Below are 60,948 nucleotides of genomic sequence, written 5' to 3' on the forward strand. Positions count from 1 at the left end.
CGATACAGATTTTAAATGGATATATATGCTCCAGTTTTTGAGTTACCGCCGTCAAATTTGGTAGGTGAATTTCTAATAGCTGCCTTTAAGAACCGATATTTAAAGGCAAACTTGGAGGACAATCCTCCGGTTGGTATAAGTTATTGGTATCAGAAAAATAGCAGTCCTGCAACACGCAGGCCCCCTTGTTAAACCGGAACTCTATTCAGCGACAAAATACAAAAAATATCATTTATGTAGCCTTTACACAATTTGAATGTTTGAAAGTAGAATAGTTCCAATAAAATTATTATAGCGCGCAGGCGGGCAATCGACCATCTCATGTAAACAGTAATCGAAATTAACTTAAAATTAGGCAAACTCTATTACATGAGCTCACATTTACATTATAACTTATCCTTAGAGTAACCCACATAAATAATATTCCGAAAACAATGTTCCGATGAATAATGTATTAATTAACATATCTATTACTAGGATATATTTCAAATTATTTTATATTAAATCCTCTGTAAAGATGAAGTTGACATTAACATGAACATCTAGCCTTCTGTTAAACATAAAATTTAAGCGCAATCGATACTCCCCGGTTGGCATTATATTTGGTAAAATGTCTGATCGTAGATAAAATCCATTAATGATGTGATTACCCTATAAGAATTGGTATTTGATGTATATGGAGTTATAACACTGATTGAATTCATCATTTCGATGAGTACAGAGTAGTATTTTTTGGAGTAATACTTGCCACGTAGGGACATGTGTGGTTGATGTTGCTAAATTCTTTAAACAATTTATACACAAGTATTGCAATTGGATTGTATGGCTTCCTAAAGAAACGGCAGGCATCGATTGACGATTTATAGAGCCAAGGTTTGTAGCCATTGGCTTTCTTAAAGACTTGTAGTTCGACAGTAACTTCGTTAGCCGAATATAGTAAAGATCCATTTAAATTAAATATCGTTTTATGCCGATTTATAGCCCTCAGTCGGCACTCGTGTATGGCAACCCGTGATTTGTTGTAGATGTGACAATCCACATTCGTCATTTTGAATTCGATCGCCTCCTGTAAACACGTAATCAAATTGGTTAATTTGATTAAAATTCAGTCAAAAATCGGTCGGTTCTTACATTTTCATTGTAACTTAGATTTAGACTAATCCAGATTAATAATATTCCGAAAACAATCGACGAGGTGATCATGGCGACAATACTCGAATGACTTCAATATTTTTATTATATTACTTATTGATGATTGGAGTTAAAATCACTTTTTAATTGTAACAACGCAAAAGCAAAATGGATCTTACTGATCTTTTTTAAATGGTAGATCTTTTCACTTGAACACTGCAAAACTTGAATGATATTTTAATTACCAAACACATTCACTTGAAAATTAAAACAGACAGTTACCCTTCTCTGATCACTATTTAAAAAAGTTTATTCAAACCATTTCGACAACTTGTAAGATCAATTGTTTGCCTATTTGGAAGATATCATTAAGCATTCATTATTTTTATAGAAAATGGAAATTATCTTAACATTAGGGCAAACCTCTTACCTGGACTTACATTTACATAATAACTTATTCTTAGAGTAACCCACATAAATAATATTCCGAAAACAATGTAAACAATTGTTCATGGTGACAAACCCCGAATGACTTTCAGTATTTGTCAGACTTAAAACGTTAATTTAGAATTTATATTATACTGCATTATTTATATTAGAAGTAATCACTTTATAATTGTAATAACGCAAAAACAAAACAAATCAGTAAATGTTATTTGATTTCAACACTTCTACAAACTTTTAATTATATAGAATTCCAATACTCTGCTATGATGTTTGAATTAAGAAAGCAATAATAATGTTTAAATATTGTGTGTGTGTATCTTTATTAATTTGAGTTATTGGGTTGTGGAAAATAATCTACGAGCAAGATTTGATATCATCCATATACCATAGACACATACAAAATAGACTTATTGTGGAATAATACATTTTCTACAATAACAAAGTTACTTTAAAAAATACTTCTTTATGTCGATATGGGAAAAGAAAATCAAATTATATTCCGATGAATAATGTATTAATTAACAAATCTATTACAAGGATATACTTCAAATTATTTTACATTAAATCCTCTGTAAAGATGAAGTTGATATTAACATAAAGTGCTGGACTTTTGTTAAATATGAAGTTTAAGTTCAATCGATACTCCCCGGTTGGCCACATATTATGTAAAAGGTTTGATCGTAGATAAAATCCATTAATGATTTGAGTACCCTATAAAAAGTGGTATTTGGTGTTAATGGAGTTATCAGACTGATCTAGTCGAGAGTGCTCGAATAGGAGATACTGAATTGAATTCATCATTTCGATGAGTACAGAGTATTTTTTGGAGTAATACTTGCCACGTAGGGACATGTGTGGTTGATGTTGCTAAAATCTTTAAACAATTTATACACAAGTATTGCAATTGGGATTGTATGGCTTCCTCAGAACGGCAGGTATCGATTGATGCTTTAAAGAGCCAAGGTTTAAAACCATTGGCTTTCTTAAAGACTTGTCCTTCGACACTAATTTCGTTGACCGTAAATAGAAAAGTTGCATTAAAATTAAATATCGTTTTATGCCGATTTATAGCCCTCAGTCGGCACTCGTTTATGACAACCAGAGATTTGTTGTAGCTGTGACAAACCGCATTCGTCATTTTGAATTCGATCGCCTCCTGTAGACACGTAACCAAATTAGTCTATTTGTTTAAAATTTTGTCACAAATCGACCAGTTCTTACATTTTCATTGTAAATTAGAATTACAGCAATCCAGATTATTAATATTCCGAAAATAATCGACGTGGTGCTCATGGCGACAATACTCGAATGAATTCAATATTTTTATTGTATTACTTATTGATGTTTAGATTTAAAATTACTTTTTAATTGTAACCACAGGAAAGCAACATGAATCCCACTAATCATTTTTCAGAATTACATCATAATTCAGATACAAATTATATAAATTAAGAGTAACAATTGCAAAATTATAAGTACAGTTTCTTTTTATACCCTAGTGTTTGCTTAAATATATATAAATCGTTTGAATTATTTGGATCTGGAATATAATCTATGAGCAATAAATATACGAGAGTGATGCTGATCAAAATTACTTTCTTTAGACGAGATTATTCAAAGCATTTGAACGACTTGTAAGATCAATTGTCTCCTTATATGGAAAATATCATCAAACATTCATTATTTTGATGGGTATATTGTATGACAAGTGGTTGAGTGACTATTAGATATCAGCTAATTACTATTTGAAAGTGCTTTTAATTGTGTTTATTGCTCAATAATCATAAAATATATATAATGGTTGGAACTGTACCAAGAAGGTTAATTTATATTTGTATTTTTTTTATGTTGACTGTTATTTGACAATATTATATATATATAAGTAAAATTGGCTTTTTATTTAGTATCCTCAACTGGAATAGTTGCTGAGTTCAATTAGCCCACAAAGAGAAGAAGGGTTGGTGCAGTTTGCAGTTAGATATTCGCAGAAATCTTGTACATATTTCATATCTTTTTTAATTTATATTTAAATTTAGAGATAAGGACTTGACGCATATACTGGTCTGTAGCCAAAAGTAAAGATATAGTCACCAAACTTGGAAGGCAGCTGGCTTGTAGCCAATTTTGGACCACGCTCAGTCCCGAAGCCAATAACTATAAAAGCCTATATCTCCCGTGATTTAAGAGCTACAGTTAACAAACTTGGAACGAAGATTACTACGTACCTTTCAAAAATTTTGTTTCAGCCACGCCCACTCTTTCAATCTCTTTCAAAGGTCGATATTTGTTGGCTATACCCACTTTGTTCGGTGACACTTGTTATCAGGTGGTATAACTTATTCGTATCAGAGTATTTAGAAATGGCCTTCAATTAATATTGTTTTGTTTTGTTATTTTACTCAAGCGGCAGCAATTCTTGGATTGTTGAATATAATCATCGAATACAATTGTAATTGCTGACTCAATAAATCTGCAATTTGTAATAAATCAAAGATGTGTAATGTATTCACATATCAAACATAATGTATATCAAAAAAATACATCAAAGTATCTCATAATAGATCTTCAGTAAATGTAAAGTAGAACTTTAGAGCAAATGCTGGGTTCGTGTTAAATCGCAATAATAGGTCCAATAGATAATCCCCGGTTGGCAACGGATTGGGCAAAATCCTTGATTGAAGATGAAGTCCATTAAAGATTACGAAAATTGGCATTTGGTGTAATTAGAGCTGAATACGTTGTTTGGAGTAATTTTTGCCACATAGGGACATGTGTTGTTGATGTTGGTAAACTCCTTAGCCAACTTCTAAATAACTATTGCAACTGGATGGTATGGCTTCCTCACGAAGCGGCAGGGATCGATTGACGTTTTATAGAGCCAAGGCTTGTAGCCATTGGCTTTTTTCAACAATTGCGTTTCGATAATAACTTCGATAACAGAATGTAGAAAAGTTCCATTAAAATTAAACGTAGTTTTATGCCGATTTATTGCCCTCAATCGGCACTCTTTTATGACAACCAGAGATTTGTTGTAGCTGTGACAATCCGCATTCTTCATTTTGAATTCGATTGCCTCCTGTAAGCAGGCACTTGTTTAAAATTCGGTAAAAAAAAATCGATCGGCTCTTACATTTACAATATAACTGATCCTTAGAGTAACCCACATAAGTAATATTCCGAAAACAATGTACGTGTTGTTCATGGTGACAAACCCCGAATGACTTTCAGTATTTGTCAGACTTAAAACGTTAATTTAGAATTTATATTATACTGCATCATTTATTTTAGAAGTAATTACTTTATAATTGTAATAACGCAAAAACAAAACAAATCAGTAAATGTTATTTGATTTCAACACTTCTACGAACTTTTAATTATATAGAATTCCAATACTCTGCTATGATGTTTGAATTAAGAAAGCAAGAATAATGTTTAAATATTGTGTGTGTATCTTTATTAATTTGAGTTATTGGGTTGTGGAAAATAATTTACGAGCAAGATTTGATATCATCCATATATCATAGGCACATACAAAATAGACTTGTTGTGGAATAATACATTTTCTACAATAACAAAGTTACTTTAAAAAATACTTCTTTATGTCGATATAGGAAAAGAAAATCAAATTATGTTCCGATGAATAATGTATTAATTAACAAATCTATTACAAGGATATACTTCAAATTATTTTATATTAAATCCTCTGTAAAGATGAAGTAGACATTAACATAAAGTGCTGGACTTTTGTTAAATATGAAGTTTAAGTTCAATCGATACTCCCCGGTTGGCATTATATTTGGTAAAATGTCTGATCGTAGATAGAATCCATAAATGATTTGAGTACCCTATAAAAAACGGTATTTAGTGTTAATGGAGTTATCAGACTGATCTAGTCGAGAGTGCTCGAATAGGAAATACCATGTACTGAATTGAATTCATGATTTCGATGAGTACAGAGTATTTTTTGGAGTAATACTTGCCACGTAGGGACATGTGTGGTTGATGGTGGTAAAATCTTTAAACAATTTATACACAATTATTGCAATTGGATTGTATGGCTTCCTCAAGAAACGGCAGGCATCGATTGATGTTTTAAAGAGCCAAGGCTTGTAACCATTTTCTTTCTTAAAGACTTGTCCTTCGACAGTAACTTCGTTGACCGTAAAAAGAAAAGTTCCATTAAAATTAAACGTCGTTTTATGTCGATTTATAGCCCTCAGTCGGCATTTGTGTATGACAACTAGAGATATGTTGTAGCTGTGACAAACCGCATTCGTCATTTTGAATTCGATCGCCTCCTGTAAACACGTAATCAAATTAGTCCATTTGTTTAAAATTTTGTCACAAATCGATCAGATCTTACATTTTCATTGTAACTTAGAATTACAGCAATCCAGATTAATAATATTCCGAAAATAACCGACGTGGTGCTCATGGCGACAATACTCGAATGAGTTTCAGTATTTATCAGACTTAAAACGGTAATTTAGAATTTATATTATACTGCATCATTTATTTTAGAAGTAATTACTTTATAATTGTAATAACGCAAAAACAAAACAAATCAGTTAATGTTATTTAATTTGAACACTTCTACGAACTTTTAATTACATAGAATTTCAATACTCTGCTATGATGTTTGAATTAAGAAAGCAATAATAATGTTTAAATATTGTGTGTGTGTATCTTTATTAATTTGAGTTATTGGGTTGTGGAAAATAATTTACGAGCAAGATTTGATATCATCCATATATCATAGGCACATACAAAATAGACTTGTTGTGGAATAATACATTTTCTACAATAACAAAGTTACTTTAAAAAATACTTCTTTATGTCGATATGGGAAAAGAAAATCAAATTATATTCCGATGAATAATGTATTAATTAACAAATCTATTACAAGGATATACTTCAAATTATTTTATATTAAATCCTCTGTAAAGATGAAGTAGACATTAACATAAAGAGCTGGCCTTTTGTTAAATATGAAGTTTAAATTCAATCGATACTCCCCGGTTGGCCACATATTTTGTAAAACGTTTGATCGTAGATAGAATCCATCAATGATTTGAGTACCCTATAAAAACGGTATTTAGTGTTAATGGAGTTATCAGACTGATCTAGTCGAGAGTGCTCGAACAGGAAATACCATGTACTGAATTAAATTCATCATTTCGATGAGTACAGAGTATTTTTTGTTGTAATACTTGCCACGTAGGGACATGTGTGGTTGATGGTGGTAAATTCTTTATACAATTTATACACAAGTATTGCAATTGGATTGTATGGCTTCCTCAAGAAACGGCAGGCGTCGATTGACAGGTTATAGAGCCAAGGCTTGTAGCCGCTTTCTCTCTTAAAGAATTGTTCTTCGACAGTTATTTTGTTGACCGGAAATAGTAAAGTTCCATTAAAATTAAACGTCGTCTTATGCCGATTTATAGCCCTCAGTCGGCACTCGTTTATGACAACCAGAGATTTGTTGTAGCTGTGACAATCCACATTCTTCATTTTGAATTCGATCGCCTCCTGTAAACACGTACTTCTTTAAAATTCGGTAAAACATCGGTATTTTCTTACATTTTCATTATAACTTATCCTTAGAGTAACCCACATAAATAATATTCCGAAAACAATCGACGTGGTGCCCATGGCGACAATACTCGAATGACTTCAATATTTGTATTATATTACTTATTGATGTTTAGATTCTAAATGACTTTTAAATTGTAATCACAGAATCGCAATATGAATCTGACTAATCTTTTTTCACAATTAAATCATAATTCAAATAGAAATTATATAAATTAAGAGTAACATTTGCAAAAGATTTATTGCAAATTTTTTGTTTAAATAAATATAAATCGTTTGAATTATTTGGATCTGGAATATAATCTATGACCAATAAATCTACGAGAGTGATGCTGATCAAAAAAAAATTATTCAATGCATTTGAACGACTTGTAAGGTTAATGGTCTCCCTATATGGAAAATATCATCAAACATTCATTATTTTGATGGGTATATTGTATGACAAGTGGTTGAGTGACTATATGATATCGTCTAATTACTATTTGAAAGTGCTTTTAATTGTGATTATTGCGCAATAATCATTAAGTATATATGGTGGTTGATGATAGCAGGAAGGTTAAATATAAGGTTAAATAAATAAAATGAACTCTTCATTTAGTATCCTCATCTGTAATAGTTGCTCTGTTAGCCCACAAAGAGTGGAAGGGTTGGTTTATTTTGAAATTTTCCGTGAAATCTTATACATATTTTATGACTTTTTAATTTAAATTGATATATTAAATTTATTTTGAATTTAATTTATTTTTTAGTTATTATATTTTACTTATATATATTATATTTCTATATTTAGAGGCATATTGGCTACACAAATTGTGTTGGCCCATTAAATAAACGGGAACAATAAAATGCAAAACTAACTGAAATCTGCTGTATTTTGGTTGTAGGGAGGGGAGGGGTTGTTGCTTTGGATAGCCACTAGAAACCAGCACAAAGCCCCATCGTTAAACCGGAACTCAATATAGCGACAAAGTACCTAAAATGCAGTTTGCAAATCGCCAATCTGATGCAAAAATACACACAAACAGATAGTTACCCTTATAGATACACGCAGAATAATATTGTGGCTTAAAATTAAAGTTGCAGTTGTGGAAATCAGGCAAATGGCTGACGTTTTTTTTATTATCATAATTTAATTACTTACTAATGCATTGAATTGAGGATGGTATATTCAAATTATATAAGCTAGATCGAATAATAATACGGGTAACTTTATTGGGGTGGTCAGAGGATATTCTTGTCAATCTGCTAGTAAGCCTTGATATTTCTTCTTCGATAATTCCACTTGAGGTATTTTCTTCGATAATTCCTCTTGATGTATTTTCAAATACTTTTTATTTTTATATTGGCTGACATTCTTGCCGCTCTGAGCTTTAAATAATATTTTTCAGCAAATCAACTTGATTTTCCCATTTTGTCAGGTGTGTTAAAATTGATTACAAGTTTGTAAAAAAAAGAATTAGAATGTCATTGATCCTGTTATTATGTGTTTATTTTGATTAAAATAAAAGATGTAAACGAAATTTGAAGCCAGAATGCACACTGAAATTGCATAATTGATTTCGCTAAGTGTGGCAATGTGTCGCATAGTTTTTGGGGATGCATCGAATATTTTTGCAAATTTTTGGCATATGAAAATTGTGCGCGGTTAAAGGGCAACACATGTGTAATGTGTGTGTGGTTGTGGGTGTGTGCCTTTGTGGGGTAGCTTAGATTATTTTGTTGGCCAAATTTAATAATAATTTTAGGTAGTTTGCACAAAGTGTGGGCCAACTATGAAATTGGTTTGGTAATTTAATCGTTTTTTTGTCAAGCCCCAAAAAGAAATTAAAGAGCTACCCAAAAATAGAAAGCAAAAGAGGAAAATAAAAAGAACAGACACACTTGAATTAATCAGGCGTCAAATTGGCAACAGCTTGAAGGAGCTAATTAAATATTTGCATGCCAATTGCAGTCACACACATACACACACACAAATAAACACATACACACACACACACACACACACACACACACACACACACAGAGTTGGAGTTACAGTTGGTTAAGTAGCTGTTCAACTCAAGATGCGCTAATAATAATAATGAAAAGTCAGCGCTGAACATAAACTGCAGCAGCAAGAAAGGGAGAGAGAGAGAGAGAGAGAGAGAGATAGAGAGAGATAAAAAGGCAGCACAAAATTCGGGGCGCAAATAATGATGAGAAAAGAGCCCGCAGGAAGACGCAAAGAGCAGAGGCAAAGTAGAAGAAGAAGCAGGCAGTAGTCATAAAATGTGCCCAGTTCCACTTTATGGTCAGCGGCAGAGGATGGGCAGCGACACAGGCATCTGCTTAAGCGCTAAAACACGATAAATCTAATAATGCTCGCCGACTCTCTGTGTATGTGCGAGAGAGGGAGAGGGAGAGCACGCTCCTGTCGTCAACTGCTGCTGCTGCTGTCTGCTGGTGTCTGCTGAGCGCCGCATTCGCAAACGCGTCGTCAGCTGGCGCAACTGAACTGACCTGCCTCACGTTGCACTGAAGAGAGCACGCTCTTAAGTCCTGCACGCTCTCTTTCGCTCTCTCTTGCACAGCCGAGGAACTTCGGCTCAGCTCAGCCGAGCGGATGCATTGTAAAATGCCGGCTAAATTGAAGCTTTCCGTTAACTTCCGCTGCCGATGCCGCTGCCGCTGCCGTTGCCGTTGCTGGCGCCGTTTCGACAGCGGCTCTCTCTCCCTCTCCCTTTCCCTCTCTCTCATGCAGTCAAGTGCATATTTTGTTGCTGCTGCATTTTGTTTTATATTTTATATATGAATATTTTTGGTCACAGTCGAAAAAAAGTCCAAACTACAGAATTCGGGGGAATTCCTTCGTTCGAAATTGTTTTAAGTAATAAAAAAATAAAGTAAAAGCAGCGCAGTCGACGTCGCAGTCCCTGACTTGTTGATGAGCAACGACGCCGACGACGACGTCAAGTGCGCATCTAACGGAATTCGTTTACAACAACAGCCCACAATGCAAATTGAGAGAGAGTTTCTCACGGCTCTCACGGTCTCTTGAGTTCGCTCGCTCTCTCTCTCTCTCTCTCTCTCTCTATCGCTGCGTGTAACTCCAATGCAGGCGTCGCGACGTCGGCGCCGCCTCGTGCTAAAGTTTACTATGCCAATGCACTCAACGAAACGCCTCGTCGACGTCGTCATCGTCATCGTCGTCGTCGTCTGGCGCCCTGTACTAACTGCAGTAGCAGCAAGAAGCAGTAGCAATAAGCAGCAGTAGCAGTCAGCAGCAGCAACAGCAGCAGCGCGCCGACGCAGCATTGTGTGTGCTCTCTGTTTCTTTCTCTCTCTCCCTCGCTCTCATTGATTGGCGTTCCACCTTCACCTTGCCGAAGCGTCGCCGCTGCTTTTGTCTGGTGCGCTTTTGGCGTTTGTTCATTTGCCGTTAAACTGCACACAGCAGTTCTCGTTGGGCAAGTCCCCGTCAAAGTAATAGTTTGGCATTCAGTTGAAACGCAACATTCGCCAGCAGCGGTTGTTCAGCTCAAACGAAGCAGCAGCAGCAGTAACAGCAGTATCAGTAGCAGCAGCAGCAGCAGCAGCAGAAGCAGCGCAAGCCACACAAATTTATAGTTGCTGGTTTGCAGTCGAGTTTGGTCGCTCAGCCGCAACGGTCGAACAGTTTGACAATAGAAGCAGAGACAGAAGCAGGAGAAGAAGAATTGTTTGCATGACTTTGCAACTTTTATTGCGAAACGTTGCGCATACGCACTCTGTGTCTAACGGTACTACGCACACACACACGCACGCACAACAAACACACTTACAGTTAGCCAGAGACATTTATTCAAGTCAAGTGTTGCCAAAGCAGAATAAAAAGCAAATACAAATCTAATCAAGTTGCATATTCAAAGTGATCAGCAAAATTTCGTGCATTGAATATCGCTATATATAAATTGAAAAAAAATATATATAAATATATATTATATAGACTACTGATATGTAAAAACAACAAAAACAACAAGCCATGTGTAATCCAAAGCTCTGTTATCAATTCCCCGTTTTCGCCATCTAAACAAAAATTAATAATACTATGAGAAAAAGAAGAAGAAGAAAACTGCAATCGTTGGAAATTCCTAAAATGTTAAAACACATTTAATGACAGGTGAGTGTCTTGAATATGATATTGTATTGAATCCGATACGATTACGATTGTGTTTATGAAATGACCCCGTTTCTCTGATCTCTGACAAATATATAATTGAATAGGTTTGGTTTTATTTCAAAGCAAATATGATGAAAGAGTTTTAGAATCTGAGATTTTGTATACAAACAAGAACTGTTTAAATAGGTAAACAGATAATATTTCATTTTGGTGTATTTCTATACGTATTATATTAAAAACTGTATATATATACCATTCAACTAGCGGCCATTTTTGCTTAATCCAATATTTTGTGTTCACATTAAATGTTTAGGCATATTTCCTCATTCCTTTTCAAAATGACAGCAACAATTTCCCATTTCGCTTACATTCCGCTTAACAACACTATTTTTTCTGACAATTATCTCAGATTCTTTATTCTTGATCTGATTCTGGTGTATTCCTTAAAAGAATAGACTAGAGAACGAAGTCTAATTTGTCTACAAATTAGGTAGAAAAAATCTTAATTCTAAGTTCAGCAATCAACATCGATCAAGTTTGTGAAAGTTTGGTATTGAAATCTGAGAGTTGCTCATTCTGGCCGCTTTTCTATGCTGTTGATTGTTTTTCTGTTTTACTTGCATAAAGAATTGAAAAATATTTCAAATGCTTCGAAAAAATCACAGACTTTTCTTTAGCCGACTTTCTTTCCTCATTCTCTAGTTACTGTTGTCGATAATGCATAATATCCTTGAAACTGAATACATATTTAATGCTGATTGTTCTTCCTCTATTTAACACGCATAAAGTATTCTTGAATATTTCAAGTGCATCGAAAATAGCCAACGCTTTTCTTTTCTGATCATTCCATACATATCTGTCTAGTAACAAAATATCTTCTGCTTGTTATCGATAATATGCCGAATCTGAATATATAATTGTGACATCAATTTAGGTTGTTTTTTGGAGTCTATATCTCGAGTCGAACTAATCGAATAAGCTTTCCAATCTGCCTACTTATTTTTCGACTTTTCATGCAGATTTCTAAAAAGATAGTTGAAAATCTGTTTTATTTCTTTCTCTCAGCGAATAATCCGTTCAATTCAGAAATAGAAACCACTGTTTTTTGTTGTTTTTGTGCCTAATCATTGTGCTTAGTTGCATTTTCAGCAACTCGATTGTTTTTGTGGCCAACGATAAATGGTGTTAAATAGTTCGACTGGAACTTTTGTTGTTGTTGTTGTTGTTGTTGTTCATTCCGACTCGCTGAGTTTTCCCCCCTTTTCATTATCAACTCAGTTTCTCATTGTTGATTGCGATGATTTGCACCATTTGTGTTAAGTCGAAACTTAATTTTCAAGTTTTGCACACTTATTCTATATATTCTATCTTATCATCGTAAATATGTGAAGAAGCTGACGCAGAACGAGAGAGAGAAAGAGAGAGAGAGAGAGAGAGAGAGAGAGAGAGATAGATGAGAAGGGAGACGAGGGAGGGAGAAAGTGGGAGAGGTGTCTCTGTTATCAGCGACTATTGCATTTCCTAATGACAATCTTATTTGGCGCGCATTTTCGCTGCCGTTTCTCGACCAACCACCCTCTCCTAACTCCCCAACACCCCCTTCCTACACCACTGAGTTCGTCTCAGCCGCTGGCGACCCTTTTCTCGCTGATAAGCAAATTAGCTTGCCAACTGGCCTAATAATTGAGTGGGCGGGGAAGATATATGGTGGTTTACCTGATACTGAGCGCTTGATACAGTAGACACTCATTAAAATAAACACGTGTGTCAGAAACGTGAAATTTAATTCGTTTTAAATTCTATCTGAGAAGCGAAAGATCATTTGTTGTTATATTTTCAAGTTAATAAAAGACTTTATATTATCAAATATTAGAAATAGAATATAGAAAAAATCTGGTCGAACTTTAATTTGTATTATATTATAAAAATTAAAAAATAAACGGAAATGTTCTTATTAGTATTTGAAATTGCGAGAAAGCTTTAAGTACCAATTTCAAATGGCTTTCAATAATTCGATAAGCCCAAGTTATCGAAAACTTAAGAAAGAATATAGAAAATGGTCAAAAAACGAATGATGGAATTTTAGATTAATGTGGATGAATAATGATTTTGTTGTATTAAAAAATTATCGTTCCACATAGTTTGCAAAAAAATGTTGATATACCACTGTTTATTGATGTGTTTGTCTGTGTGTGTGTGTATTTGTATGTGTGTGTGAGTGTGTGTGTGTGTAATACACACTGTGTTTATTTTTAGGGGGGGCGTTAACCAGTCGAGAAAACTTCTAAGCGTTTGAGCCGTCGCCGCCAACTGACTGACTGACTGACTGAGTGAATGAATGAATGATTGAATGACTGACAGACTGACTAAAGCTTTTTAGCCACAAGCGGTTCTCACATTTGTCATGGAACAGCAGTAAGCGAGGGGGTGTAGTGGGCGAGTGGTATGGGCATAGGGGGGGAGGCGACATCATAATAAAGAAAAGTGGCCGCAAAGAGTGCTTAAAAAATGGAAATAGATGAGTGTGCCAAGGCAAGGCAAAGGCAAAAGCAAAGAGCATGGGAAAATGGAAGGCGACCGGCAGCAGCCAGGTAAACTAGCCAAAAATGAAAGAAAAAAAATAGAAAAAAGAAATTAAATAGGAGCATGAGAGCACAACACGAAAAAATAGCGCAAAAAAAGAAAAAATGAAGCAAGAAGTAAAGAATTTCTACTTATAACGAGTTTTTATTACAAACGCGCGAAAGCAGCTCACAAACAAACCCAAAAATATAAGAAAAAAATAAAAAAAAATCAGCCCCCCGCCCTCCACAACCCGTTAGCCGAAAATGTATTAAAAAAGTAGTAAAAATAAGTAAAAAAAAAAAAGTGGGCTGCGAGTCTAACAAAATTCCAAAAGGAGTGCCTGGCCGAGTGGGAGGGAGACAGAGCAAGAGCAAGAGAGTGCACATAAAAAGTAACAGCATTTTTTGCCTAGCAGACAAATGCACGGGCAAGCAGACGGACAGGCAGACAGACAAGCGGACAGACAAGCGGACAGGCAGACGAACAAACGAACAGAGACACGAACGGACGGACGAAGACGAAGACTGCGAAAGCATGAAGTAACATTATTCAAAAGAAAGCCAAGTTAAGGCATGCCGAGCACACACACACATAGACAAAAGGAGAGAGAGAGAGCACACAAGAGAAAGAGCGAACGCCGCAGCATAAGTGCAGCAGCGACGCGTTGCAGGCACAATGGCGGATCGCAGTAAGCATTAAACATCAATGCTGCTGCAGCAGCGACGCCAGCAGTGGGCTGACTCCAACAACAACAACAACAGCCGACATTCTTTCATTCGTACAACGACCTCGACTTTGATTTGCAGCAAAGAATTTTTGCGCGAGAGAGCCCAAACACGATGTGCCACCGAAGAGCGAACGAGCGCCGGTGCGCCACACACACACATGCACACACGCGCACACAGTAAGCGGCCTCCAAAAGAGAAATGGCAACCCAAACGAACGGCCTCTAGACGACCTACACGCGTGAGCAGCAACACCACAGACAGAGAGCGAGAGCGAGAGCGAGAGAGAGCGAGCGAACGCACGAGATGACTGCTCGTTTGCTGTTCGGCTTTTTTTTCTGATTTAGCATCGTGTCTTGTCAATCGTAGGCAGCAGCAGCAGCAGCGACGGCAACGGCGACTGAGGCAGCAACCGAGACTGCTGCTGCTGCTGCTATACGCTTGGCAATTTCGTTTGTTCGCCAACTTCATTCATTCGTGCTGCGCGTCTCGTCTGTGCCGGTCGTCTAGCGCTTTCGCCTAGCACTTTCAAAGTTAACATTGCTCTTCTCACACACACACACACAAAGACACAAGCAGTGCTAAAGTGAGAAAAAAAATAAATAAATATGCCGACGCCTGTCTGTGCTAAAAGTCGCCAAAAAGTTAACGCGTTACTCATACAAAATATAAAAAAAACTTGACTATCGCCAGACACAAATACAAGCAAAGAAGACTGAGGCCGGCCAGACGACTCACACCCATACACATGTGCGTCTGTGTATGTGTGTGTGTGTGTGTGCATAGCGGCTTCAGCTAGCAGTTAGCAGCTACAGTTATCAAATGCGGCCGCCGCCGGCCTGTCAACTTGCCCAGACAGCGAGAGAGAGAGAGAGAGAGAGATGGAAAGAGAGCGGAATAGGAGGGAGGAGGGAGAAGAGAACTGAGCTGAGCTGAGCTTTGTGTATATAATATTTCATATGTGCAATGAATGTTTTGTGTGTGTTGATGGAGAGTGTGGAGAGAGTGGAGAGTGGAGAGTCTGTGTATCACAGCTAACCGGATGTTGATTTGTTGGCCTGCTGCACAAAAAACCGCAACAACAAACACAACAAAACTCAACACTCAGCACACACAACATCTTACAACACTGGAAACGCACACACACACACTCACACATCCTTTTCAAACACTGCTGCTGCTGCTGATGCTGCCTATGATGTGATGAAAAAGAATGCGAAATGTGGATGCCGACATTAAAAGACAGACTTCGACGCTGCTCGCTGCTAAAATACATTCAAGCCAAAAAAATACAAAAGCAGACAAAGCCACTCGCTATTAATAAATACGTATGTGTGTGCTTATGAATGTGTGTGTGTGTGTACATACAGTAAAATGGCGAAAGCAAAAAGAAAACCTGAGCAACACCTTATTCCGAGCTGTCAATGCAAACTGATATAGCTGCTATACATGATATATATGTGTATATAGTAAACATAAGCTGTAAATAGGTAAGCCACAAAATAGAAGAAATATAAGCCATGATTTTTATACAAAACATTTAACATATCTGAAATCGGTTATAATCGGCTATGATGTCAATTTGAAGCAATACATATATATCGTTGCTAAATTGGAATCTAGAATTTGAGATAAAAAATTTGTAGTTTATCTTAACTTTTGTCTCTAACTCTTTCCTATCGGATATAATAGTAGTGTTAGTTGTAATCTTATTGTTTTATTCTAATAAGTATAACACACTCTTTCCGAGTTGAAATTGATTGATTACGATTTCATTCTACACAATTCTAAACAGCAGCATTTGTTAAGTTTGTTTAGAATTAGAATTTCCTATATGTAATTGACACTTTGTATATTGTATCTATCTATGTATTGTACCAATACCGAAATAATGCAAACAATTTATAGATATTTCCATAAATCAAAGAACTATAAGTTTTTTTATTTAACATCTCTTAAGTTGTATTTTCCTTATAAGCATCACTCAGTGAAAAATGTATTCTGATTGTCTTTCAAATCTTAAGTCTTATAATGTGTTATTCACAATTTCCACCTTTCTTAATTGTGAACCAAGATCTAAGATATATCAGCAACCCCATAAGATATATATGCAAGGGTATCAAATATTCTTCAAAAGATTCTTTTACTTCATTCTCACAACTATTAAAATTGTAAAGTTTAAGTTAATTGCTGAAAGGGCGTTACAAGCATTTTAAAAGAGCCAATTTCGCTGGTGTTATAGCTTCATCTTTTATTTTAATTACTATATTTAATAACTTATTAGCTTGTATTTTATGGCAATGCACTGTGAAATAGATTTAAGAACATGTGTCCAAACTATATACTTAATCACATAATTAATGACTTGAAACTTGAAGCTGATGTTGAAGCAAACCGAGCAAAGCAATCTAACAATCAAACTGTGCTTCAAAATCAACAAAAAAGTCGCTTGTTAGTTTTGCAGTTTAACATGCAATTCCCAGAGAAGCACATATACACAAAAAAAAAAAGGAGGGGGGGTGGGCTCGTTCAACCACGCCTACCCTCGTGTTTTTGTGATATGCGGGGCGTGCCCCGAAAGCGTGCTAATAAAACATTTAATTAAAACATTAAGCGACGACGACGTCGACGTCACATAATTAAACTGTAGCACCTGAACAACCCAGCGAAGCGAAGCTAACCAGTTGAAGAGAGCACCCCCCAGCCCCCTGCCCCTACCTCCCTGCCCCTCCCCCCTCTCTCTCGCTCTCTCTCTCTGCACAGTTAGGCTGTGTCGACAATTGTAGTAAAAGTTTATCGCCCGCATTAAAAAACCATGGATTAAAATTCTACTTCAAATAAAGAGAGTAAAAAAAAACAAAAAAAAAGTAGCGAAAACCTTTGGCTACCTTTTTTCTTTTTTTTTTGTTAAACATGTAACGGTTTCTTTTTGCTATATATGTGGCAAGCAGCTCCAACCCGTTGCAATAAAGATAAGAGGCGCAGTTAGCAGGTCGCAGTAGACCTGCATTTGTGCGCCAGTGTTGGTTAACAAATGTTGTCCACTAATTGCAGTGCCCAAAAAACATTTCGCTCGACTATTTTCGGCTGCCATTACGAGGGGCAACTGGGTTGTGCTTAGGGGGTAGGGGGAGGGAGTAGAATTTGGGGGCGTGGCTGTGCAAAAAAGTCAGCGCCAGACATGCAGACAATTTCATATAAAATGCATGAGCACGAAACCAATTCAATAGCCACCTCCCCAGCACCGGCAAAAATGTTGAGAGACGATTGCCTGCCTGCCTGCCCCACTGTAGTTGTCGTTAGAGATAGACTCCCAAAAAAATAAAAAAAAATACGAGGAAGCAGCAGCAAATTACTCGATAGGCGATAGACCAGCCTGCCTGGCAAAGTTCTAGATACAAGATACACCAGGACGATGACAAGCGCAAAAGGCATTCAAAAAAATAATGAAAAAAAAAATTGTGTAAGAAATTTTTGTACGAAAAATTAAAAGAGAAGTGTGGCACAAGCAGAGGGTTGTAGAGTGGTTAAGGGATGTGGCAGGGTGGAGAGGTGGTGGGATTTACTCAATCGAATGGAAGCGGCAAAGTTTTCGAATTAATTTATTGATAGCCAAGCGATAAGGCAATGGAAATGCGAACTAAAGACGACAGATAAAAGAAGAGCTGCAGAGTGTGAGATAAGCGAAACATCAAAAAAGGGAGACGACGAGGAGGAGGAGGACATATCTGAAAACTGAACTGGAAGTTTGGTTTTAATCAAATGGGGCACGGCAGAAATTTAAAAGCCAAATGAAAGAGAACAGCGCCATAAAAATGATTTGTGTCTGCAAGTGGAGACACAGAAAAAGAGAGCGAGTCAAACAGAGAGAGAGAGAGAGAGAGAGAGAGAGAGAGAGAGAGATAGCTGAGCTGTGGCGATAAAAAGAGATCGCATGAGTCATAATGCTCATACGCAACGTTTGACAAATACGGCAAGAAAGAACAGCAGCAGCAGCTGGCATTGAAAATACTACAAACATTTCTGCGCATTCGTATTTGTCTTCACGTATTTACTTAGGCCAGTAAAAAAAAGAAACGAAGTCAGAAGCAGAAATGTACGCTTTGTATCTGATTAAATGCGTATAAAACAAGCCAGGCAAGCCGTAAAAATAAATGTTAACGCGTTCGAGAACATTACGACTGGGGAGTTGGGGCAGCAAAGTAGCTAAATCGCCGAGCAAAGTTAAAGCCAAAGGCAATGGCAAAGCCAAAAGACAAACACGCTAAAGAAAATAAGCTTGGAAAATCTTTCAAGTGTGCAAAAATATTAAATACTCTGGCAATTATGGCAGATAAATGCTAATTAAATCATATAATAGAAAGTGAGGGGGAAAAAAACAAAATCATCATTTTTATTTATGGGTTTTGATGCGATAACGTCAGCCTATGTGCGAATTTTTGACTTGTGAACAAACATTTAATGATAAGATTGCGACCTATCCCAAAGCTCAGCGGATTGATGGATTGCTTTGAAGAGTGGAAAGATTTATGGTACTTTTTAGGCAATTGTTTTTATGCATTTTAAATGATATAATGACATATTCAATTACGATGAGAAATGGGTTTTTATAATGTTTAAAAATGAACAAAATTTTATTTTGTTTTGCTAGTGCTGCAATAATAAAATTTAGATTTATTTACTTAAGCATTTTATAACTCTTGAGGACTGTTTATTGTTTGGTGAACTCTTTATAAACTAAATATGTTTTGTTTATATACAAATTATACATAAAAATTAAATAATACAATTTCTATTTAAAAAATTTAAAATACACTCGATCTGGCGCCAACGAAAAACAATTTTCAATTATTGAAGAGTAGTGTTTTCAAATTGGTATCATTTTTATATGAAACGTATATTAATATTATTTATTTAATTGGAGGTTTAATGCAAATACTTAGAATTAGAAATAAATTTAATATTCCTATTTTTAACTCACTTTATGTACTCAATCAAAGCAATACCTCTTGATTTATTCTTCTTTTTTTTTTATATGTTAATGATAAGCATTTAATCTTATTAGCTTTCAATATAAATATAAATCTATACTTAGAAATAGATAGAAGAGAAATCACTTTAGCTGATAACTGTATACATATATTTATGCCATAGCTGTTGCCTTGCTGGCCCGTGTTGCATATAAACTGATAAATGAGGAATACCTTGTTTAAAAGCAAAGCAAGAAACAAGAAACAAGTAACACAAATGAAATACAGACAGCTGCCGAGCTTTCGTACAGTGTGTACTATAAGTATATGCAATTGCTGATGTACATGTTTGTATTTATAGGTTGTATTTGTGTTTGTATTTGTATGCTCTGGTAAATATATGCACATAAGTAAAAAGCATCTTTGCCAAACCAGAGGTGTCTACCACACCCTCTCCCTCCCATCTCTCTCTCTCTCTCTCTCTCTCTCTAGCTCACATCTTTATCTCTTTTGTGTTCAATAACATTTAGCTCTGACTTTGACTTTGCGCATTTCTCTCCTATATATTTTTTTCCTATAGTTTGTTTTTATTGTTTTAACTGCTGCTGCTGCTGCTGATACGCGACTTGAACAAAAAAAAAAAAATAAATAAATAAAAAAATACAACAAATAATGCAAATTTTATTTCGCTTTTTATACGCTTTATGTTTTTTTTTTTTTTGTGATTCGAATAGTCGTTGAGTTTGTTGTTGGTGTTATTTTTTAGGGATTGTCTTTCGGTTTGGATTTGTTTTGAAAAAAACGCTGCTTCGATTTATTTATAGTGTCATTCATGCTGCTCGTTTTTCAACAGTTTCAACTGTAGTTTTGACTATTTGTGTGCTTTGCAACTGTATCTGTTGCTATTGTGTATAACTGTATCTGTAACTGTATCTGTATCTGTGTAATGGCTGCTCTATAAACATTGTATATATATACATATATTTTTGATTGTATTTATTTGTTGTCCTCTGTTTGCTTTTGGCCGCATCGCAACTGCTGCAATTTATTGTTAGTAGCCAGAAGCTGGCACTAATAAAATATTGAAATAACACAACAATTTGTATGCCATGATTTCTGGTTCAAGTTTATTACACTCGCTTCTCTCTCTCTCTCTCTCTCTCTCTCTCTCGCTCTCTCTCTATCTCTCTAGTATCTACTCCCTGCTATCTGCTCATATAAATAACATGCGTTTTGGCTCAATTTTTGGATTAGATAAATGCAATTGGTTAAATTTAATTGACAACTGAAACTGGGGAATTTTGTTAGAAGTTCAATTGTTTGAATGTTTCGGGGATTAGCATTGATATATTGTATACTCTTCAATCTCTATCACTCTCTCTCTCTCTCTCTCTCTCTTCTGCATGTCGCTTACCAAATTGAGTTATAATGCTGTCATGTATTGACCATGCTACTTGTAACTCGGCTTAAATGAGTACCGAGAGATTTAAATAACTACCAAAGAGAGTACTTAGACTAATAAAGAAAGCTTTTGTGGCTGCAAATAAGTGTTGGGGCAAGATTATTGTTTAAGCATTTTCATTATACTACATTTTATTGAAGATGTTGTCACATTTTTTGTTGCTCGCCTATCCGCTTGTTAAACTGTACACGTTCTGGGGCAAACACACAGCAAAACAGCTGTTATATTTACGATTTTGGCACCGTCTTTGGCATAGCTAAAATTTTGATGAGTGCGCCATTTGGCTAAAATACATATATACGTATATATATATATGAATGTTTATACAACTGTAGTTTACTATTTTTGTGTAGCATAGTTTGGGGCGCTTAAGCAACCACTTAACATTCAGCGCTTTCGTTTAGCCAACAAACGACAACAACAACTTGAAAATGTGGCAAACAGCACAATTCTAAAATGTGTGCGGCTATTTTTATGGGCATTACGTCAGTGTCTCTGCCTACTCTGAGAGAGGGGCAGCGGGGCAGATACACATGTGTATCCCATAGATACATGTGTATCTCTGTGCAGGCAGCAGTACCCACATGTTTTTGCTTCTTTTTTATTTTTTGCATATATGCCAATTGGCGAATACGCAATTCGCGATACATAAAAACGGCTGTAAACAAGCCACACACGCCGACCGAGCAGAGAACAAACCAAACATAAACAGAACGGAAACAGAAACAGAAATTCAGCTATATGCGGTATTATGAGAATAAAGCTAAAGTTTACACACATTATCCCCCTAGGCACAAAATAGGCTAACAGTTCAAATGCCACACGCCACACACACACACGCATAAGCAACAGCAACAGCAACAACCAGAAAAGTTGCAATTGTCAGTTGTGTTTGCCATTTTAATATGCAGATTTTATCTCAAATAAATATTACTCATGGCTTCCACCCAAAGCAGTCAAATTCTTGTTCAAATATGTCTTAACACAATCTACACAATCTTTCTTTACAATAAAGACACTTAATCTTTCTATATACCCTTGTATAATTTTGTCTTAAAGCTTGTAATACATTGAAGTAGATATCTGTGAACCCATAGAGTATATATATTCTTTGTTAGCATCACTAATCGTCTGCAATCTTCATCAAACTTGGCCCGAAGCCAACGGGATCAGCTGTCATAGCAACGATCGCTCGAAATATGATTTCTTGTATGAAAAGTTGTGGAAACGTTCCTAAATGTGAATTTTTCGGATTAAATTTCATCATTTTAATGTCGAGTTATTCTAGAAGACAAACCATGATTAGAAAATGTCTTGTTTTTTGCAAATCGAAGCATTTTTGACAAAGTTATTGCTAATTAAAGAAGTACCATTTTTTGGGACAGAATTTGAGCATGAATTTCGAGCCAGAATCGCATTTCTAACTTTTAATGTGGAATTATTTTAGATGTCAAATCAGGATTAAAAAGTTTTGGTTTCAGTTATAGCATTTGAAAGTTTGGGCACCCAGCCCAAACCTTGATTAAAATATATGTAAAATATTTCATTCAATTTAAAGTTGATTTGTTGATCAACATAAAAGTTAGAATAAAGTATGAATCAAAATGAGTTATTGTTTGCAGTTTTCCTCGAGCAAATCAAAATGAGCAACACCTGTCGCCTGTGACACGCCCCTTCCCCCCACCCACAAGCTGTTACTGCTGCTCAAATAATTTGCCTGTTGCTGTTGCACACACACACACACACACAAACACTCGCTATACTCATGCCACTTTTTGTTGTCTTTTGGATTTAATGTTGCCACATAAATTTAGCAAATCAAAAACGCGTTTTATGTTCGTCTTTGCTGTTTCTGTTGCTGCTGATGTGTTCCGTCTGTCTCGCTATCTCTGTCCCACTCCTCTCTCTCTCTCTCTCTCTGCCTATCTCTCTGTCTCTCACTCTCTCTTTCGCTGTTATTATCTGACTGTTTCTGTCCGAATGCTGCTCAAAGTTTTCGCTGCTGCTCGAAGCTAACAAAATTTATTGCACTTACAAGCATATTACAAACGCCGAACTGAGCTGCTCACGTAGCGCGTCTCGTCTCTCTGTGCTTGCCACATTGCTAATGTCCGAGTTGGAGTCGACGCCGAGTATTCCCAGCAGCCACATAAAAAGCGCGTTTGCCACGTCCTGCACAAATTGTGGCAGACGCTTCGCTTGCCACCCTTTCCCCCCAACTCATTTCCCAGTCAGTTTGAAGATTGATGTTGCGTTGAATTGCGGCTGCTGCTGCTCCTCCTGCTGCTTGCAAGGACGACTGAACTGAACTGGACTCACGATTCTTGCTGCTTGCAACTTACAATATGAATTACTCATCGCTCGTTTTTGTAGCAATTTACTGTCATTGTTGTTGTTGCCGCTGCTGTTGCACTTGTTGTTCGCCTATCGTCAATGCAATTTTTCTCAACCTCGCCAGTTTTTTTGCTGCATTTTTATTTTTGTGGCAAGCAGCTTTTTTTTTTTGGCTCCTGAGAGAGATCTATCTATGTCGGCAAGGTACTTTAGTGTTTTTTTTTATTTCACCAGCATATTTGGCTCCAATATATTTACTTAAAAATACACAAAGGACGTCTTTGCAGCAATATTGTGTGGCACATGCCGCATGGGGCAGGTTTTTGGCTAGTTGTTGCTTTAAAGTGGTGTTTGCTTTTTTTGGTTTTTTGACCATTTAAAGCGAATGCCGCAGCAATTACAAGTAATGCGGCAACTGCGTGTTTGCTGCAAACATGGCTGACATCATTAGGCTGCACACACACTTAGGAACACACACACAAACATAGCCACACACACACAGTTACACACACATATGCTGGCTCGGTTGTGCTTCCGTTTTGACCAAGCTTAATTTCCTGGCAGGCAGCACATGGCGTATGTGTAATCAACTATATTGAAGCAGGCTCACCTCTCCTCTCCTCTCTCTCTCTCTTTCCACTCTTTCTATCTCTGTCTCTCTCTCACTGTTTCTCTTTATTTTGCTTTTACTCCCTCCTCTTTTCAGGGTCTCCTTCTTCTGCTTAATCACTGTAACTGCCATTTTTCATCAAAGTAATTACGCGAGACCGTCGCCAGTTTCCCTCTCTTTGCTTGCAGCTCAACTTCAACACACACACACACACACACATGCTGCCTTCCCTTGGCAGCCACGCCTCTGAGACAGCGCCGTCTGTGTTGTCCTGCAAATTAAATCATTTGATATCCATTCAAATTTTATTCGCCATTTAATTTGACAGCTCATCAAGAACAAACAGCAAATTTGACCCATATAGACGGCTCTCAAAATAATATATGATTTTTTTTTCAAGTGTCTGTCTACCTGTCTCTCTCGATTCTTATCTTAGCTATTCCAAATTTGTTGTACAAGTTTACCTTTGGCAGAAAGTTTTATGAGTTTCAAGTGCCACAAATCCAAATATTTTCATTAATGCCCAAAAGCACGCTTCAAATCAACTCATAACAGATTGGTGGAGATGATATAATGAAGTTGTGTAAAGTGTGTGAAAGGCAAAAGGAAGCATCTCGCACTTGGTAAACTACATAAATACATAATTTAATTGCTGTAGCCTTCCATTTGATATACCACACAATATACCTAGCCAGATTATTGATCGATAGTATAATTTTTATTATGATGCGTTCTGCAGAAACACAGATTTTGTTAACCAAAACAAATTATGAACTGCAAGTCTGCATTATATTTGAAAGCTGGGTTCTGCGTATCTGCTATTCTAATCTAAACAAGACAGCTCTACATTTTCTAAGTCTGTCTGTCTAAGTCTTAAGTATGTTGGCCAAAATTGCGTTTTAAATCAATTTCTTCACATTCTCCTCAGCTTTTTTTATGCTGTTAAAAAAGTTAAATTATAGTTGGTAGATTTTGAGCTTGAGCTTTTAACTTTTTAAAAATTATTTCTTTGTATTATGTTTATTTATTTTTTCCTTACTTCTCGTGTGTTGTAAATTTGAACTTGTTTTATTATATTCATATTTTTTCCTTATTTTTTCATAACTTGGCACTTTTTGGGCACTTTTCCTTTGTTGCCTACTTTTGTGCGCAGTTTGCAGTTTTTTAGCCCTAAAAAGTTGCCTTTATTTTTTATTTTTTATAAAATTTATGAGTCTCAGCATTTTGTAAATTAATATTGCAAATATATATAAATATATATGTATATTGGAAAGGGGTGTGGCACAGGTGAGCTCTCTCTCTCTCGCTCTCTCTCTCTCTCTCTCTCTGTTTTTTATGCCATTGATTTGTTTGTCTGTTGCAACAAAACTGAGGCACATGCCTCTGCTGCCCCAAGCTCCCCTTTAGGCTTTAACGAGCCAAAAGTTCCGTTTGGTTTTGCGCAGCCGATTGCCGATTGCCAAACACACAAATTTTGGATGCCACGCCCTTAAAGTGAGCACTGCCCCATGCCCCACGCCCCACGCCCCATTTTGCAAGTGGTGCCAAGGTGGCTGCTTGTTTTTGGCCTCGCTCTGCAACGTTGTGGTTTGGCTTTGCCAATTGGCGTAGGCCGTGGCAAAAACCCGTTTAGCTGACTGACCCTGCCACTGCCCTTCCCGGCCAACCCCCGCCTACCGTTTTGGGTTTGCCACTGGGCTGCCTGCCAGCTGCCACTGCAAGGTTTCCCTCTGTGTGTGTGTTGCATGCATAACCCAAAATACAATGCTAGCTTTGCTGCTTCTTCTTCTGCTTCTCTCTTTTTATGGCCTGTAGTTTTTGGCTCGCTGGCCTCTCGTCATAATTTTTAAGTGACCCAAGAGCGCCCCAGCCGCATGTGGCCGCCGCAAGTCTGTGTGTTGCAAGCACTGCTGGACACACACACACATAGGTATATCTACTGCTAAATGAAATATGGCGCATAATTTGTTTTGCTGCTGCTGCGCAATCAGAAAAGAAAACTATTTAAACTTTTTACCTGCTTTCCGAATTTTTCTCCCTCAATATCTCATTCTCTCTGTCTCTCTCTTTGCTATCATGATTATATTTTTATATATATATTATTTAATTGAGTCTGTTTGTTCCAAGTCTGCCTAAAGAATAATGCAGCTGAAATCAGGTCTGTTGTTCATGTCCTTAAAGCCCAATCTTGTTTTGAGATTGTCGGTCTTCAATTGTGGCTAATATTTGTATGTTAAGCTTTGCTACCTTGGAATGTAAATTTCTTGTATCAAGATACACACTTTTGATTTTAGAATTCTTTTTATTTGCACTTTGCTACCTTTTAGCAATCGCTTTGACACCCTTCCGCTAGCTCTGCTTTATCTCGTCCGCATAATCAGTCCTCTTTTCTTTATAGCTTATCTTATCCCACTTCATTCACCCCTTTTGCTACCCCTTTCACTACCTTTTCCTAATCCCGTCGTTTTTCCCCATTCTCCACAACTTCTCTACCCATTCACAGGCTCTGCTTCACTTCCGCTTCACCCACTTATCCTTAAATAACTGACGCCTACTGATTTCCTGTGTGCGCCGCGGGTGTCCAAATTTTCAAAGCCTTTTCACAGCTGGCGTTTTTTTGAGTTTTCCCCCCACTCGCTCGCTATTCCCCCCTCGCCCCTTGATTAACTTCTCGAATTGCTTGTCAGCTCGGCGAAGAGTTCAAAGTTGAGGGCAATTAACATTTGTTGCCCTGAGGCGGCGACGGCGTCGTCAACTGTTTATTAATATCGTGTTGTTGTTGCTGTTGCTGTTGCTGTTGCTGGGGCAACAAGTCAATTAGCTACTCGAGCAATTCAAATACAGCTTCTGGCTTCAACTTAAAGTCAATAATTCTCAATTCATATTTTGGTGTAGCTCTCTCTCTCTCTCTCTCTGCTTAAGTTGCACACCAAATTTGTTGTGGCAAAAGAAATTTGCGACAGCTGTCGCACTTCTTTTTGTTGCACAACATACAAAGGGATACTTGCAAACAACAAATAAACAAAAAGAATGAAGAAGAAATAACAACGGCAGACATTTCAGACCAGACACATGTAGTTGGGGGCACATTGTTGTCCTGCTACTGCTGCTGCTGCTGCTGCTGTTGTTGCAAGCAAGCACAAAATGCAACGCTGTGCTTAACAACTCGACGCATAGACAATGCGACAGCTTCTGCCTTCTCCTCATCTCGTCTTCAAATGCTCTTCTTCTTCAGCTTCTTCTTTTAGTGTCTGTCCTGCTGTCCAATACAAATGCACACCCAAGTGGTGCATGCCACAAGAGCGATACTACTAGATACTAGATACTACAACCAGCCAAAAACTTTCTTTGTAGTAGGCGTCGTCGTGCGGTCTTAGTTTTTGTGTTGTCCATGCGGTTGTTGATACCCTGTAATTTTAATTGTACAGGGTATAAGAGTGACGCACTTTGGCCGTTGGTTCTCATTGTTAAGAATATAATATTTGGTTAACAAACCGAATTCCTATTTCGGTCGGGCATGGAAGGTGTAAAAATTCCGGTGAGTTTTTTTTTATATTAATTTTATTTATTATTTATTGTATTAATATACACATATTTTTAGACAGCATTTACTTAAAGATGTGTCTTATGAGTATGTTAAAACTTCATACAGAATAAGTCTTAGTCAAGCACTGTCTCTATCTCTCTCTGTCTCTCTCTCTCTCTCTCTCTCTTTCTACAGTGCCTTTACTTTGTTCGTCCTTTGTATTGTTTTGTCTGATTTTGCTTTGCAGTTAGCTGTGCATTTGCAAGTTGTAGTTTTTGTAGTAGTTGTCTAACCCGTTATCGTTTCCCTGCTCCGCAAATGCATGTAGTTTTTATAGACTCTCTGCACTTGTCGCAGTCCATTGTCTTGACACATGCAGAGTGAGACAGAGAATGAGTGAGAGATAGAGAGAGAGAAAGGGGGAGACTTCTATCTCAGTCGAGACGGAGACAACTTGCTTAGTGCTGTGACGTCTGCTGCTGCTGATGCTCCTTTTAGTTACTGTTTTCATGGTCCAACTGTGTTTGTGTGCAACCCCTCGCCCCCTCAGCTCCCTTCTCCCATTCGCCCCCTCTTGTTCCTTTGTCTGTGGCAGGTGTTTCCTTTTTGTGTAGTTTGAACAATGCGCATAAGAAAACATTACCTTTAAATCCACAAAAATAGTAGACGAAAAAGTTTTTCTCTTCGTGTGATTGTTTTTTAGTTTTCTCTTTTTTCGTTGCGTTTTAATTTTAAGCATATTATGAAACTTAAATGCGATGTAATTTGCTTGGTTACTCTAAGGCGGAGGACTTAGCCAGCTTAGTGGCTTAGCGAGTATCTCTTATGAGGGTTTCTTCTTCAGCTCCTTATTCTCCTCTTTCTACTTCTCTGATTGCGGTTGACAGCTGGACGAGAGACAAGGCTGAGGAGGCAGAGGCGCTGGTGTGTCTCTGACAGTTGAAAGTGGGCAATATGAAGTTGCGCCTTTAAAGAGCACCAATGTCATTGTCCTAGAGCTGCCAGAGCTGTTATTTTTTCTCGTTAGCTTTAAAGTGATAGAGATGATAGTGAAATGCTAATGAGATACCCTGTACTTAAGGTGCGTGCATTTATGAATTTAACATAAGCGGCCTAGCTAGCTGGAGTACATTGAAATATGCATTGAAAATTCCCATAAATGGGAAAACATTTTGGGAATCTGGTGGGCAAAATCCTATGATGATAAATATTTGATGTAGGTCTGACAAATAACAAAGGTCTCTAATCTACCTGCTGCATTAGATTTCTAGCTTTGTGTGTTTACTAAATGAATTAAAATATAAATAAATATTAAATACTAAATTAATAAATTAACATTTCATTTTCCTATTGCAGCGACCTCATGGAACTCGGAGACCACAAACGCAAGAGCCACAAAATTTTGGTATGTAGACTATAATATACTTTATAAATATATATATATAAGTACAAGTGTTGATCTAGCTTTTTAATCTGATTACCTTATTGCGACTTGGATCCATTACCATAATTAAGGGGTATCTAATGTTTGTATACTCATTATTAGAAGCTGCAGCTTCTGCTGCTGCTGCGTTGCATGCCACACGCTTGACGTATATGACGTTGCATGCATGTTGACAGCTCGCCTGCAGGGCAACTGCTGTTGCTCCTGCTCCAGCTCCTTCACAGTCATTTCTCACCAGAAGCAACGCATTAATTGCTTGCGGTTTGCTGCTGTGTGCAGCATGAGAAGTTGCCACATCCTTTGGCTCCTGTCTCTTGTCTCCTGCCTGCTGTCTCCCTGTTTAGACCTCTAATGAGGTCATTGCTTGACAATCGCATTTGCCATGCAACATTTGCTGCGTTGGCGTCGCTTCTGATTTGTTGCATGCCCCATGTTGCACAGCAGCAGCAGTAGCAGCAGCAGCGTCATTCATGTCGCGTTGTTGTCAGTTCGCCAGCATCATTCGTTGTCATTCGGCCGTTTTTCATTCTGCATTGCGCGTTGCTTTCATTTCCGTTTCCTGTGAGCAGATCCTGGTGCTCCTTCCTCCTCCTCCTCCTTCTCCTCCTGCTTCATTGCGGTTGTCATTAGGCGCAACGCCCCCGATGCACCCCGTCCACTCAGCACCTATCTAGTCGCTATATTTCATTTGATTTTAGTTCATTTTAAATGTCTTTCCGTCTTTTGTTTTATGCTGCTTCGGCATCTTTGCTGCCTGCCGCTGCGTCGCTTCCATTAATTTCCACAGGCGACGCTGACTTTCTGTGTCAGGGGAGGAGGGATTTGTGGGTGGTTGGGTTGGTTTATTCGCCGCTTCGACATAATTTATGCGACAAGGCGTGCTAGAGATAAATTTCTGTCGTTTGGCCATTTTTCGCTTGCGTTTGTATTCGCTCTAAATAAATTAGAGGCAGCGGGGAAAAAACAACACCAGGCACAGCAGCAGCAGCCGTCTCTAAATGAAGCTCCGAAAACTATTGCAGGATTTTGTCTGTCTCAGTCACCTCTCCCGCCGCCACCGCCCTGCCACTCTCCACTCCACTTCCGCCATGCCGCCTGTTGATTAATGCGCGCTGTTAATTGCAGTGGGCCAAACAATTTTTGGCCAACCACAAAATGGCAAATAGAAAATGGCACAGAAGACTGCAAAAGTAAGCTTTAAGTAATTAAAAATTTAGCACTCGCCTCGACTAAGTGAAAATGAATGAAATAAAATGTTTAATGTGTAAATGTTTAATCTAGCTAATCAAACCATAATTAAAATGTCCTCGGGAATCAAATTCAGTTCAGTTTTGAGCTTGCCACATGTAATTCTTGTGACTTGACTTGAACAATAAACCATTGCTGATAAAAATCGTTTTAGTTTTATAAAAGTTGGACTTGGAAATTTCCTTGCATGCGAAAAATTATAGGAATTGAATTCACAAACAGCTCGCTGATTAAAATTAGTAACTCAAATTTGCATCTAGAAGAAAATCTACTGGGCGTATGTGTAATGCTCAGCAATATAGGCAACTATGGCTTACAGCGCGTATGAGTAATGTGGGCCTTAAAAGCGAAGCTGAGTTTTGCGCGCAACTGCTGCATATGAAATGCGGTTGCTGTTGCGTGCGTGTGTGTGTGTTGGTGTGTGTGCCTTGTAAATTAGTGCGCTCATGCAACACACTCACAGCTGGGCGGCAGACAGCGTATGCCACTTAGCCCAAACTCCAGCTCGAGTTCTTGTTTCGCATTTCTGCAACTCTCTTTCTCTCGCTCTCTCTGTGACATGTCTCATGTAAAATAGCATTTTCGTGCGTTTGTTAATTAAAAGTGTAGCAACGAGTCAGTGAGAGGGGGATAGGGGATTGGGCGGGGGGGAGGTGTCACTGAAAGAGGGTGCAATGCCACAGTTGATGCCACACACACACACATACTCACTGCGACGATGCGTTTCCAACGAGGTAAACCATAAATAATGTATGAAATTAACAACGGCAGCTACAACTCAAGAGCGTGACACTATTGCGTGTGTGTGTGTGATGGGTGTGTGTGTGATGTGTGTGTGATGTGTGTGTGATGTGTGTGTGTGATGTGTGTGTGTGTGGAGTGTGTGTGTGTCCCATGTACGTGGTGTGTGTTGACTCATCCTTTAGTTGCTTTACGAGCGCATTGCGCTTGTAAAAATTCCTTATTTTATTTCTCTTTTTTTTATATTTTTATGATTTAGCTAGAGTAGAAAATGACCCAGACAGTGATATTTCCACACGTCCTTTATTTTTTCATTTCTGTTTTTGTACATGTAATTTGAGTTATGGCGCCATAACTTATGAATATGCTGAATTTTACAGATTTATGCAAATGTAAAACTAAAATGACAATTTATGCACATCAGAAACACACAGAAAACGCAGTAGAAAAACAGTAGAAAAACAGTAGAGCCAAGTTTTCTCATTTATAATCTCGATTGAAAAGAGTTGAAGGCTTATGTTAGACATATTTTAGAAAGCCATATGCAAGTTTTCTATGAAGCAGAGAATTTAGATTTACTTTCAAGCAGGGTGTGTCAAAAGAATTTGTATTTTATTTCCGCTTCCGTAAAGATTATAAATTGATTTAAAATTTGATTTAATATTTGGGTTAATTTCTGTTTCTGAATTTCAGTCAACTGCAGTTCTCGTTGTGGTTTGAAACTTAACTTAAATCCTTTGAGATTTGTATGATAATACTTAATATTTGACTATTATGCTGTTTTGATTAAACTTAAAATCAGTTAGCTAAATTTGGCTTAGTTTTCTTCTAGAGTGATTCACATATATTGAGAAATTATTAGGCCACGTGTAGAACGTTTTCTAAGTGCGTTTTTATTGGCTTACCTCCAAAAATAAGCCAATTTAAATGTGAAACCAATGAGAATGGGAACGCATATAAGTGGCTACGATGATGGCAACCCTAAGACCCGGTTTAAGTTCTTCGCATTGCGCCTGCAATCCATACAAATTGGGAATTAAGTTAATAGCCGCTCACGTAGCTGGCTGGCTTTAACGTCATTTGAATAGCGTCGTTTTAAGTGGCCATAAAAGTGTTGTTCGTGCGTATTTCGACATTTTTTCTCTTCTTTTTCGTGTAGATATTAAACTCAAAGAGAATAATCACTCACCCCATTTGCCCATTACCCATTACCCATTACCCAATCCCCCCGTTGACTTTGCCAGCCCCTTTGTGCCGCCTTTCTGTGCACTTCCGCTTGAATGCGGGGCAAACAAAGCGCATAAGCGACGCATTGAGTTATCAAAAGAAATTGCTGGCAAACGTTGCATGCCCTTGTGTGTGTGTGGGGGTGTGTGAGGGTGTGTGGCACATCGCCCACCCCTTCTATTATGGCGACCAAGCTCAGTGACAGGGCGTCAGAGCAGACACATTATTTATGGGGCGCAATTACTCACAGTTAGAGCGTTTGAGTTTTGTGGGGCGGTGGGGACTGCCCCAAAAAGTAAGAAGAAGAAGCAGCAGCAGAAGCAGCAGCAGTAGCAGCGCAGCAGGACGATGAAGAATTGCTGCATACGCGCACATATATATAAAATTTACTTATTTATATATATTTGCTCAGTTGTAACTCACAGATTGCAATTGGCGCAACTGCAATTTAGATATAAAAGCCGAGATACGACCAAATGTTGGCTCAAGCATGCCAGCATTGCTGACAATAATTTACGAACGCAAACATAAATGCATTTATCTAGCTGAAAGTTGGCTGAGCTGAGCAGTAACACAGCAATTAACATGCTCGGCACAAGAGAGGCAGGCGTAGAGGAGGAGTACAAGTGGGCGTGGCACTCTGGTCAGCTGTGGCAGTTGCTTATCTACGCCTCGCTGCATTTTCATAATAAACAAATTTTGGGTAGCAAACTTCGACTACATTTGCCGCAAGAAGAAACCGAAGCAGAGCAAGAAGAAGAAGAAGAAGAAGCAGCAACAGCATTGCTGTGGTTCGGCTGCCAGCCCTTTTTGGGTCTGGGCCCCTCTGCCCCTCTGCCCCCCGCCCACAACCAAAAAAACTAATGTGCGTTGCACCGGAAGACATTGCTGGCAGGCACATTAAGCATTTCATATGACCTGCCCCCTTTTTACAGTTGACCAAGCATAGCAATTATTTATCTCTTGTTTTTATTTCTCCTGCTGTGCTTTTAAAAAGAAGAGCAACTCTTTCATTCTTTTGGCACGCACTTGATAAGCAACTTAATTGTGTGTGGAGAGTGCGAAGAATTTTATTGAATTTCATTGCAATTCCTTTCATGTTTACGCTTGTTGTTAAAAATACATGGAATTTTCGAAGTTGCCACAAGGATCCTCGGCAGCTCTTAAAGAAATCCCAATATATGTTAAGGATTAGAACAACATTTATTGACTTTCAGTTGAATGGGTTTCATGGTTATGCTTGTAATTAAAGGCACATGGAATTTATGAAGTTGCCACAAGAACTACAACTACTTACAAGCTGAAATATATGAAAAAATCACAACCAACAATTTAAATCCACTAATAATTAGAACAATTTGAAGAAATTCTGTTTGATCACAAGAATTTTTGGGCAACAATTTCTTCAATACAATTAAAGCCCAAGAAAAATAGTTCAACAACGTATTGTTTTCTTGATTTTTGTGCCTAGCTAGGCAAAAACGTGCCACAGAACACGGGAAATGGGGCATGGGCTTGGGGCATGGGGCACGGGCCAGCTGCTTGTGCTATGCATTTTATAGTATTATAGCGAGACAAAAGGCCAAAAACGCAAAGGCGCAGTTTGTGTGGCCGCACGTCCTTTCTTATCGTCCTTTTTGGTTTTCTTTTTTGTTTTGTTTGTTGCTTTTTTGCTTTTGGCCACACGACACGTCGCATTGTGACTTTGGCCCCAAGTAGTTTTCATTGTTTTGCCCGGCTGGCTGCATATTTGACCAGTTTGTTGGCCATTTTGGCCACTCCTCGCGACGCGTCTGTTTTGTTGTGGCCACAAGCAACAAGGACTTCTAATTAGCACACTGTCAGCCTGGTCGGGCCATCCAGGCCTGGTCAGCATGGTCAGACGACAAATGTGCTTAAATGGCCAAGTTAGTCGACCCGTTAAAAACGAGTTGCGCTCCACAAAAAAAAAAACAAAATAAAACACAAAAACCCTAAGCAGAAACGGAAACAGCACTGGCAAATGACAGCAGTTTCGCGGCGAGCTGATGGTGGGCAAGTGAAGGGAGGTGAAGGGGCAGAGTAGAGTGCCTTAATGCGGCTAAAGGACATTACATTTGTTATTGCCATTTGCTTTCGTTGTAGTTGTTGTTGCTGTCAGTTTTATATAAGACTGCATATGCGGCTCTATAAATGTATTTGCCAGCTCTTCGACAGTGGGTTGTAAAAGTTTAGCAACTGTTGAAGGCATATTTAATGTATGCAAAGTGTGATTATATAGAGAGAGATAAGAAAATAAAGAAAGAAGACAGATTTCAATCTATAAGTGACTGCATATTAACGCTTTGGGCTTCTTTTATAAGTAGAGAGTATCTATTTGAGATCTTAAAATTTATTCTTTGATCCTTAACAGTCTTAATTTAGAAATATCTCAAATTCGAATCCAAATTCGGCTTACGTTAAATTGAACTTTTCAAAAATTCCAATTTGTATTTCATTTTTATTTGTTCCACTCAAGTGTACAAATCAGCTCAATTTCAGTATATTTATATAGACAACGAATAGATCTAAGTTGATAAATGTAGAACAGCATTCAATTAAAAATAAATTTACACGAACTTTCAAAAGTTCCTTAAAATAAGAAACAATTTTATTTAAGTTATATTTATGCTACTCTAGCTTGGAAGTCAGATCAATTTCATTATATTTGTTTGTTAGCTCATTTTATAACTCCACATATGATTTTGGACACAATACCCAACAACAAAAAACTAGAAATAAAATTTAAGCGACTCATTGTTGTCGCAGTTGTAGATGTTCATTTGTATTATTACACAAGAACAACAAAGGCAACAGCAACAACATCAACTAGAAATTGGTGCACTGTGTGTTGGCTGTCGTTTTTATTTGCATTTTGATTGCTGTTGCTCGTTCGCTCTAAGTGAGTTTTTCTTTATATATTTCAAGTGCCTCCCTTTCAATAATTTTCTTTTATTTATTTTTTTTTTGCTGGCGCACAAATGTATGCAACACATTTTGTATGCAATGGCCGCAGAAAATCTGCACGAAACGCCAACAGCAGGGTTAAGAAGGGTGTGAGTAGGAAGGTGAAAAGTGGAGTAAGGGTAGCTCGTTGCCACTTCCGTGCTATGGCTGGACGGAAATGGCGGCGTCAGGTCGCCAGACCAACAAACGACACCGACACCAAAAACTGTAATCCGAAGCGATGCCAGAAACACATGCAGCTGGCCAATTGAATAACCAGCAGCAGCAGAAAGTGTGTGTGTATGTTGGAGTGTGTGTGTGTGTGTGCATACTTGGTGTAGCTCTGCTTTCAAGTGCCGCCACTCAACTAGCACTTATTGCATGCGACAAAGGACAAACGACAGCAGCAGCAGCAGCAGCAGCAGCAGCAGCAGTAACTGCAGTAAGCAGTCAGCAGGACGCAGGACGAGTGCGAGGAGAAGCCAACAGTCGCGTCCTGTTCCGGATGCGGTCGCAACTTTTTGTCGTTTTCAATTTTAATTCCTTTTTTTTTTGGTTAGCAGATTTTTTTTTTCTGCCGTATTACTGTCAACCGGAGCGTAGTCATAGCCATAGATATGGCCACAACCATAACCCAGAGTCAGCAGCTTGCGCGACACACTTAAAGCAGTTAGCTCGATGACCATCATCGACATATATCATGCTGTTGTATAGAGAAAAATTCTGCTTACTGGCAGTCGCGACTTAAAGGGATTTCCTAGGGGTTATCTGAAAGAAGGAAAGTATATTAGTGATTTATTTGATGGCTTACAAAGCTTAACTTGTTATTATTATTACTATTGGGGGTAGCTTTATGTACTGCAACATATTAAATTTATAGTGTGTGCCTTCCTGAGCCTACACTTCTTCCATCCCCCATGCCAATCCTGTTTAAGGGTTTCTGTGTCTTCCGAGTTGATCATAAGTTGTCATATGAGACTAAATCAGATGTAGTTGTAAATCTTTCAAAAATTTATTATAATTGCTGGTTTTTTGCAACACTTAGCTCATTAACAACGATGCTTAACACTTGCAGCCATAATATTCCCAACTAGCTGATAAGTTTCAAATCTTAAGCTGGCTTCTGTCAATCAATAAATGTAGCATTTTCTTTAAAAATCGTATATTAAGTAAATAATCAACATTAACCTACTTAAAGTCAGCTGGAAAACTTGTTTAAGTTCAAAATTACAAAGATTTTTGTTTTCTTTACTCAACTTTTGCTCAACGCTTTTTGTATTTTTGTATTGTTCCAGCTCTCTGTAATTAAAAATCTTAAGCACAGCAATATTATTGTTAGTTACTTTTACTAACACCTTTATGCATACATTTCGTTTGATATCAGTTTTTGCAGTTCACAGTTGGAATAGTTGTTGTTCTTTTATTTTCTTTTAACAGTGGCCACGCCTTTGGCTGCAGCTTACTTTTGGTCATTTGCTGCACATGCTGCCCGAATGCGAAATGCTGATTGTATGTGTGTAAAGAGAGAGAGAGAGAGAGAGAGAGAGCGAGCGAGCGACTGTGGAGCATGTCACGTAATTGTTAAGGCAAATGGCAGTAGCAGCAGCAGCAGCAGCAGCATTTCAAATGGCGCACATCACGTATAAGTAATATGCGCGTTACGTATACGCAGCATATGCAGCTGTGGAATGCGAATGGCTGACTGGCTCCGGCTGCCTAAGCAGCACGAGAAGGCAAGATTACTGCAGTTTCGGACAAGGACTCGAGCTGGGTCTCACCTGGATTGCAGTTATTATGGCCATAACCATAACTGTTATCTGATTTCTTTTGCTGGCCCTGTTTTTTTTTTTTTGCTGTTGTTGCTTTTGTACAGCTGCCGCTGACTGGTGTCTGCCCCGAAAAACCGTGTTCGACCGCCTTTGGGGAAATTGTTTTTGTGCTTTCTACAGTTTTCCTTCTCTTTTCTCTTTTTTTGTTGAGTGCTGCTCATAATTTAATATTTACAAAGTAGAGCACACAGCGTCGAGGAAAACTGCAAAATAATAAAACGAAATTACCAGCGACAGCACACCAGAGAGGGCGAAAGAGACAGTAGACAGTAGTAGAGGGGAGGAGGGAGGGACAACGAATGTCCTGTAAATGAAAATCTGTGCTCACTAGGCGTTGCATTAAAAAACGCTTAGAGCAGCAACTTTTGTCGCCTGTCGCCTGCCTGGCGCTCCAATATTGCAGTCGTCGACTGCTGCTCGCTGCCTGCCTGGCTGCCTGCCTGCTGGTCAGTGTCCTGTTTGGATGTCCTGACCAGCAGCAGCAGTCAGCCCCTGGTGCCGCATTGTTCATTGACAGTTTTTTATTTCTCTTATTTTTCCTTTTTTTTTTTTGGGTAGTATGAGAAGGTCCTGTGACTCTGTCGTGCATTTCAGAAATTTGTTTGTTTTTAATTAATTGCACGCGGCGGCGCTGAAGTAAAATTTCATCCCTTATCCCTGCCCCTGCCGCTGCTGCTGCTGCCGTTTTCCTTTCAGCTTTCCACATGTGCTTCAGCTGCGTGCTGTGCTGTGATTAAGCCCGTTGAATGGATCCGAATGTGGTCCGCGATGTGTGGTCTTGAATAGCGTGCCAGGATATTTAGATAAGGTCCTTAGTGCGTGTTTGATGGGCGTGGCTTGTTAGCGACCTGTAGTAGTAGTAGTAGCAGCAGCAGCAGGCAACTAAGTAATATAACTTTAATTTCGATTAATTTGTCCTACTAAAGTATAAAAAGTATATAAAACATGTTCACAGACAGACAGACAGACAGACACACAATTACCAACACCATTAAATGACAGCAAAAGTTGAAATCAGACTCTCTCCGTCTGTCTCTCTGGCTGTGTGTGAGTGTGTGTGTGTGTGTGTGCGGCAATAACCATTTCCTGGGCGAAAATAAAAAACCCTTTTGGGGTTGACAGCACAATTTGCATAAATTTTAAATTTCAATTTGCAAGCGAAAACTGAACTGGAAATGAAATGAAAGCAAAAAAAAGTTCTCCAAGTGAATAAAAATAAGTAAGGAAGTGAAGCAAAAAAAAAAAATAAATAAATAAAGACGAAAAAAAATGACAAGCAACGAAATTAGCAGACAACAAAGGCAACAAAATGTGGAAAAGAGCAAGTAGGTAAAGCAAGGGAAACCCTTTTTCTTACTGCCGAAAGACTAACGCACTTTTTTTTCATTGCTGCGAGGTTTGAATTTTGGATGGTAGCGATTGGGTCAGCAGCTAGTTGACTGTTGGTGCTGCCTTCTGGCTTATGCTCTCTAACTAGAGCCAACTCTCACACGCTCCCTATCTCTGTCTCTCGTTATCTTTCTCTCTCTAGCTGCTCTGTTTGCTGTCCTTCTGGCACTGTGGCTCGTCTTACAAATTCTTACACATCCGCAGCGTCATGTGTGGTTGTGTATTTATGTGTGTGTTCTGCTCCTGCTGCTGCTGCTGCTGTAACGGAACAGGAAACAACTGGCATTGGCAGCCATACGACGTTAAGGATAATCGTGATGACAGCATATTTGGCTATGCCCCCCCAAAAAATCACAAAACTTAAGCCCCCCAGACTCAAAATCAAACGACAAGTTTTTCCCTTATCCATTTTGTGTCAGTTTTGTTTTCGTTAAAACGACATTAAAATGGTCAAATGAGTTTAGAACGCCTGCTTAAGCATCACTTTGATCCCTCGCATTCCTTACACACACACACACACACACACATCCACACACAAAAAGGATATTGAGAAGCCAGCAAAAGTAAAACCAAAGAAAAAAACACAAATCACAATACAAAATGTGGAAAGAAAATGTTCTCTGCACGTCTTTGGGACATTTAATAACGTTTACAGCTTTAGTTTCGGTTCCAGTTTTGTCTCTTACAAGTGGGCGTGGCAATTTCCTAGAAGGATTTTGCTTGTTTTTCAAATTTTACTCACTTGTCCACCTCCTTGTCTTTTTTTCGTTTTCTCTTTCTTCAAGTTTGCGGTTTGCATTTTGATAAATGTGATTTTTATGCTGATTTGAGGCACAGAGCAAAAAGCATACGAACCTTGACAGCAAAAGATGGAACGAGTTGAAGTTCGCTTCTTGGGTTTATTAGAAAACCAAATACTTGACATCATATTTCTTTACAACCATTTTTCTTTCTCTTACAGCCGCTGTTCGAGCTGACGACGCACTTTTGAAGAGGGGGAGACCTCATGTCGGACAATCGAAATGAGGTAAGTTTATCGGTGAAGAAGAAAAATATGAGCACCAAATATTGGCCTAAAATTGTTTATACTGAAATATTTTAGTGAAGAACCATAACTTTGTCAAAGCCGTTTCTTAAAACTCAATGCTTTTTATGCATGATTTGACTTCAAGAAAAGTTCTACATTTAAATTTGAAGAGCGACTTTAACTCGACTGTAATATAACATAAACATAACAAAAGTGATGCGATTTTCAAAAACCTTGACTGGTTCGATCTCTAGATTAATACTTCATTTAAAGTTGAAAATGGTATTACGGTTTGATTTTCATATTAAAAATAAACTCTTAAAAGTTGCATACAATTTCGAAATATTCTAAGTTAATAGCAAATTTTACTTACTTACACTTTAAGAATTAAAGAGTTTGCATGCCCTACAGATAACATAAATTTTAACCATATTTGAGTTCGTATTGGGTGTTTCTGCTGCTGTTGTGCGCCTGCTTATGATAATGTGGTCAAGTTTTTCCTTGGCCACCGCTGCGTATACGCAACGTTGCTAGGGCAAAATTACAACAGCAGCGTTTTCTTTGGGCCGCATTAATTGAACGCTGCTTATTTATGGCTGGTAATTTAAATGCGGCCAAGTGGCTTTCTCCCCCACCCCCCGCCCTCTTCTCTCGCTCACTATGCACGTAAGGGGCGTGGCTCGTAGGTATGGGAAAGCGTGCGCTATAAATTGTGAAGTTCTCGTTGGTTTTTGCTGTTATTTCTCTTTTTTATCATCAACATGAGCAAGAACATGAATAATAATGCATGCACATTATTCCAGTGCTCATTTGCGTGCCTTGTGGAGAAGCACACACTCACTCACACACACGCACACACACAGAGTCGCACAATTGAAGCGGAAGTGCGCATTGTTTCCGCTTTTAATAAGGGCCGTTGTTGTTCTGCAGCCAATTGTAAATGCATTATTGAGTTAAGCCAATCCTCGACCAACAACAGCCCATAAATTGCATTAAATTGCATTTAAATGTGTGTCGGACAGGTTAACAATACCATGCACAACAGTCACACACACTCGCACACACGGAGATAGCACGAGTCCTGCTTGTTATAATTGATTGTAAACTGGAGAGGCCCTTTAAGCCAAACCCAAAGTTCAGCCAACAAATTATTTGCCAAGAAGTCGCCTGACTCGGCTCTATTCTGCTATTCGGCTGCCATTTTCACGCTCCTCTCGCTACTTGAGTTTTTGGTTTGGTTTTAAGTTTCGCATGCAAATTCCGACAAATTCCGAAAATTCTCAAATTGCAAAGTTATGCTTATGAGCATGAAATGGCTAAGCCGTAAAAACTTTTTTGCGCTCGCTTTTGCTCTCTCTCTCTCACTCTCTCTTAAGATTTTTGTAGACCCTCCAGGGACCACCCAGCACGCTAGCAAGGCGACAAAAACTTCAACTTTAGCTTGCAATTTGCGCTTGGCCAACATCGCCTAAAGGGGCTGGTCCTCTTTTTGGCCAGAAAGTACGCGCAGCTAGAAAGTTGGATGTCTGCACTTGGCAGTCCAGTGCCATGGCAAAGATAAGTAAATATTACCCTCAAAGAAGCAAATGTAGTTGCTGTTCTCATAAAATTCAAATACTCGTTAAGTAAACAAAGTAGTGTGAATTACCCTACAAGAAATAAATGCAAATACAGATATATTATATATTTTGAATATTTATTATATATTTTGAAATTGGATAAATACCAATTGTGGCTATAATAAATGCAAATAGAGATTGGACAACCAAAATACACAAAATACAAAATACGAGAAATATGAAATTATTATTACAATTATTACCATAAATGTGTAGAACAATTTTATTATTACTAGAAAACTTGACTACTTTTTATTAGCTAGTTTAGCAGCTTCTATTCTTCTGTTAGACCCCAGTCAGGTAAACAGGGTATTAAGCATATTGCAATTAACAAGCACTCGTTACCAGCACCTCTTCGTGCTGTCAGGACCGACTTTGTTGTGAATGTTTTATGCCATGTATAAGTTATGGCATGCGAATCGTCAATTAAACAAATTCAGCATACATTAATTGTGCCGAAAAGTTTTCGTCATGCGTGTTGCTAACAGCTCCAAAAAGCGAAAAAAAAAACAGAACAAAAAACAGAATAAAACCGAAGTAATCCAGTTTGGTGCAAATTTTGCAGCCATTTGTAATGGCCAGCAGCTGCCATGTCGTATACTTAATTTTTTTGCAGCTTTTATATATATTTGTGTATACATATGCATATGTGGATTTGCACACAGTTGGACCTGACGATGATATATGACTGTTTGCCAACGTCATGTGTGTGTGTGGCAAGTGTGGCATGTGGCAGTCCCAGCGGTAGGTCCTGGCTGGTGGCTCTGCCACTGCCTCAGCTACTGTTTCTGCTGCTTCTTTAAGCTTTTGTTCATCCACTTAATTAGCATTTTGCGTTGGATTGCTCGCTTTTGTTTTGCTCGACTCGCCTGGCTGTGCTGTGCTGTGCTGTGCTGAGCTGCGTTGGTCGAGTACCAGCGCGTGTCTATCGATGCGTGCTAATTGCAAACGCTTCACACGCCGCACACCGCACACTGCACACCCTAACCTGCCTGTCTGCTGCTGCTGCTTCAATTTTCAATCCTTGACTGCATTAGGTGGTGCTATCAAGAGTGCATAGAATGAAACTTTTGCGTACTACTTTCAAGCACAATGCTCAAGCTACTTCTCCTGCTCACTCGCTCTTCCACACACACACACTCTCTCTCTCTCTCTCCCTCTTGCTCTCTCTCTCCTTGGCTGTGCATAACAAGGATATCCGTTTCGAGTGCAGTCTTTGCCTCTCAAATTCTTATGAACATCGAGCAAGGCACTCTTGCAGTTTACTTGAGTGCCTGCCAGGATACCAAGTCCGAATGCGCCTTTCTTTTTTTTTTTATGTATGTGCGTGTGTGTGTGCGTGTGTGTCTATTGGCTTCGAGTGTTTGCGGCTCAAGTGCGTTGTGGCTGGTTGGGTGTCGGGTGGCAATGTCTCAATTGTCGATTGCAGTTGCTCAGCTTATAAACGCTTATTAAGTTACTGTACAGCGCCCTCTTTTTTCAGTCTTCTTTATAATTAAGTTTTAAGAACGATTTTCAATGCTTGATTGATTGTTTGATCGATGGCTTATAGCTGATTGACTTTTGAAAATCTTTTCAATTATCAATTTCCTGATTGAAACGAATATATTTAAGAAAAGTGTAAACAGTTTAAACTCCGATTTTCTAATCAAACAATCAAGTCTAAATCCATTTAATTATCAATCATCATCAAGTACAGCAAAAGTTCAGCACTATAGTAAATATATATTTCTTCAATACCAGCACATTTAATAGAGATTACTTAAATTGTTGAGGAAACCCCTCGAGTTTTTCCCTGATACACTTAGTCTTGGCTTGTGGTCAATTAGCTTCGACTTATGCTACTGGTCATGCACAGTAGAAAAAATGCTCAGCTCTTCAGCAATTTGTGAGGATTTAGCTTAGAGTTTTGCTGTGCGCTTCATCAGCAAAGCACAATGGAACCAATGGAAAAAATGATGGTCTTATAGATGCTTGGGTCGAAAAAAAACTCAACCACAGAGACACAGTCAATAAAAAACGTAGCTAACCCACTGACAGCACCTATCAAAACGTTCAATCAATCAATCAACTGTTGCCAGCAACTAAACTTCACAAAAGGCAGTCAAGAGACGCAAAAAATACAAAAAGAAAAAATGCCAAGCAACAGCACAAAAAATATCACTCATCCGCCCCATTTGTGCAAAAAACACACACATAAAATCCACGTAAATCAGCTTAGGAGTAGCACCAAAAATAAAAAAAGAAATATGGAAGCAAAAGGAAAAATAGGATCTAAAAGCACAGCGGCTACAACTAAAACGTTATAATCAAAAAAACACACACACATAGATATATATATATATATATATATATATATGTATGTGGACACAAATAGGTTATGTGCCCGCATTGATACTAAAGGACATATGGCAGGACATGTTCATAGCGAAACATAAAAAGGAAATACAGTCGGAATTTCTATTTGTGTGTGTGGCGGGTATTTTTTTTTGCTTCTCTTCGACTCTGTGTCACTCTCCCCTCTGTTGACTGACCCAAAGACCTATGCGCCCATTTTTAGGTCGGAAATAACAAGGCAACAGCAGCAACGACGCTTGGCCAACAAATCAGCGCAAATCACACTAACAAAAGCCAACAACTACATTTTCTGGTTGTGTTTTTTTTTGATGTTGTTTTGTTTTGTTGTTCCTTTTTTTATGTTGTTACGTCTGGCTGCTAGTATTCGTTTGTCAAACTGTCGTCAGGCGCAGGACTTCACCTGGCTTTGACAAGCCGCTTGTCAGTTGGACAGTTACTCAGTTCATCACACAGCCACATGTCAACAGAATAGGCGGCGTGGCCACGCCTCGTCTCCATTTTAGAAACGATAACTGTGCAGCTTGTTTGAAGTTAGCTGAGAAAACAAAGTATTGAAAATATTATATCCATATTTTGCAGTCAACGAAATTCGAAAACATCCATTTCAGACTTTTAATAAGTTTCCTCATAGAAAGTATTTTAAATGATAATTTATACAGGAACTTATGAATTTATATAACTAAACTATTCTTTATAGTTTCTTTAAGATAAGAGATCAATTTGATACAAGGCACAATATATTAGATTTTAAGTGCTTAAAATATTTCTATTGCCACAGCGTTTTTTCTTTTTATCTTCAAAACTTTCTGAAAGCATGACGACGCATCTAATAAAGCAATTTAAAGAAGTTGAAAAATACATTTTTGGAAGCATGAAAAATGTTAAATGGAAAATGAGACAAGCTGCAATGAAGCACGAGTCATGAGAAGCGACGCCATCTTGCACATGCATACATTAAATACACACACGCACGCACACTCTCGCACACACAAAATTCGCAAATTCGCAGATACTTTTTGAGGCACTCACACACACACTCTCAAACATACACATGGCCTTTAGATTGCGCCACATATTTGCATATGATGTCTATATGCAAATATAACAGCAGAAGCCAAAGCAGAAGCTGAAGATGAGCTCAGCTGAGCTGAGCTGAGAAGCTGCCGCGTTGCGTCGCTCAACGTGCAGCATTAACATATCAATCATTTCAAGAGCTACCCCTAAAACAAGCCACCCTAAACACCCTGCCCACAGACACACCCTACTCTTTCAACTATTTGTGTATATGCCCTTGGGCGCTGTGCAAACATTTAGTTAATCTTCAGATGAGTTTTCTATCTGTTGACAATACGCTACGCATTCCCGCTCTGTGTCCCTCTCCGTCCACTTTTGTGGCACACGTTGCACGCTGTAAGTTACAACTAATTGGAATATTGTTTGGCTTCTCGCATCATAAATTCCAACAATTGCAACTAGCAGTTTATTGTGCATTCGGTTACAATAAATTAATGCCACAAACTTGCTGTAGTGCTAACGTTGTCAGCGTTATCAACTCTCTCTCGCCTTGGCCATTATTTAAACCACACACACACACAGACACGGCTCGCACAACATTGTCAACATTATGTAATTGTTGTGCTGATTGTTTAATTGCGGCCATTTTGCGTGCACTTCCGGCATTTGTGTTTGAATCTCCATCCGTCCATTCAATTGTAATTTCCCTCCTTGTCCATAAAAATACCATAAAAATGCGTAAAGTATGTTTTCATTGCATAAAATGCCAGCATCTATGGTAAACATTTACACGCATTTGAAGCAGGCAAGTAAATCGTGGATATTAAAATGTATAATTTATTTGAGTCTACCATAGCTCATTCTACAGAGTAGCCTCCAGTCGGGAATTCTACTCTTTTTTTATTTGACTGCCGCAAACAAATTAGCGCGTCAATTTCGTCAACAGCCATTTAAATTATATGCATTCTATGATTTATTTAATTTGATTTTTATTTTCTTTTTTCACACTTTTACGCATTTAATTTACATATTTACATAGATATCCTTGTATGACATTTAAAATTGACTTTTTACAGTTTTGTTGTGCAAACAATTGATGTGTGCATATTTTATAAATTTATTTACATACATTCATTGGTCATATTATATTATTTGCACAAATAATATCATTTTAATAGACAATATTATTCAAAATGTTCAACATTTTTTTCGCTCACACAATTGTACAAATATTTATAGATTTATTTAAATCATTTAAATGGACGCAAACTTATTAATGGCTTAAAGCAAACCACACAAAACATATTTACATGTTTGCTCAGATTCGCAATGAAATTATTTGTATTTGTTCTTTTTTTTCTTTCATTTGTTGTTGATTTGTGCTAGATGATGGTCCCGCATTTTGCGCATGTGGTTTTTACAACGTTTGTTTGTTATCCTTTGTCATTGTGGCTATTAAAAAGCCGGGCTGCGCAAAAGCCCTTTAATTGCCTTTCATTAGAATTTATTAACACTTTGCCACAGCAGCTGCAAATGCGAGTTGATAAATTGCAAAAAAATAATTGCCAATTTAATTTTGTCAAGGTTTTTTTTTTTTAAATTTCTATATTTATTACGCATTTATTTAATATGCTGTGCGTTGGCTAAACTATATAGTATGTAAAGTTGATATATATCATAACTGTTACTCTACTAGTCTCAGAGAAAGTTAGTCAAAGCTGCTTTGTTTTAATATTTAGTTCAACATTTGCTTAGCATGATGCAATGCAAATTCCACGTTTTAAATTCTTAGTCTTAGTCTTTCAGCACAAACCCACTGATGTCATTTTAAATATTTGTGCAATATTTTCAAGCATTGGGCGATGGCTAAATTGCGTCATTGCCTCAGTTGCTCAACTTGCTACAGTTTCTAGCCAGCACAAAAACGAGTTTTGAGCTTGTTTTTATTAAATTTTTGTTTTTGCTGTTGTGATTACGAATTTCTAATGCTGATGCGGATACTGATGCTGATGCTGATGCTGAAGCGGATGCCGTTGCCGGTGCTGTGAGCGTAGTCAACGATGATTATCAATTAAATGAAACTGGATACATGAGAATACCCCTATTGATACTGATACTGCCTTTCGGCTGCCTTTCTCCCGAGAGCGTTTTCACTGAGATTGCCAGCGCTCAGTTTTGTACAATTTAATGAATATGTAATGGATGAAAATACACAAAAAGAAAAAAAAAATGGAAAAGAAAAACCCTGCCGCATAAATTTGAGCACCCCTGCTGCTGCTGCTACTGCTGCTTCTGTCAGAACAAAGGAAATATCATTATCATTGTCTGTGCCATCTTTTTTCTACTTCTCCCTCCAACTTCTCACTTCCTTTGCTTCCGTTTTCTATATTTGCTTTCTCTCTATGCTTTTCTCTGCACTTGGCAGCTGTTTTCCTGCGGGTGCGTCAAAAAATTTCGGCGTGCCAATCTTGCAAAAACTTTTGACGCCCCCTCCCCCTCTCCCTCCCCCTCTTCCTATTTAATTGACGCGTTGCTTCAGGCCGCACTCTGTTTTTTTTTCCTTTGGTAATTGCTGCAAAATAATTTGATTATTAAAATTTAAATATTAATTGCATTTTTGTAAAGACAACAAGCTGCTAAATTTTACCCTGACTGAAGTTAATTTTCTCTTTTGGGAGTTTGTGTTTGTGTGTGTGTGTGTTGTTGTGGGTGTGTTTGAGGTGTGCTGGCTTGTTAATCAATTAGTCGAAAAGCTGACGTTGCATTTAAATGCTATGGTTTGTTGTCCAAGATTTATGCGGCTCATAAATGTCAAATGCAAAGCACGCTCACAACACATAAAACACCTGACCCTCAACGGCTTGTAACTGTCTCATTGATATCTATACCTATATATATATATATATAAACCTCAATTAATCTTGATAATGTTGGCTTACAAACAACTGCTTGACTTTTGCTTGTGGGTGCCCCCAAAGGGGGTAAGTTTTGCATCAATAAATGCCCATCAGCTGCAGCAGCAGCAGCAATTGTGTGGGAATTGAGACAAGTGGCAGGACATATTGAATTCTATGTAGGACATTTCAAATAAAATATTTCATGCAAAATTTACAACACACACACACATGCACAAAACTGTAAAGAAACCATATGTCAATTGCACTCACACACACCAACACACACAACACACTATTGTAATGGGCAGCAGACAAGCAAAACTTGAATGCTCAGATACGTTTTTGCCTCCCTTCACTCCCCTGGGCATACACAATGGCATGTCAAATGCAAAATGCAAAAACACACATTGTGCGAGCTGTAAGCGGCTGTAAGTGGATAGCGGGTAGGGGCAAAGGGGGAGGGGGACTGTGCTACACAATGTTTTTTGTGTGCCTCAACCCATCGCCGAGCAGTTTGCTGCACCTACAACGTCCGGCCTTTGTTGAAATAACCATAAAATCAAGATAAGTTATTGGATTTGCTGGACAGGAAGCAGGGTATAAGCACTTTTGACTTTCAGCAACCCAAACTTGCCAGTGCCTCATATAAATGTGCCTTGTGCCTGTCCTTGTCCACGTCCTCGTCCACGTCCACGTCGTCCTCGTTCTCGTCCTCGTCCTCATCTTTTGTCATTGTGCCAACGTTGTGCGCTGTGTCGTAGATTAATTGCTTTCTTTCTTTTTTTCGGGGTCTTTTTATTTGCAGTTTTTGGTTAAGGACTCAACGGCAAAAAAAAGGCCATTTTTGTGTAATATAAATACTATTTTTTTTGTATATACCCTGTTGCACTGTAATGCATACAAATGGGGTATGATATTTATTTAATATTTATTTTTGAGTTTGATATCTATGATCTATGATATTTACTTGAATCGGCAAGAACGTTTTGCATTGCGTCTTCTATGTTTCATTATCTGTTCTTAGTTCCTGTGAAAACTCAATGTGTATTAAAGCTAGAGTTATGAATGCAGTTATTAAGTTTCTGTAACTCTTCTGTAACTCTAAGTCTCTTCAGGACTTAAAGCTCTGAGTTATTTAGCCATCTAATCTGGACTGAATTCAGGGTATCTGCTAGTTGAGCATTTCCCTCCAATTTATATATATTTTTTTTGTAAATTTCGCAGCCTTGCGCTGTGTGAACTTTTGTGCGCTCGAGCAATTGCCCAGGCGACCTGCTAACTGTAGTTCGCCTTGCCGCGCCCCACCTCGCCCCTGCCGCTATTTCCCTTGCAACCCTCCAACTAGCTTTTCTTTATATATAAATAGTGGCGTTTGCGTTGTCGCTCTTGTGTTTGTTGTTGGCGTCGCACAATGCGCAGCTTAGCGCCTGTGCTGGGCATAGACTCCTTTGCCATGAGCTCTCTCTGTGTATGTGTGTGGCGCCACACAATCAGTTTTCGCACTTGGCTCTCGTTGGAATCGTTGTCGTCGTCGTCGTCGTCGTAGCTGGAGTTCTGGTGGTGTGCTGGGCCCTCTCACTAATGCGATTAAGCCGCTTGTTGTGGCTGTCAACGCGTTGACTGGCTGACTCTGACCCCCCTGACCCACACCCCTCGTCCCTTTGCACCACCTACACCCCTTAGACGGCAACATCTCTGCACCCTAGAAGCAGCCACAGCAAGCTGCTTTTGTAATTCACTTAAGTGTGGCATTTTGGCCTGCGGTAAACGGGGCCCGCCATTGTAAAAGACTGCTCCTCTCGCCTTGCCTCGCCTCGCCTCGACGCTCTCCCTGCCACTGCCTTGATCTCCTTAGCATACGCCCCTGGGCCGCTTGGACAGCTTTACCTTTTGTAGTTGTATGGAGTCAAAGGGGGCTCTAGTTTAATCATAAATTTCATTTCGCCTCAAGTGCTGCAAGTTTAACACAATTCACAATGCTAACTGGCAAAGAGCCCAAACAACACTGAAGCTAAAGCTACTATTTCTATTAATACTACTACTGCTACTACCAGTGCTACTTCTACGGCTACTATCTATCCATCTGAAGTAGTCGTCAGCTCTGCTGTGATCCTTAACCCTGGTTAAATACAATTTATGATGACATTATGGCGTGCTACTCTAATCAGATACCAGAAAGCACAGGCGAGACATACAGTTACATTTAACGGTAAAACTTCTATTAAGTAGCTGTAGCATTAGTCGTTGAAAGGCTGGTAAAAGCTGGCAAGGCTGCCAAGTGTCACAGTGCGACACGCCTTTCGCTTAGATATCCTACAAAAGGGTAGACCATTTCGAGTAACTGCTTTTTGGCATTTCGGAAATCGCTCTAAAAATAATTTCTTAAGCATAGTAATCGACAATCCCAAAAATATGGTGTTGTATTTTGTTGTACAGAAGTATATTTCTTAATAATAGAAAATATGTCCAAAAAGTTTAAATGCAAACCGGAAATTTGACAAATATTTGTAAACTTTTTAAAGCCACAACCTTCAACTGTAGAAATATACTTTCTGAATAATAAAGCGGAAAAAGATGTAAAGAATTTGTAAACTGCATGTTGATTTTTGTGTGAGTGCAGCTAAAAGTCAAAAGCGTCATGTTTATATTTAACAGGATAACTGCCAGTCACACAGCTCAACACTTGGGCCTATTTTGTGTCGCAGTGTGGCACACGCATAATCTACGAGCAGGTGGCGGGCGTGGGGGGCAGGAAATCTTTATGAGCTCACACGCTCATCAGGAAGCAACGGCGCCGGCAATCAGGCAACCCTCCAGGCGGGATTAGAGAGATGGAGTGGGGTATGGGAGTGGGTTGCTGGTATTTCAGGCGTTGCCAATTGGAGTTTATTAATTTGAGGACGTGTGCGTGTTGAGTGCCTCAGCTGTGCCGAGATATTTACAATTGTTGTAAATATTTCCTTTATTATTGTAATTATATTTGTGGGGCCACAAGCAAAGCGGACGTGGAATGTACAACTGTCGTCGAAATTCTCGAAAAATATGCTATTATTTGCTCCCATGCCAATGTTGCGTGTCAATTTTGCCTGCCAACCAGTTGTTTGGCTCCATTTGACTGCTCTTGTCGCATTAGCGGCACAGTTAAACTGATTTTTATTGACCAAAAAGAAAACCAAAATAAACTCCCTACGGCAATTAGTTAAATATTTTGTAAACAATTTTTATGATTTTAATTTGCGTGGCAATTTTGTGTGGCAATTGGGGAAAATTATTTCCCGTTGCGCTGTCAAAATTTTTGAAGTTCTCAACTCCAACTTCCAACACACACACACACTAAAAACTGTTATTATTTCTGTTATTTGCAGCTTGTTTACTTTTGCGCAGAGGTAAAATTTATGCCAAGTGCTTCGTGCAAGGGAGCCAGGGAGCAAGGATGCGCCATGGAGCATACATACTTCCGGCACGTCACAACTTGACTTGACTCCAAAAACTTGGCCACTCTCTTTCTTGAAGAAGAAGGCTGAGCAGAAGGAGCTGGGGGAGTGAAAAGTGGACTAAGAAGAGTAGCTTGCGGAACGTGCCCTGATGTCTCAGGTAATTATGCATATTTAAGCAGTTTTGTCTACAACAGTTTTCGAGCCTAAAAGCGTCATTTCAAATGAATTATTTATGCAAACTCAGCCTAGGTTTCGAGTCGAGTGTTTGTTGGGGGGCGAGAGTAGAAGGGACTCGACTCTAGCTGCTTGGAACTTTGGCATATGCAAACATTACCTCAAGTTGTTGTCAAGTGGATTTTAGGGGGCTCATAGGCCTGGCTCTGGTACGCTGTCGGGCCGGCGCCTTGTTTTACATAATACGTAATGTGGTAATGTGTTTATGCGCTCTTTAAAGCCCATCTACACACACATTCATTGCGGTCTCCGACTGTAATTGGCAGCCCAAAAGCACCAGCAGGCTATATATAAATTTGTTTATTTGTGTTGGGCGCATTGAAATTAATGCCACACTATTAATGTTAATGTTGAAACATCGCTCGTTGCTTCCAACGTCACATTTATCAATGACGCAACATTTTCCTCTCCCCGGGAATACCCAGCATACCACACTTGATTTCAATTGGGTCGATTGGGGGCACGAATAGAGTAGAAGTTGTGACAGTCGGCGTGAGATAAGCAGTCAAAACAATCTACAAAGTTGGAAACAGATTGCGCATCAATCGCATCCTAACTCTAAACTTGATAGAGGTAAAGAAAGTTTTACCAAGGAGACAGAAAGTTGATCTTAAATATTTACTATTTTTGAGAATGCCTATATATAAAATATATGCTGCATTTTAAGTTTAAGAGGCTTGCAAGCTTTGCAATTATAGCCAAATCTGTAAGCCCCAAGATAGCATTTTCTAGTCGATTTTAAAAATTCTTTCATTGATTTATTGAGCACCATAAAATTTGAATTTTAAATAGAAACGTTTCAATATCAATTTATACCTGGCCACAGGGCATTCATCCAGTCAGTCGATTTCATTTGTGCTAAAGCACTCTTGCTTGATCAACTTCAATGTGAATTCATTTCGTTTCATTTCATTTCACACACACCCAAACACTCACACAGAGAAAGAGATAGAAATAGAGAGAGAGAGAGAGGGAGACATTCAATTCACTACATAGCTTTGCTTTCAGCTTAATTGTTTTGCAACTAAACATCAGAGCCAAATGTCTTTCATCATTTTACTAGCCTGGCCAAAAGAAAACCCAATGCCCATTTACAATTTGCCAATTTACGCCGACTCACCTCCCGCCATCTCTCGATTTGGACCAAAGTCTCAATTGTTGTTGTTGCCCAGTCAAAATCGTGTCTAAGTAGCTTTTGTGCAAATGAAAAGCGGAAAAGCACGAATCGAAGCAGAGAGAGAGAAAGAGAGTGAGCGAAGAAGAAGAAAAGCCATAAACTGTAGCACACTTTGAGGCGAAAATCAAAAGCGGCATTCAGCCCGAGTGGGTGTCCTCCTAAATGAGTGAGTGAGTAAGTGTCTTGCCAATTGCCATTGCCAGCTAATTAAAATATATTTAAATGCAGCCCCCTCTAAGCACTAAATCGAGTTGCTAATTTATGCGATTTTAATAGAATATTCCAGGCAAACAACAAATTGGTTTACTTAGGACGTGGCAAGGACATATAAATAGAATAGACCAAAAAAGAAAAAACCGAGCAAAAACAAAAATACCATGTTCGGAAATTAGCATAGTTTTAGGCACTAGCCAAACAATTTTTGGTAGAATACTTTTTGCGGGCCCCCAAAAACTTTTTTGATGTTTTTGCCAATTTCCCGTGCGCAACGATTTACGGCCCGGACCAAAAACAAGAAAAGTCAAAATAAAAAAAAAAGAAGAATAAAAAACAGACAAAGCAAAAGTTCAACTTTAAGGCGCGTTAAATTTATTGATTTTGACTTAAGAAGCAGGAGGCGTGGAACATTTTCATTTAGTGGGCGTTGCACACACTGCTCTTGTGTGTGTGTGTGTGTGTGTAGCTGTGCAAATTTATATGTTTGCCCTAAATAGCAATCAAAGGCTTAACAATGTCTGAACCTCTGAACCTGCCCGCTCCGCTACCATTCACAGAATTGTACACTTAATTGAACTTTGAACCGCATCAATTCAGAATATGTTTTTCGTATTGGATTCCAATTGGAACGGCGAGCTGAGTGCTTCTCGAGTGGAATTTAAATAGTGCGCGGACGCCTAAATAAACTTGGCTACGGCGCCTAAGTAAATTGGTCCCACGCAGTTCAAAAGCTGATCTGTCATTTGTTGTTGTGCTTTGTTGTGTTTGCTTGTCTCTCTGTGTGTGTGTGTGTGAGTGTGTGTGTTTGTTGTTGTTGCTGTTTCAATGTGTTTCGGCTTGATAAATGTGCCGCTAGCCTAGCCCCAGAAACCAAAAACAAACACATAAATCACGAAAGCACGTTGTGTAGGAAATATCTAAGCACGGTGGTTCCTGCTACTTAAGTTAAACATTGGAGAGAAGGGGAGGAGGAATTGTGGAGGGAGGGGACAAATGGGCGACAGCTTGTTAAACTTTAACATTATTATAATTAGGGTATAGGTACAGTTCTTAAGACATTTTGTGGGAGATTTTCAAATTGTTTGCGCTGCTAGAAGCATATTCGAACATCCTTAAATTTCCATCAAGAGTTACATGGTAGCCTTTCTTTTTAACTTCTTTGAATTATTATAACTAGAGCTGGGTTCAGTTTTATAGAAGAAGCTAATTCAGACATGCTTTAATCTCCGTCTGAAATTTCATGGTAGATGAGTCTATCTATCTGTTTTATAAGTTATATCGAACTCCTCTTTATGTCTGTCTTTTCCTTTCCTTACAAATACTTATTTATCTCAACTGTTTCCACAAGATTACCAACTCGAGCAGAGCTCAACTTTGAACCTGTTGTCTTGAACCGGAACCGTTTTTAAATTCTTCTATTTGTACTGCTGTTGCCAACATTTCTTTTCTTGTTTTTCTAGTTGTTTGATCAAACTTGTTAACAGAAAAGCCACTTGGCTCGAAGCACGTGCACAAACGAAATACCAAAATTTGCAAATTGAAAATTCAAAATCCGAAATCCAAGTGCATTCTGTCATTTTGGCAAACAATGCAGTCAGGCGTGAGAATGTATGCATGCCTCTCTCTCTCTCTCTCCCTCTCTCCCTCTCTTTTTGTGGGTGTGTCTGTGTGTGGCAGAAGCCAAATGAAAATTGGCCACAGTCAAGCTGCAGCTGAAGCTGCTGTAGCCCAGTTTCCGCCGCTCTTGCACTCTCGACAGCCTGCCAACCGCAACAGCCAAAATTTATGCCAATATTTGCATTCAATGCCCCAAAAATAAACCGTAAAATGGTTGTTGGCACAGCCCAGGGAGTTAGCCCAAGTATCAGTAGGCCCAGAGAGGGGGGCGTGTGTGTAGTGTGGGGAATGCTGCTGAGCGGCGAGGAGCTGGGAGCAAGATGGGTGGTGAGTGTTATGGTCTCGGATAATATTGGCAGGCTGTGTGCGTCTGCCTTCTATGTAGGCTCAACATTTTCATATTTATGATAGCAAGCTGCTGTGGAGAGGATGAGGTATGGTGAGGGTGCAGAGGGGGTGTGCAGTGTGAATGTGTGCATTGACTGCAATAATTCAATTGCACACCTACGCAATTTACTGGCGCCAAGAGCAGCAACAACACCACCACCAAGAACAACAACAACAACAACAGCAATCAGCTTTATGCTGGCCAGCCATCGGAATATTGAAATATCGCAGGAGTCACTTTTCTCCTCTGTTCTGCTCTGGTCAGCAGTGGGAAAACGTTTAAAGCACTTCAACGCACACAACTGAGGTTAAAACTAACACACGCACACACACACACACACACACGCAAACACACACTTGAGAACACATTGATATGCATAAGGCAAACATGGTCAACATTTAGCATATTCCTAAAGTTAGGAAGCTCGTAGCAGTTCCTGTTTGGCTCGGAGAGTTGGGCATAATTGGATTTGTTTAGCTGTCAATATTATGTCAGAAGTCGACATCAAGAGTTTGACACATGACTGCAAAGCATAGACTAGAGTAATGTAGAGTAGTGGGTGTGTGGCATGTCATGGAAGGGGGCGTGGCGCGACAGACAGGCGGGGCAAAGAGATAGACGAGTCGATAGCCTAAACGAATAGAAAAGAAACAAGGCACTCAGAAATTAGACGGCACAATCAGACAAGCCAACAAGCGAATGGACAGACAGACAGACAGCCAATATGAATAGATAAAACAATCTTTTATCTATATTCATATACCCTGCAGACACCAAAAGTAATGAATAAAGCGAAGGCATGTTAAATCAAAAGAGTTTATAAGAAAAACTAATAATGATAATGTCGGATTCATAAATGAAATTCAGGCATTTTCTTAATGGAACATTTTGATTTATGAATTTTCCTTGAATGCCAAATAGGATTAGTTTGAGCTACTTTATGGCTGCGGAAAATGTTGATCCAGTTCTGTTATTGTACATTTTTATCAACAATATTTAACAAAGAAAAACCTGCAATCTTAAAGCATAAATACCTTAACCATTATATATTTTGGTTACAGGGTATTTATTAATTTAGCACTCTTCCTTAACGGTTTTTCGTTAAAAGGTTTAAGCTACAAATTGACTGACGCCAAGTCAAGTGAATGATTTCCGAATGTTGACAATCAAATGACGTGATTTGAAATCCTTTTTTAGCACCACTCACTGCTCGCGACTATCAAATTTTATGGCATCAAAGAGTGGCAGTGGCATTGGATGGGGTTGAAGGTGGGTGTGGTGCCAGCTGCTATTGACAGCTGAATTTGCTGTTTGTTGTTTGTCAAGGTGTCGAGCTTCAAAGGCACAAAAGGGTAACATTCAAGTCGACACTCGACCAGGCAGAGGCAGAGGGCGGCTTATGGTAGTTCTACCCCCACCCCCATACTCTATCCTGGAGCACATTTTCGATTGTCCTTTCATGTCCTTGCCTTGCGAATTTTACAGCTGATGCAAGCAATTTGCTAGCCAAGCTACTCAAGTAGCCATGGCTGTTGTTGGTTGTTTGTCTGTGTGCGGACTTTTGCTGCCTTGACAAACACATCCGGCTACATATGCTACTAATACTATTAGCCTTCATATCAATTACCAAGTCTTCGTCTTCTTCTTTTTCTTCCTTTTGCTTGCCATCTTCTCATCTTCCCACACTGTTGCCACAGCAGCAGCAGCAGCAGCAGCAGCATCAGCAACCTCTGCAAACATAACGCATACGTCACGTTGTCTGTGTGTATTTTAGCTGGCATATATATTTATATTTAACTTACGGCTCAAGTTAAACACTTAAGTCGTAAACCAAAATTAAAACAAGTGCACATGAGCTGCTCATTAACCACGCCCCCCTCACACACACACACACACACACGCAGTTGCTGCTGTTCATGTGGCACATGAATGATTTACATACATTTATTTTGCTGCTTGGCAACCCAAACAGAGTTTTAATAAAGTATTTGCTCACTCGAGTGCAACAGCAGCAAAAACAACAACAAACAACAACAAACAACAAAAGCAGCAAATGCAAACACTCGAGTGAAGAGTCAGCAAATGTGCTAGACTGTGTTGTACCCTGTAAATAGCTCTTGAATATGCGTTAACTTCTGTATAAGTCTTCTTCAAAAGTCCCTCTAAGCCAAATTGGCATAACTATACTTTATATATTTAAGTCATAAATATCTTTATCTACATACAAATTTTTGCCGACTTTTGATATTTTTCTGCATATAATTTGCTTAGTTTTATTACCATAAATAAACAAGAATTGCTTGGTGCCACCATGAAATAGTTGCATATTAAATTTGCTGAGGTTAGCTGGATTAGATCTGGAGATATATGTAGATGAAATTTTGGTTCTTATTGCAGTCTTGACTATAACATAAATATGCAACAATTTATGTAGCTCTTTGCGTGCAATTTTATTGTGCACAGGGTATATAGAGCTACAAACTCTCAATGCATCCCCCTCCCAAAAAAAAAAAAATAAATTGAGAAAGATATAAAGCTGCTGTAGGAGAGAGAGAGAGAGAGAGAAAGTGTGTGTGTGTGGGGGAAATATATCGGATGGTTTGTAGCCAAAAAGTTGACTCTTGCAATCAACAAGAAGAGCTGCTTCTTCTTCTACTTCCTCTTCTTCATTCGCTGGTGCAGCCTGACTTTGATGGCTGAGCGGCAAATTCTCCAGCTCACTGACTGACTGACAGGGGCTGGAGCAGGGGTTGGTTGGTTGTGAGTTAAGTGGTTGACTTGGCACTGACATAATTTACATATGCCAAACATGCAGCTGAAATCCAACAGGGCAACATCAACATCAACAGCAACAGCAACAAATGAGCGCCACATTGTTGGCACTCACCTGCGAAAAACCAACAAAAGCTCAGCTACAAACACCTTGCAGCAGTTGCAGAAGTCTCAGGTTTATTTATATGAGTGATTAGCCACTGACAGAAGTTGGCATGGAGCAAATGGAGTAGCTAGCAGGACTTACACTAAGAAAAACGTGTGCAGCTATAAATTTAGATCGAGAAACACAAAAACATGTGGTTATAAACGATTGACATAACTGGAAAATATTGAGAAGGATAAGACTTCTGCAACTCAAGCAGGTTTAACAAGATATTATAGGTCATTAAATTATCTCTTCAAAATGCATAAACAAGACAAATAAAAGCATCAGCGATACATTTGTGGGTCGGGTTGCATAACATCTATAAACCTGATTCTGAGATTCGAACATGGATTCAATTGCCTGACAACTTCAAAATAATATTTTCACTTACTTTTATAATTGTTAGGTTGCCTGAAGGCATTCACTTATATTTAGAATTTTTGCAAATTGATGTTGCATATTAAATTAGTAATATGATAATTAGTTAAATCCTTCGTAAGCTTAAGAAATTAAGAGAATGTTTTTAGAAAGACGTTAAAAATGTGATTGGCGAATAGGCAAGACTTCTATCTTTCTATCTTTCAGTCTGTATCTCCACCCTTTTATGACTTATACTTTTTTTTTGGAGTGTAGCTTTATCTGTAACTTCTGCTGCCAGTCGGTTGTCGTGTTTATTTATTACAGCTAGCTGCTGTCGTCAGTGTGTTTGCGTGTGCGTGTATTAGTGTCGGTGCTGGCTGCCAGTCTGTCTGTCTGTTTGTGGCAGGCAAATACAAATAGTTGCAGTTGCCTGCATGCCTGCATGCCCGCACGTGCCACATGCCCCGCAACCACACAGCGCAGCTTCCGCTTCAACTTGAGCTGCCTTTAAATTCCATCTTAAAGCAGCCAAAGAACCCCTTTGCCACCCTGGAACCTTCCGCCATGCTAATGTTGCCTGCCAATATTTGAGTTTATTTGCTGAGGCTGCGGCAGTGGCAGCTTTTCTCTCTGTTGCCGCTTGAGATTTGGTTTTTTATGTTGCACGTTGCACGTTGCACAAACGTCGCAGCTGCCTGGTAATTGAGTTGGAAAAATGTTGTTGACGCCCCAGCCCTGAACGCGGCGACATGCTGCGACAATTGCAACCAGCTTGCAACCAGCCCCTCTGCGCCGCCCTCAATCACACTTTGCATATTATTACGTGAATTCTTTTTCGTTTGTTGCAATTCCTCTGCAGCATTGCAGCATTGCAGCATTTCTATACATATTTCTGTTGTTCGCTGGGAAACATGTGCGAACAAACATTTAAATCAATTGTGCCCCGAACGCGTTCCCCGAGCTGCTGCTGCTGCTGCTTCTACTGCTGGTGTTGCGACTGTTGACTGGCTTTGTCAGCCTGCCAGCCTACGAGCCTGCCTCGTTTTCGCCTCTTTGCCACTTGTTATGCAAAATACGCGACACGCGCGCAAATCAAGCAACAAAATATGCTCAAATTGACACGGCCAACAAAAAATTTCGTTATATTTTACTTGCAACGTGTGTGGCAATATGTAGTCCCAGAATACAAAATGGTGCACGTCAATCGTCAACAGAGGGAACGCCGCGTGTTGCTGCAACCAATTTGATTATATTCATACCATTTAAGCTGTTCAGGTTGAGAAATCAATATGATTTAGATGGTTTGAAATCTAATAAAAGATCAAATTGAAGTTCTTAACTGATATTAGTAATCGATAACAAATTTTAACTTTTCATTCAAATTATCTACATATTTTAAAAATATTTATTAAAATCGTAGATTCTCACACTAGAAAAGAAGTAAATTGAAAAACAATCACAAAATAAACATATTTCTTGTACGGCTCAAAATCTATTCTATTTTGGCAAAAGTTGTGTATTTGAAAGCATAATAAGTTTTTGAGGACTAAAATTCGTAATGGCAAATCCAAAATTGTATATCGCTGAAGAGTTGCATTCGTTTAGCAGCTTTAAGTTTTGGCATCTGTATATATAAATATTTTTTGTAGTTTGGATTTCATTATGGAAATCATTGCTTATCGATTCAATGAGGCGTAAGGGGAAGGGACGCCAACGCTAACTTGTCCAGCAGTTTTCCAATTTCGATTTGGGTAGCGATTTAAATTTTAAGCCGACTGTCGTCGCAATTTTCCTTGGCATTTGCCGTGGCTAAATTGCATAAAAATTTCGCCTTCGTCGACGACTTGTGCTCAATTTCTATAACCGAAGGAAGGAAGGAAATTGTGAGGGAGGGGTGGGGAAAGGGGTATTTGTGGGGGTTGCTTTTTTTTTGTAGGTCTTTCGTGCAGGACTTTGAATGCCATTCGCTGTCTCTTTTTATTTGCAATGGTTGCAAGGTGCACAGTTTCTCACACACACAAATACTCTTACACAGTTGCGAAGGTCGCTGTTGCATGGCATGACATGGCATTATTCGAGGCTTTGGATACATTTAGCTTTACGTAGGCCCGCGGCGACGTACTGTAAACGCAAAAAACAAATCGTATATTTATTTATATATGTATATGTATATGTTCGTTTTTCCAACTAAGCCCGAGCCAAGGAAAAGTAAACTTGAGGCGGGCACTTGAAAGCCAATAATGTACAAGAAAATTGTGAATTTTTCACATTTTGCGAGCGTATTTTCTGTAGGGGAAAAAAGCCATCAACCATTTGGATTTATGTATGCTATGCAAATGATAGTTGCTCATAATAATGATAGTATCCTAAGATTGGGAAGGCTATTACTTAACAAGGCTATTTAAACTAATTATATTATTTCAATTTCTTTCTCTTTTAGAGCACTCAACGAGGCACGCATCCATAAAGAGCAACAAATTGCGAGGAGTTCGCTTTTGATAACTCTTGATTGAAAGACATCTTGTGATTCCAGCTTCGATATCGGGCTAAAGAAGTACGTTTATAGATGAATATATATTTTTGATATTTAGTTTCAAGACTTTATTGTTTTGTTCCAAATACACATATTAAAAGGGTCTTTCATGCTTCTTTCGAGTTGTAAGTTAGTTTTTACCTTTGAAAAGACTTACAATCATCCTTTCAACGTTGAGTTCCTTTATGAAATTATGTATTCTCATATCGTTGAGTACAGTGTATTGTTTGGAGTAATACCTGCAACATAGGGACATGTGTGGCCAAGTAATAATGCTGTTGTCGAGTGAGCTTGACTACGACCCGGAAGCCAATTATGAATTATATTTATAAGGTTTTGCACGCTCAAATATAAGCATGCGTGGAAGTGCTCAAATTTTTAATGGCCACCATAGGATTGAAGGTGTTTCCTTCTGCCCACTTTCTATGGGCTCAGGATATAAGAATACTTATCTTCATCTGGGAGTATGAATTTTCTGAATTCGTGGTATCCGCATCTTGAGTTACATAACATATTATGTTACACCACTGCTCTATAAATGGACATTTACCTTTCAACGACCCGCCTCTTTCGTGTACTTTACTTTAATCATACATTATGTTCTTTAATAGTTTGCGTTATTGTTTTAACGCCACAACAGGGGCAATTAAATTTAATTAGTTTAAGTTAAAATTGCAAAAACCTAATTGCCCGAGATGCGTGCGTCTTAAATCTTTTCCATTTAATTTGCTTTTTATGACAAGTGTGTCTGTTCGCTTGTTATCGTTGTTGCCCCACCAATTTTATGAGCTCGCAACGTGCGAGGT

General features: G+C 38.6%; 1 protein-coding gene and 1 long non-coding RNA gene across 2 annotated transcripts; one reads left to right on the forward strand and one right to left on the reverse strand.

Annotated features, from left to right (window-relative positions):
- Nucleotides 1–2,375: 2,375 nt before the first annotated feature.
- Nucleotides 2,376–2,871, reverse strand: LOC116805908. Its single transcript, XM_032741082.1, is given in 4 exon segments — nt 2,376–2,486; nt 2,488–2,506; nt 2,508–2,734; nt 2,800–2,871. Coding segments are annotated over 4 exon segments (429 nt in total).
- Nucleotides 2,872–15,728: 12,857 nt separating this feature from the next.
- Nucleotides 15,729–60,162, forward strand: LOC116805926. Its single transcript, XR_004365460.2, has 5 exons — nt 15,729–16,091; nt 28,860–28,908; nt 39,307–39,372; nt 50,626–50,854; nt 60,050–60,162. It is a non-coding gene; the product is annotated as an uncharacterized LOC116805926 (long non-coding RNA).
- The last annotated feature ends 786 nt before the right edge of the window (nt 60,163–60,948 follow it).

This window comes from Drosophila grimshawi, unplaced genomic scaffold (genome assembly GCF_018153295.1).
Source record: "Drosophila grimshawi isolate 15287-2541.00 unplaced genomic scaffold, ASM1815329v1 contig_1367, whole genome shotgun sequence".
Classification (NCBI taxonomy): domain Eukaryota; kingdom Metazoa; phylum Arthropoda; class Insecta; order Diptera; family Drosophilidae; genus Drosophila; species Drosophila grimshawi.